Source organism: Lycorma delicatula, chromosome 4 (genome assembly GCF_047948215.1).
Source record: "Lycorma delicatula isolate Av1 chromosome 4, ASM4794821v1, whole genome shotgun sequence".
NCBI lineage: Eukaryota > Metazoa > Arthropoda > Insecta > Hemiptera > Fulgoridae > Lycorma > Lycorma delicatula.
In genome coordinates, this window is record NC_134458.1 from 191503427 (window position 1) to 191570366 (window position 66940).

General features: G+C 31.7%; 1 protein-coding gene and 1 long non-coding RNA gene across 5 annotated transcripts in view; both read right to left on the reverse strand.

Annotated features, from left to right (window-relative positions):
* Positions 1 to 11507, reverse strand: part of LOC142324169 (uncharacterized) — a 28450-nt gene extending 16943 nt beyond the window's left edge. The window contains exons 1-2 of one of the 4 annotated variants that reach the window (XM_075364901.1): positions 10914 to 11154; positions 1 to 91 (exon numbers count right to left, since the gene is read on the reverse strand). The exon at positions 1 to 91 is cut by the window's left edge and continues 56 nt beyond it. In XM_075364901.1, coding sequence (XP_075221016.1) covers positions 1 to 88 — 88 coding nt within the window. In that variant the 5' untranslated portion in view covers positions 89 to 91; positions 10914 to 11154. The other 3 variants (XM_075364897.1, XM_075364900.1, XM_075364898.1) reach the window with 3 other exon arrangements.
* Positions 11508 to 38421: 26914 nt separating this feature from the next.
* On the reverse strand, positions 38422 to 60733 carry LOC142323002 (uncharacterized). Its single transcript, XR_012755993.1, has 4 exons — positions 60649 to 60733; positions 54989 to 55136; positions 46719 to 46840; positions 38422 to 38841 (listed from the first exon to the last, which is right to left on the reverse strand). It is a non-coding gene; the product is annotated as an uncharacterized LOC142323002 (long non-coding RNA).
* Between the last annotated feature and the right edge of the window lie 6207 nt (positions 60734 to 66940).

Sequence of the window (66940 nt, forward strand, 5' to 3'; positions counted from 1 at the left end):
TTTCCCCTACTTCATCATTGATTTCTTCTTTAATTTCACAACATAATGGATTATAATCATCATATGAACCACCAACTGAAGTATTCATACTCTGCAACAAATATACATCATAAATCAAGAATTTGTTTTTTCAAACATTTTATATATATTACTATATCAAATAAAATATTTTAAAATAAATAATTATTTCTACCAGATACAGCAATTAAACACGTAAAAGGAGATGAAAATTTAATAATAGTTGGAGATTGGAATGCAAGCATTGGAAAAGGCAAGGAAGGAAATATAGTGGGTGAATACGGGCTGGGCAAAAGGAATGAAAGAGGCGACCGACTTATAGAGTTTTGCACGAAGTATAATTTAGTAATTGCCAACACCCAATTTAAAAATCATAATAGAAGAATATACACTTGGAAAAAGCCAGGCGATACTGCAAGGTATCAGATAGATTATATCATGGTTAAGCAAAGATTTAGAAATCAACTCGTTCTGCAAAACTTACCCTGGAGCAGACATTGATAGCGACCATAATTTGGTGATAATGAAATGTAGATTGGGGTTTAAAAACCTGAAGAAAAGGTGTCAGATGAATCGGTGGAATTTACAGAAGCTTGAAGAAGAGGAGGTAAAGAAGATTTTTGAGGAGGACATCGCAAGAGGTCTGAGTAAAAAAGATAAGGTAGAAAATGTAGAAGAAGAATGGGAGAATGTTAAAAAGGAAATACTTAAATCAGCAGAAGCGAACTTAGGTGGAACAAAGAGAACTGGTAGAAAACCTTGGGTTTCAGACGATATATTGCAGCTCATGGATGAACGTAGAAAATATAAGAATGCTAGTGATGAAGAAAGTAAAAGGAACTATCGGCAATTAAGAAATGCTATAAACAGGAAGTGCAAACTGGCAAAAGAAGAGTGGATTAAAGAAAAGTGTTCAGAAGTGGAAAGAAAAATGAACATTGGTAAAATAGACGGAGCATACAGGAAAGTTAAGGAAAATTTTGGGGTACATAAATTAAAATGTAATAATGTGTTAAACAAAGATGGTACACCAATATATAATACGAAAGGTAAAGTCGATAGATGGGTGGAATATATTGAAGAGTTATACAGAGGAAATGAATTAGAGAAAGGTGTTATAGAGGAAGAAGAGGAAGTTGAGGAGGATGAAATGGAAGAAACAATACTGAGATCTAAATTTAAGAGAGCATTAAAAGATTTAAAGGGCAGAAAGGCTCCTGGAATAGACGGAATACCTGTAGAATTACTGCGCAGTGCAGGTGAGGAAGCGATTGATAGATTATACAAACTGGTGTGTAATATTTATGAAAAAGGGGAATTTCCGTCAGACTTCAAAAAAAGTGTTATAGTCATGATACCAAAGAAAGCAGGGGCAGATAAATGTGAAGAATACAGAACAATTAGTTTAACTAGTCATGCATCAAAAATCTTAACTAGAATTCTATACAGAAGAATTGAGAGGAGAGTGGAAGAAGTGTTAGGAGAAGACCAATTTGGTTTTAGGAAAAGTATAGGGACAAGGGAAGCAAGTTTAGGCCTCAGATTAATAGTAGAAGGAAGATTAAAGAAAAACAAACCGACATACTTGGCGTTTATAGACCTAGAAAAGGCATTCGATAACGTAGACTGGAATAAAATGTTCAGCATTTTAAAAAAATTAGGGTTCAAATACAGAGATAGAAGAACAATTGCTAACATGTACAGGAACCAAACAGCAACAGTAATAATTGAAGAACATAAGAAAGAAGCCGTAATAAGAAAGGGAATCCGACAAGGATGTTCCCTATCTCAGTTACTTTTTAATCTTTACATGGAACTAGCAGTTAATGATGTTAAAGAACAATTTAGATTCGGAGTAACAGTACAAGGTGAAAAGATAAAGATGCCACGATTTGCTGATGATATAGTAATTCAAGCCGAGAGTAAATGGATTTAGAAAAAACAATGAACGGCATAGATGAAGTCCTACGCAAGAACTATCGCATGAAAATAAACAAGAACAAAACAAAAGTAATGAAATGTAATAGAAATAACAAAGATGGACCACTGAATGTGAAAATAGGAGGAGAAAAGATTATGGAGGTACAAGAATTTTGTTATTTGGGAAGTAGAATTACTAAAGATGGACGAAGCAGGAGCGATATAAAATGTCGAATAGCACAAGCAAAACGAGCCTTCAGTAAGAAATATAATTTGTTTACATCAAAAATTAATTTAAACGTCAGGAAAAGATTTTTGAAAGTGTATGTTTGGAGTGGCGCTTTATATGGAAGTGAAACTTGGACAATCGGAGTATCTGAGAAGAAAAGATTAGAAGCTTTTGAAATGCGGTGCTATAGGAGAATGTTAAAAATCAGATGGGTGGATAAAGTGACAAATGAAGAGGTATTGCGGCAAATAGATGAAGAAAGAAGCATTTGGAAAAAGATAGTTAAAAGAAGAGACAGACTTATAGGCCACATACTAAGACATCCTGGAATAGTCGCTTTAATATTGGAAGGACAGGTAGAAGGGAAAAATTGTGTAGGCAGGCCACGTTTGGAGTATGTAAAACAAATTGTTGGGGATGTAGGATGTAGAGGGTATACTGAAATGAAACGACTAGCACTAGATAGTGAATCTTGGAGAGCTGCATCAAACCAGTCAAATGACTGAAGACAAAAAAAAAACCAGATACATTTGGAATGAAAACAAGATAACTGTAGCTCTTTCAAATTTTTATTACACCATCAGCATTGAAATTTACAAATTACACACAATTAAAATATAGTTAAAAATTTTAAACGAATTCATGAAATATATATATATAAAGGTACAGGAATAAAACAAGTAGTGTCTCTTCTTTTGGAAATTGAGTTATTGCGTTTATCTACTGGATATTTCAACGTACTATCATAAACAATATTTTTGAAGACCAATAGCAGGGTTTGTTGTAGAAAAAAAAATCAGATGTGGCCACTAAATGACTTCTTTGTACGCCTATTAAATTATATATATACTTCTTTTGCCGCAATTAATTAAAACTTATTTCATTTAAAAGTAAGATATGATGCTCCAATTCTTTAATAAGGTGGACAGTTACACAATTTCTGAAATACAAGTTATTATTAACATCTAATATTTATACAATTATTAATTCAGAAAATATTAGGATAGAGTAGAAAGTCACTTTATTACTTGTATTTATCTTTATTACTAGATCAGTATTATTTCTGGTGTCGTATAAACAAAATTTAATTATAATTAAAACTATTCTGCTTAGTATACCGGTTATAAATATTAATTTCCACTTTATGGTGTAAAATATTCAGTTTTTATTATTGGATTATTTGGTGAATAATCAAAAATGAAAAAGAATCAATCATACAGGAAAAGAAAGATAACATAAAAAAATATATCTCAAAAAATCAAAAAGATGAATGAATATGAAGAGGAAGAAAATCTTAAAACCAAAGAAAGAATAAAAAGATTAAGAGAAGATGATAAATATAAAGAGCAAGAAAACGTTAACAAGGAGAGAATAAACAGATTATGAGAGGATGATGAATATAAAGAGATAGAATATTTTAAAACTAGAGAACATGAACACAAATTAAGATCAGAAGAATTATATCAAAGCAAAGAGCGATTAAATGATGAGCAACAAAAAATAAATAAATGAAATGATGCTTTCAACTCCGACTTAGGGAGAATATTGTCCGACAATATCATAGGAGTAATGAACTAAATTTGCAATGCAATTTATTAAAGATCGGGCATGAATGCCTCAGTCTATATGTTCTTCTTGAAAGGGTCTATTTTTCAGTCAACTTTAACGTAGATAAAATTAAACGGAAATTAAATTACAAAATCCAAAAATACTACGATTCTAAATTATAATTTTCAGTTAATATTAATTAATCATATGTTTCACCAAATCCACTACATACACACATATGTAATAATGCCTATTAAATTACATATTTTACATTTTTAAAAGTACATAAAATTTTTTTTTCTAATAACGTATGATTTTTTTCATAGTAATTTTTTAATTATTAATTGTAAAAGTTTTTTTTACAGTCACAGGTTAATAATTATTAATAAATCAATATATTTAAATTAAAGATAGGAGATGAAGTCTGATTCAAATCGATGTGCGTTCCCTTGTACGATCCAAATATTTCATTAATTAAAATTTTATTTGACTATAACTCTGGAACCGATGAAAATAAGTACCACTTATATCGTTTAAATGCTCTCAATACTTATTACTGCAGTTAAGCAAAAGTCCAAATCCAGTTTGTTGGGGATTTTGAGCTTTTTTTGTTCAGTCGATTGCAATCAAAAGTCTGTGTGTGGGATGCATACAGACTTCATGCCGAAACAGGTCAAAATGGATTCAGGGACGGTCAAAATGGATATTTTTTCATTGAAACCCGGAAATCAAAATTTTTTACAATCACAATAATTTTTCTACTTCATACAAGGAAGTAAAAATAACTGTGAAAATATGTTGATCAGGCTGAAAACCAGGTATATCAGTTTTACTGGGTAAAAAATATCACATTAGGTGTTTGCTTCCACCTTTTTTACTGCAATAACCTGTATTAATACAATAACAATGCGAATTTGTTTCTAGTTGTTTAATCATAAAGTTAATAATATGGTTTGGTGTTCTTTTTATTATTTTAAAATGATTCGAGACACTAGTAATTAAAAAAAAATCCAAATACTCCTACCAAGTAACTAGAATCACAGATGTAGGTAAAAGATTAAGAGCCCCGAACAGGCTGGTCTAGTGGTTAACTAGTCATCGCAAATCAGCTGATTTTGAAGTTGAGAGTACTGAGGTTCAAATCCTAGTAAAGGCAGTTACTTTTATACAGATTTGAATACTAGATTGGTGTTCTTTGGTGGTTGGGTTTCAATTAACTACACATCTCAGGAATCGTGGACCTGAGACCTGTACAAGACTATACTTCATTTACACTCATACATATCATCCTCTGACGTAATACTTTACGGTGGTTCCAGAGGCTAAACAAAAAAAGAAAGAAGAGTTCAGTCGCACGAGTTAGGTGATGACTGCTTGTGTTAAAGGTTAATGTTTTTAAAATATTACAGACCTTGAGAAGAATTTCATTACACTCCTAAATTTAATGAAATGAGTGTCAAACATGAAAAAAGTACTTAGCTTAGCTTCCTTAATATGTGTTTGTGATTTGCAGCAAGTAGATATAGAAATCCTACAGTAAGTACAAAATCGCATAACTGTACATTTAAGTATACTGTAAGAATCGATAGAAATAATGTTACTGAAGAGATCTGTCTATTTTAAAGCATTTTTTTCTTTTCATTGGATTACCAAGATAAAAGCTGAATATATACAAAAATCTCTTAGAAATGTTGGATTATCTCCTAAAGATATATGCAAAGAATTCATAGAACTAAATCATTAAAAATTTTTAATGAAACATTAGCTAAGATTAAAAACAATATCACATCATTTAAAGGGTGACGCAAACAACCATTATAACATAAAGGACAGCAAAAAAATAATATACCTGCCTCAAAACCGAGCATTAGCAAAATTATTCATAATGTTCAAAGTGAAAATAAGAATATTAAGATGTCATACGAATCATACAGAACAATATAAAAAAAAAATAAGTTTTTGGTACCCAGAGTTTAATACATGTGGAACATGTAACAAGTACGTTAAAGACATTGGACCGGCAACCAACTCACCGCGCCTGTTAAAAATGGAAAAAAAAATCCAACAAAATTCTAGGACTTTCTTGCCACACGGAATTTAATTAAAATTTTTTTTTTTGTCTTCAGTCATTTGACTAGTTTGATGCAGCTCTCCAAGATTCCCTATCTAGTGCTAGTCGTTTCATTTCAGTATACCCTCTACATCCTACAACCCTAACAATTTGTTTTACATATTCCAAACGTGGCCTGCCTACACAATTTTTCCCTTCTACCTGTCCATCCAATATCAAAGCGACTATTCCAGGATGCCTTAGTATGTGGCCTATAAGTCTGTCTCTTCTTTTAACTATATTTTTACAAATGCTTCTTTCTTCATCTATTTGCCGCAACACCTCTTCATTTGTCACTTTATCCACCCATCTGATTTTTAACATTCTCCTATAGCACCGCATTTCAAAAGCTTCTAATCTTTTCTTCTCAGATACTCCGATTGTCCAAGTTTCACTTCCATATAAAGCGACGGTCCAAACATACACTTTCAAAAATCTTTTCCTGGCATTTAAATTAATTTTTGATGTAAAAAAATTATATTTCTTACTGAAGGCTCGTTTCGCTTTTGGTATTCGGCATTTTATATCGCTCCTGCTTCGTCCATCTTTAGTAATTCTACTTCCCAAATAACAAAATTCTTCTACCTCCATAATCTTTTCTCCCCCTATTTTCACATTCAGTGGTCCATCTTTGTTATTTCTACTACATTTCATTACTTTTGTTTTCTTCTTGTTTATTTTCATGCGATAGTTCTTGCGTAGGACTTCATCTATGCCGTTCATTGTTTCTTCTAAATCCTTTTTACTCTCGGCTAGAATTACTATATCATCAGCAAATCGTAGCATCTTTATCTTTTCACCTTGTACTGTTACTCCGAATCTAAATTGTTCTTTAACATCATTAACTGCTAGTTCCATGTAAAGATTAAAAAGTAACGGAGATAGGGAACATCCTTGTCGGACTCACTTTCTTATTACGGCTTCTTTCTTATGTTCTTCGATTATTACTGTTGCTGTTTGGTTCCTGTACATGTTAGCAATTGTTCTTCTATCTCTGTATTTGAACCCTAATTTTTTTAAAATGCTGAACATTTTATTCCAGTCTACGCTATCGAATGCCTTTTCTAGGTCTATAAACGCCAAGTATGTCGGTTTGTTATTCTTTAATCTTCCTTCTACTATTAATCTGAGGCCTAAAATTGCTTCCCTTGTCCCTATACTTTTCCTGAAACCAAATTGGTCTTCTCCTAACACTTCCTCCACTCTACTCTCAATTCTTCTGTATAGAATTCTAGTTAAGATTTTTGATGCATGACTAGTTAAACTAATTGTTCTGTATTCTTCACATTTACCTGCCCCTGCTTTCTTTGGTATCATGACTTTAACACTTTTTTTTGAAGTCTGACGGAAATTCCCCTTTTTCATAAATATTACACACCAGTTTATATAATCTATCAATCGCTTCCTCACCTGCACTGCGCAGTAATTCTACAGGTATTCCGTCTATTCCAGAAGCCTTTCTGCCATTTAAATCTTTTAATGCTCTCTTAAATATATTGTATTTTTATATATTTTCTTAAATATATTGTATTGTTGGTATATATAGTATATATAAAATTATAAATATAAATTATAAATCTGCTTACCAACAAATATTTGAATAAATTTTAATTTCTATCTTCAGGGACCTAACTAATTATACATATACAGGGGACATTCAACACTTAAAGAGACAAATTGATGTAGAAATGAAAAGTTTTTAGGAGGAGTTTTGTACTTAGTGACTTTAGGTTGTCATCACTGGGATGAGCTGAGAAAACAACTGACGGATAAAAATCGTTTTGATTAAAACCTCAATGTTGCATTTAACAGTGACGTGTCCGCTTGAAGTTTCCACATTAGTTGAACAACGTTCAGCGATCTGTTTTTTTGCTTTTTTAAGGTGAAAAACCGGCTAAAATCTTTTCCCAAATAATTTTACAGTACAATGAAAGTTATTTGAACCGCAGACATTTTTATAAGTTGGTAGAACAAATAAAAAACAGTCAAACCTCAGTGACTCACGAGCAATGTCCAGGCCGGCCAGTTGAAGTGTCAACTCCTTCACTTGAAACCCGCAATGACAACATTATTTGTGAAGACCAACGTACTACAGTTGAACATATAGCATAAACAGTTGCAGTAAGTGTTGGCACAGATCATATCGTTATCAATAACAAGCTCAAGTACAGCAAAACAAGTGCAAGGTAGGTCGCAAAAGAGTTAAGGCAACAACACAAGGAAACAATACTCAAAGTGTGTTCAGACTTGAAAGAACACAATGAAAGGAAAGGTGACCCATTTCTAAACAAGATTTTAATGTGTGATGAAATTTGGGTTCACCATTATTAACCGGAATCCAAAAGACAAAGCACGGAATGGAAAACACACCAGCTCACCTGTCCAAAAGAAATTCACAACGCAAGCATCAGCAGGAAAAGTCATGTTGACCGTCTTTTGGATGCCCAAGGTTGGCTTGACATTTCTCCCGCCACCACCCCATTCGGTCAACCTAAAGCATAAGACCAACTGTCTGTACCACAATCGGCTACTGAGCCTCGAAACAGTTTAGCAACCAGTGACCTAAATAGCTCCTAGAGCTTACCTAACAGCGTGAGGGGACTAAGCACAGTGCCATACACCACCGGCTTACATGTCGCATATATTTACTAAAATGAGTAGGCGCACCCCGTCAACAACTAAAAATATTAATTTTAAAAATAGCTAAAAATTTTAAATAAAATTATAAAATAACTAAAAATAAATTAAAATTTATTTCATCTAGACAGCAATTCTCTGCCACGCCTAGGTTGCTGAATGCCAGCAAGTACCTGTCCACCATATTAAACCACTTGGAGCCTTAATTGCCTGGTGGTCAGCCATTTATCTCTAGGTTAGCTTCCCGCAGCAGTACAGTAGGAGTCTTTCCTCTAAATAAACTACTGATGTTGGTTGAACAAAGCAATCATATCAAGGAACTCCCACACAGTCCGACAATGCGGCTCTTGCCAAATTGACTCGTCGCTTGTGAGTGGCCAATTTTCCCCTTGACCTCTAAGTTCCAGAGTCACTCCCCCCCTCCCCCAAGAGCGGGACAGTCAAACATCAGGTGTTCATTTAACTGGACCTCCCTGTAAACGCACAACTCCTCAGCTGCCAGGCGAAACCAAAACAGTTATCGATTCAAATTAACATGGTTGGCTGAGCACCTGTTGCCCTTAAAAATGAACTCAAGGCATACCATTCCACCAGATCTCGTATAAACTTGTACAGGGATCTTCTTTATAATATATAATATTTCTTTAAAAAGACAAGTCAAGAAAATACTTTACTATAACCAAAAGAATTTTTTTTTCCTTAGAAAATATAAAAAATGACATTCCTTCTTTTACCCCTATACCCTTCATATATAAAATGTAATACACAACATATATATTTTTAAATCAAGTTATATTATGACAAAAATCATTGTCATCCTCTATTATTCCTCCCACAACCACTGGGCAGTTGAACCTAATTTAACCACAATTTACATTACATTTATTCCTGCACGTATAAAAACTGTATTAATAAAATCTGTAACTCTAATTCACATTTATCCCTATCTAAGTTAAAGGTAGTAGTCCCCCTCCCCCAAAAGGTTGGTGCAATTATAGGTATTTATGTACTAGCCCGTTGACCACAACCATAATGATCCTGTAACTTTGAAAATACTTCAAAGTTCGGGATCATTAACATATTTTACATATAAAAATATAAGCATTATTGTTAATCATTATAGATATAAATTAATCAAACTTAACCAATGTTTGCTAACCTTGAATAATTAACAGTAATGTATTGATTATTTAAATAATAAATAATTGAATTGCAATAATTTATTTTTTATAAATACTCAAAACATTACTGTGAAAGTTTAGCAAGCATATAGCAATTACCAATATAAGAATATTAACGATAACCCAAAAGTTTGCGGCTAAAAATGATAGACATAAATTACCAAACTTAATCTGAACTCGCTTAACTCGACTACTTAACAGAATGTTTTAATTATTTAAATGACTGTTATAATTACTGAATTTATTATTTAAATACTCAAAACATTACTGTATTAATTAGTCAAGGTTAGCGAGTGAAGCAAGTGTAGGTTAAGATTGATTAAATTATGTTTATAAAATAAATAAATATAAATGGTTATGAAAATGGTAATATAATGGTTACATCAGATGACCCAAAACTTTGAAATTTACTGGTCGACGGGCTAATACATAAGTAAGTACTCAATTATAATTATTACACTACAATTTAGCAAGCATGTTTATACTTATCTGATTATATAATATTGTACTGCACATGCTGTTTGAGATTAATTTTTTAAATGACATTGGTACATCATAGTTATCTGAGCAGTGCTGTACCGTTATTGTAACTACTATAAAGAATCATTACTGATCTTCCTGTGAATAAGTTTGAATTGCATTTGTTTCAACGTTTTGGTATTTTACGACAACATAAACTGTTTAAAAATTTTTTTAAATGTAAAGTCACTGTCTATGAATTTCAAAAATATTTTTCCCATATTTCGGGAGGAAAATAAATGGAGAGTGAATAACCGTATTTCAGATATGGGGGGAAAATGTTATACTACACTTTTCAAACCTAGAACCAGATTTCCTGGTGACGAGACCTAGAACAGTTTTTCTCAATATCTAGCACCGAATTACGACTGACTTACTTTGATAGCATCCAAATAGACCTGTAATTAATCTACAGGTCACTGATGTATGATAAATTGCACTTACTAAAAACGAAACATAATCTAACATTTGACACATAAAGTAAAGATAGGAAACATATTTTACGTGTTGTACTGATATATAATCGCAAGTTCTGGTTGACAATGTTAAACCACGACAAAAAAATATTAAGAAATTTATTAAGAAAAATTTTATTTTCACATAAGAGCACTGAATTTAGACTACTTTGTAACTGCAAAATAAAAACTTTGAACTAGCCCCTGAAAGTGAAACTTACAAGATAAAAATGTAGCAATGCTACAATTATAAAACTTAGTTTAGAATACAGTAAGTAAAAAGCAGAAGTACTTACAACGATCAATATTATTTTCAGAAAAAAACCAACAAAAATAATCGTAAAAAGACAAAGTATCCAACCGCTTAGACCGTAAGCAACGTAACCTCACATTACAAACATTCATCGACTCAGAATAATACCAACACGCTAGAACTAACTTAAAAAATTACTGAAGCATGCTAAATAATAAAATACTTTTTAAAAGAAATTAAATACTACAAATGAAACAGATTTATAATAAATATCCCGCAGGAAACATTACCAAACTGCTAAATACATTCAACGACTTTGTTTTCGCTATAATTTCTTTTATTGAATACAAGCTATGCATTCTGAAATCAGGTTTTTTATAGCCTCCAGGACCCCCATATTTTTTCATATGATGAGAAGAAACAGTAATTTTGTGGCGTGTAAAAATTCCATGCCTGACCGCGATGTTACGCTACCAATCGCGCCATGGAGCATGAGCATAGTAAACAGTATGTGAAATTATAGGCTACATGAGAAAACACTTTTTAAACCTTGGATCAAAACTACTTTTATTTTAACAATTGACTATGTAACATTTCTTAACCAGTAACTCAAAAACGTTAGTCTCGAAATAGTTTTAAGGTTATTACCAACGAGTTTAATACAAAAAAACTACCCTAACATTAAAAATCATTTAACTATAACAGTTTTTAATACGAAAATATTTTAACTGAACTTTCTGTGGAAAATTCACTAGCTTTAAGTTATCATCATCATTTTTCTTTGCCAGCAGTCTCTTTGGTGACTTCTTCACCGCTTCTTTCAATTCACCAAGCGAGATTCGGACTATGTAGTAGGTGATGACTTTAAGTAACAAATCATATAAAGGGAATGATTATAACAAAATTTTTTATCGCCTCTTTAATAATTGTAGTACAGCAATTGTGGTGCACAGTTACTATACAGCAGATTTGTGCAATAGTCATAGCCTATGAAATGAAGTAAAACAATATAATACCAAAATCATCCTAAAAGATATTTTAGGATGTGCTAATAAATGTATTAGAACTATGTTTTTTTACTAAAATATTTCAAGGCAAAACACAATCATCATAAATCTTATGAGGGATGATTGTAAAAAAATATTAAACAGTACTAAATATTTATTTAAAAGTATTTTAGAAATTAAGTATTTTATTCCAACAAATTACTATACTATTAGAAATGTTCAGTCTTCTATTTTTAAGTAGGTTGTGTATGTTGGAATCAGTATTACGCTGAATGTTTCTCATCGATTCTTGTTTATTACATTGTGTTTATGAAATTTCTTGTTCACTGTTATTAATGAACACCTGTTTTCTTTTGAAGCTACAGAATATATTACTAGATAAAATCATTATAAGTTGTGTCAAATGATAGTAAATAACATGTATAGATTTTATATACTTAGAAAAGGCATTTGATAACATAGACTGGAATAAAATGTTCAACATTTTTAAAAATTTAGGGTTCAAGCATAGAGATGGAAGAACAATCACTAATATTTATAGGAACCAAACCGCAACAATAATAATTGAACATAAGAAAGAAGCTGTAATAAAAGAGAGTCCGACAAGGATGTTTCAATCCCTATTATTTTCTAATCTTTTTTATACTTATAATCTTTATTTGGCAGCGATGATGGTGATGATAATAATGCGTTCCTGATTTTCAAAACTAGTGATTAAATTCTGTTTAGAGATCAATGTATAGTACACTGGCTTTCTTCCATGTATATCCTTATCTCTCTTATGCTTGAAATTAGAAATGTGATGTCTCAGTACCAAAGTACTGTGAAAATTAATTGGGAGAAGGTAAAAATATACTCTTTTTCAAAAAAAAAAAAAGCTTTTATTCATTCTATGCCTTTATATGCACTGATAAATACGTGTATTAGTATGAAGTATGTACTCCTTTAGCAGAAATGATCTCTTGAAGACATTTTAAAATCAACTCCATTAGATTAGTGTACATATTCTTGACATCATCATCGTGAAACCACACTTTTATAGCATTCGTTATTATGCGTTCTTTTGTCAGTCCATCTTACCTAAACATCTCTTTAAAATATTCCACATGTTCTCAATAGGATTTAAATCTGATGAATTTCCAGGCTGATCAAGGGCATTAATTTGATTTTACAGCAAGAAAGTCTTGACCGATTTTGAATTATGATAAGGCGCTAAGTCATGTTGAAATGTCCTGTCAAACGTTTGCATAAATGGAACAATTCTACTTCATAATATTTCTATGTACTTGGTTGAATTCATTATACCTTGAACAGGAACTAAACTTCTACTTTCATTTGTTACAAAAATATCCCAAAATATCTGTTTGATATGGTGTTTTACAGTTTGTTGGATGTACTCAAAGTTTCACTGTTACCTCAGCTCATGACATTTGCTTTGTAACCTTGCACAAATAATTAAGTTCATCACTAAAAAATAACTTCTTCCGGTCGTCATAAGTTCATTATTTTCTCCATCCTAGAAGTTAAAAATTATTTTTTTCATTGGTCTACTTGCCTTCTGGCTGGCTTCCAGAAGTCTACAGCGTACAGTTGAACTACTAACATCAAAACCAGTTGCCAATAAATCTCTTCTAAGATTTGAGCTTGTTTTCCTTGGATTAAATTCACTATTTCTTACTAGAATTTTATAAGTTCTTGGAGACTGTTTGCGCCTGCATTTTCCTACCCTTTTTGGAAATGATGATCCAAATTCTTTGAATGGTGTCAGAATTCTTTATATACTTCATTTTCCACACCAACTGCAGAAGTGATATCTTTCACTCCCATAGAAATGTGATCTTTAGAGTAATAATTTTTGCACACTTCCTCAGAGAAATATACATTTTTACTTCTTTGTACAGCGTACAAGAAAGTACTTTGATCACAAAATATTTCGCTTTTCAGATTTCAAGGGAAATATCCATTTTGACTAGTTTTGGCATGACGTTTGTACATATGTATCTCCCATAACTTGAAAACGATTAACCATACCAATGTTGAAATTTTGTATTTAGGACTGTTGTAACATCTAGTTGTGCAACTCCCCTATTCACTGCAATTGACTGGACCAAAAGTATACAAAAAAAGTCCAAAATCCAAATAAATTTGGATTTTGGGCTTTTTCTCAACCGCAATAATAAATCCTCATTGAGAGCTTCTCAATGATATAAGTGGTACTTATTTTCATTGGTTCCACAATTATAGAAAATAAAATTTTCATTAATGAAATATTTGGATCTTAGACTTCATCTCCTTTTTTTTAATTTAAATACAGAGCGATTCAAAGAAAATATTTTGAAAGTTGTGTTGGTAGGCGATTGGTACCACTTGATAAATGGCGCCAGCCTCTCTAACCTAACCTACCATTTAGTTGTCATGGATCCTTGGAGTGGTGCGCAACGTGCATTTGCTATCTAATTATTATTATTATTATTATTATTATTATTATTATTATGCTTTTACGGCCAACATGGGACCACTTAAGTCAATTTTAGTTGGATCTTTTCTGAGAAAAGCGTGTTATTTTACTCTTCTGAGCTGCCCAGTATTTCTTCATCCGTTTAGATCTTGCTTTCTCTTCTTCATCCGTAAACACCCTCTTCGTTGTATTTTGTCGTTTGTCTGTCTTTTGTTTAAATCTAATGCTTTTGTCTTTTAGCTTTGTAATTTTTCCAGTTTTATTCTGTAGGTCAGTCAGGGAAATTCCCAATTCTTTCATATCTTCTCTAATTTCTTTGATCCATCCTACTTCTAGCTTTTGGAACCAAAGCTTTTCAATGATATTTCTTGACAGTCATGTTTCCGTTGTCCTTATAAGATGACCGAAGAAAGAGATTATTTTTTTCCGCATAGTATCAGTAACAGGCTCTATTTCTCGATACACCACCTCATTTGGCACAATCCACCATTGGCCTTCTTTTTGGTGTTTTTTATTGATACACGTTCTGACAATTCTCCTCTCTATTTTCAGAATTTTTTCAATTCGGTTTTTCTGAGTGATTTTGAAAAGGGTCTCGCTTCCGTAGGTGACTACTGCCTGTACTACAGTTTTATAATGTTTAAGTTTTGTTTTAGCAGAAAGGCATTTTTTGTTATATGTTGACAGAGTTAATTTTTGGGATTTAATCATTTTATTTGTCCTGTTTTGCCATGTCACTTTTTCATTTAAATTATAAGTTATTATTTCCCCTAGATATTTAAATTGTTTTACTAATTTAATTTTCTGATTGTTTACCGTAATGTGCTCTATTACCAGAGGATCTATGGCCATTAGTTCAGTTTTTTCGAAAGAGATATGAAGCCCTATATTTGGTGCTAGGTTTTGAAGGCTCATGATTTGTGTTTTGGCTTCTTGAATATTATTTGCTAAAAGAGCGAGGTCATCTTCAAATCCCAGGCGATTTAGTGCGATGGAGTTTTTCTTAGTACCCATTTTTATATTTTTGGGATTTATTTCATACCATTTTCTCATGACAAATTCGAGGGCACAGTTAAAAAGGAGTGGTGAGAGGCCGTCTCCTTGCCTCAATCCAGTTTTTATGTAGAAGGGTTGAGAGAGTTCACCTCTGAATTTCACTCTGGACTGGGTATTGGTTAAAGTTAATTTTATCATGTTTACGAGTTTAGGGTGAAGGCCCAGGTTTCTCAGAATATTCAGCATGGATGGTCGGTGTATACAATCATAGGCTCTTTTAAAGTCGACGAAGGTGATTATTAGTTGTTTTTTCCGTCTTTTATATAAGTCCATCATAAGTTTTAGGGATATTATTTGCTCCGGGCAATCTCTCCATGGCCTAAATCCCCCTTGGTATTCCCCAAGTTCCAGTTCAAGTTGGTCTTTGCATCGGTTGTATATGATTCTCGACAGGATTTTGTATGTGCAATCCAGGAGAGATATGCCTCTGTAGTTTTCTGGATTAGTTTTATCCCCTTTTTTATGTAATGGATGAATGAGGGCTGTGGTCCAGTGTTCTGGAAGTTTTTCTTCGTTCCATATTTTCACGAGGCATAGATGTAGGGAAGTTTTGACTGAATAAACTGATGAATGTTTCCAGAGTTCTGCGAAAAGCTGGTCTTTTCCGCTTGCTTTGTAGTTTTTTATTTCATTTAAGGCTGCGAGAACTTCTTGAATTGTTGGCGGGTTGATATTTACCGGTGAAGTTTTAACTGGAGTTTCAGTGTCAATCTCAAAAAGCTCTGGGGAGTCGTCACAGTTGAGGAGTCTATTGAAGGTTTCTGCCAAAATTTCAGCATTTTCTTTATTGGTGTGGGCCATATTTCCTTTTTTACTCTCAGCATAAGGGTGGGTGGTTCATATCTTTGAAGAGCCTGACCAAAAATTTTATAATAGTCTCGGGAGTTAGTTTTCTTGGAACTTTCTTCTATTTGCTGAATCAAGTTATTTGGGCTTGTCGTTTGGTTCCTCTTATAATTTTCTGAGTTATTTTCCTTTGTTTGGTGAATTCACGGTTAGATTCTTCAGTTTTCTGGGTTTGGTGGTTGATCCAAGCCCGGTGTCGATCTTTGAATGCTTTCACATTCTTCATTCCACCATTGGTGTTTTTTTCTTGGGTTTGTAGGGGCTAGTTCTTCAGCTATTTCTTTCAGTTGGGATGTCAGTTCTTTTAAATTATTAGGTAATTTGATTTTTTTTTTGTTTCTTCAAAGATGGCATTGTTTATTAATATATATTGTTTAAAAATATATGTATATATATATATATATATGTATATATATATATATATATATATATATATATTAGATAGCAATCCCAACCTAAAAACAAAAGAGCTTATGATCCACATAAATTAATAAACAATGCCATCTTTGAAGAAACAAAAAAAAAAATCAAATTACCTAATAATTTAAAAGAACTGACATCCCAACTGAAAGAAATATATATTAGTTTATTGTGGCATCTGAAAGGATGTTTAATACTTAGATTAAAATGTAATAATTTGGCGTTAAGAGACTGCAGAGTTAGTTAAAATTAAAATATTTTGAATGGAAGAGTTAATTTATTTTTTATTTATAAGGCCTCAGTGCTTGTTTTGTCATATATTATTTTCTTTAAAAAACAATGTGTTAATTCTTCTATTAAATAAGAAGTTTTAATTTTATATTATCAAATTTCAACCCACTGGATTGGTCTAGTGATGAACTTGTCATTGAAAATCAGCTGATTTCAAAGTCAATAGTTCTGAGGTTAAAATTCTAGTAAAGGCAGTTACTTTTATACGGATTTGAATACTATATCGTGGATACTGGTGTTCTGTGGTGGTTGGATTTCAATTAACCACACATCTCAAGAATGGTCAACCTGAAGCTGTACAAGACACTTCATTTACATTCATACATATCATCCTCATTCATCCTTTGAAGTAATACCTAAACTGTAATTCCCAGAGGCTGAACAGAATAAAGAAAAGTATTATCAAATTTAACTTGTGGTAGTTTTATTTCTGGATTGATGCTTTATCTAATTCTATCAAGATAAATTCTTTTGGGCGTTTATTTGTATGTTTCTTATATTTATTTTTTTTTTTTTTTTGTTTCAGATTTAATAAAATTATGTATTTGTCAAATAAAAAATTCTTGTATAAGTCATATGAAACATGTTTACTGATAATGGCTACTATAATAAATTAATATTTTTTTTTATTATGGAGATTATTGTTTGAAAGTTAATACGGTAATTATCAACAACAAAATAATTTCAGAGATGTACCTGTTACGAACAGTTTAAACATGGACTAATAATAATAATAAATCCATTTATATATGGTTTAAACAAAAAAAAAAACTGTGAGTAGTAACTTTATATATATTTCATTTTAATATTAATGATTTTTTTGTTAATACTACTCTAAAAATCCATTAATTTTTCATTCATTTTTTTTTTTTTTTTTTTGCTGTTATTCCATTTTACAAAGGATAAACAATAGAATTATTTGTGAATACAAGACAGAAAATTTTTGTTTGTTTTGACAATTGTAATTAAAGCTTTACTGTGAATCACTTATGAGATATATAATAATATAATAGCTGATAGGAATTGTTCTCTTTTGTGTTAACAGAGTATTTTCAGGATCCTTTTTGATAATGAAGAAATTTGGTGAATTAAATTATAATAAGTGTAAATTAATTCATCATGACATCTAAGTTTAGTCTGCTGTGCTTTTTAATATAATAATTTGCCTGCGATATAAGTCACATAAGCAGACAGTTATCACTCTGTTAAGGGGCCATTAAGAAATTGCCTCAGCCTAAGAGATAAATCCAGAATTTTATCAAAGACAAAGCTCAAAGATGTAATCGATATCCATGGAATCTATTTGAGGAATAAGGGATTCCAATCAAGGAATCTAGTTCACAATAATTAATATTTTTATGTCTCTGAAGGAGTCATAACTCAACAGACAACCTGACATGACACATATCTATTTCCAAAAAAAAACGCTGAGCCAATCTTAATAAAAACTGAACATCAATAGTTAGGCTTTCTGAGGAAAATGGATATTTTAATGGTTTTCCTGATGCCTTTCCCACAAAAATTATTGCATACCAGCATGAAGCTGACTAAAATATCGCTGATATTCAGCCCTGAAATTGGTCCTTTCACTTTGTTCATCACATTGACTGGTTGTATAGTGCCATCATATATCTAAAGAAATAACTTTATATGGTATCACTTGTATAGCACAGAAGTCACAGATCAGGAATTTACAATGTAATGACTTGTTCAACCACTTCTTCATTCTATTTAGTGCTGGTAAAGGAGCAATTGATGAAAGACATGATGATATTGCTGTTTCCAACTGTGAGATGTGATTTGCAATTCATTTTTTGTGAGCAAACTTACAGTTAAACTAAAATCTGTAGATTATAATCTCATGTTTATACTAATATTATGAGTGACATAGTCATGGTGCCAGAAAATCATGAAGAACAGCTGAACATTGATTTGTAATCAAGAATTATCTTAAACCCGATTGATATTTAAATATTTATTTTAAAAAACGATAGAGGAACTGGAGCTGTTATGATAATTTTTTTTTTATTTCTAGTTACTTAGGAAGAAATTGTACTTTGAAAAAATAAATCAATAAAATAATTACAATCATTTTTATACGTCATTTGCCGTAAATGATTGAATGCGACAAGATACGAGATGCATGTCCCACAAAATAGCATCGGCATTCTCAAGAAAAAAGCATTTCATGTTGAGCTTAGTAAGGAAAGTGATGACTGAAACAATTGCCTATCATCTTCTTCACAGAGTAGGCCAAGCCCACTAAAACGCAGAAAATCTTTCAGCTCTACAAGCAACACCTTCACTCCGTTCACCATTAGAACTGGTCGTGTATGAAAATCATTATTCTTAATGAAATAGAAAGCAATTGTACCTCTTACCTCTTTTGTTCTTTATATGCATCACTACATTGTGATTGTGACAGATTATGTAATTCAATAACTGAAGATAAAACTTCTGCTAGGTCAAAGAAAATTATTCGTGAAATGTACCTCACAGTTGGGAACAGTAACATCATGTGTTTCATCGACTACTCTTTTACCAGTATTAAATGAATGAACATATAATTAGATTACGCATAGCAGATTGACGTTAGCGCATTATATACTTTGCTTCTATTTATTAAAAATGTAATTAATTCGTATAATCTAATATCATTGCAGATGTAAAATAGTTAATAAAAATTATTTGTTTTAAATAATTAAATTTAAATAAAACATTGTTTAAATTTAAACATATTGTCAAACATTGAAATAACACTGTAGACGCAAAATTTGTATCTAACATGTTACACAACTTTCCTCACTATAATTTGGGTGCTGATCTCCAATATGCCATTGAAATTGTGTTACTATGTAAAGGTTTTACATAAATCATAAATTTGTAATGTTTTTTTTATAATAAATTCATTTTGATCAACTACTTATTACAATAATTTCTGTATTTTTACTTTTAAACAGTACGCACACATGCTTAATAAAGAAAAAATAAATAAAGTATGTGTGCATTGTATCATGGAAGTAGATATGTATATCATACAGACATCTGTTGTTGCCTACTACAGAGCTTAAAATTTCAACTTCAATTGTCTATGTTGTGTTCACACAGTTATTAGTGTTTTGCTATATTTTCATAAATTCTTTATAATACTGAAGAGATTTTTTTCTCATTTTTATTTGCTACATGGCCTCTAAAAAGTTGGTGGATGCTTAAATCATCCAGATAATTATTTTTACATTAGAGGTAAATGTACGCATAAATTTCAAAGAAAAACTTATTTCTGAATCGATAAAAACTGCCTGTTAATTTTGATTGCACACTCAGGGATCAAGATAAAATCTGGGTGCCTCATGTTATTTTTATATCGTGCTCAGTAACTGAACGGTTCAACAGGAAACTACGAGCCCTGTTATTTATCATGCATTAGCTGCATGGAAGTCCTTCAGAGACATTGTTGGTGTTTTTTAGGAAACAGAAAAGATGAAAACTATGTTTATGGTTAATAAGCTGTTAAAAAACTACAAATATTTAGTACGTAGGATGTCATTAAAAATTCATTTCCTACAGTCTCACCTAGACTTTTTTCCTGAAAATTTGTGCTCTGTCAGTGATGAGCAGGTAGACCGTTTCCGTCAGAATCACTACAAAGAAAGATGGGACGCTAGAATGATTGACGACTGTTGTTGGTTTTTATTTAGAGAAACTGATAAAACATCGTATAAGCGAGAAAATATTTGTAAACTTATTTTTAAAATTTAGTTCCAATGATTTAATCGTTTAAAAACTCTATTGAATATATTTCAATTCATCTGTATTTGAATAACAAAAACTTAGCCGATTTAAAAAAATTATAAATGAATACACAAAAATAATAACTTTTTTCAAATATTGGTATGACACTGATTATCCATTTATTGGTAAATAAATCGTATGTATCTAAAAATGCAATGTATTACACAAAATTTTATAAGTTTTGAATTCAGCACCCAATATTTGTTAAAATCACCATGCTAATTCTAGATGTGTTTTTTTTGCTGCGGTTTAAAAATTCTATTAAGACATTTACAGTACTTACGTTTTATTCAATCCAGATTTGAAACTACGGTTGATAGTCACTTTAACTAAAATTTTCTTTATCTTCCATAACCATTTTCCGCTTTCAATATTATATTTGAGAATCAGTAACCATTTTTTTTTGTCACAGCTTCCATGAATTTAAAAGTACTCCCAGTACAGCACCTACAACTCAAAATCACTTGGCAAAAAGATTAGTAATGCACTTAATATGAACTGTTAATTTTTTTTTTTTTTTTTTTTTGTTTTGCGTAGGAGGAGGAAAAAGCTTTATCAGCCACCGTCTGCGCCCGCAACAGACGGTAGTGTCGGACTCTCACCGACTAAAAAACCTCCCCCTTAGGGAGGAGGACCCTATTAGGGATTGGGATCGCGGACGCCACTTAACTAACTAATAATAGAATAATATCTACGTTGTACCTGAAAAAAAAAATACACAGCATATACAAAATTTAAATCTATTTTCATAAACTTAATTTACACTGCTTATCTAAGTAATTTTAATGTAAAATTTATGTTGAACCTGAAATAGAAACATACACAAAAATAGACATAAAAAATTCCCTAAAGGAAAGTTCCTATCAGGGGATCCTACTAGGACTAGTCATTGGGATCGCGGATGCGACTTAACTAACTAATAATAAAATAAAATCTATGTTGTACCTGAAAAAACATACACAGCATATACAAGATTTATATCTATTTTCATAAAACTTAATTTACACTCCTTATCTAAGTAATTTTAATGTAAAATTTATGTTGAACCTGAAATAGAAACATACACAAAAATAGACATAAAAAATTCCCTAAAGGAAAGTTCCTATCAGGGGACCCTATTGGGACTAGGCACCTACCGCGATTTTATAAGAATATTATACTATCAACTTAAAAACTACACAACTTATTTTTAACATGAAAATTTATAATATTAAACAATAATAACAAAAGTAAGTACCTTTAGTAGAAAATTATCTTACAATAAAAGGGAATACCACAATGTAAGGAGGGCCACTTACATGGCAGTTCTCCCTTAGAATATTAAATGAACCGTTGAGTTACCTGAAACAAAAGAAAATAAGACAAATTCAATTAGCGGTTGTGAAATTAATATAGTTTTGTTTTAATTATTAAATTCATTTCATGTATGATATCATTGAACTTTTTCTAACAAAAATATTTATTAGGAATGATTAGGTGGACCATTTTTACTCCTTAAATATTTAACCTGAGGTAGAAGGATTTATATAGACATTTTTTTACAGAAATAGAATGGCTAGCTAGGTAAGTACACAAGAAAAGCTATACCCTCCTCCAGACTAGATAGATACAAAGAACACTGAATTTTTTACAGACCCCGCATCGTTAGATATCCATTGAAAAATCATTGAAAAACACCCTTTTAATAGATCAAGGTAAAAGAAAATAAAGGAAAAAAGTGGAAGTTAGAAGGTTAGAAAGGAATAATCCACAGAATATTGCTAAACAAGACAACTTGCTCAAAAAAATTCTAAGCCCCTTTTAAGGTAGCAAGGATTCCTCTCGTACAAGATTAGAGTGCATTACCAAGAACAGATGCAAAAACATTATTCTGAATTAAGGTTCACTGATGTAGATGGTAACAAATCTATATCGCATCCAGGAATTTGTGTTATATGAACCTACTTGGCCGAGCTAAAATTTTCAGCTAAGAATAATGTTGAATGGTAACAAAATTCGATACAGGATATCGGTATACCACCTGATCCTTTTACTAATTTTTATATTATTTTTTTTTTAAATCATACTTAATATTTTTATAGAATGAAATGCATCATTTATTTTCTTATTATTTTTTACAATTTTATATAGGTTTCCACTTGCTTTGATTGCTCTGGTATTTAAAATTAATTAAATATTTATGTGCCATCTACTTTATAAGTATATTCTACAAATTTTGACAAAGAGGTGCAAGCATGGTTTCATTAAATTTTCATTTAATGAAAATTTAATGTAATAAAAATAGAATTTAATACATACTGGAAATACAAGGTACTACAAAAAACAGTCTGTGGAAATTAATATGGCAAGTTTAACTTATCTAATTACTGTGTTTTGGTGGTTTATATTTCAAATAAAATATTTATCAGAGACAAATTAGGCATTGACCAGATACTGGCATTTCTTGATATGTAACGCTATTAAGTTTCTTTTCTTAAATATACTGTTGTTTCCTTTATTGCATTTATGTTGTAATTTGCCACACAAAATTTCTGTGTTTCGTATGACATTTAATGACAGCTCTACCTAAATTTCTTTTAAATTTAGAAATAAAAGTAACTACAGTATCAAAAGAGAAAGTTACCTATCAATGATATAAACTGGAGTCTAAACTAATGGCCTGACCCTCTCTTTTTCTGTTTAGCCTCTGGAACCACCATAAGGTATTACTTCAGAAAATGATATGTATGAATGCAAATTAAGTGTAGTTTTGTTCAGTCTCGCATCGACTATTCCTGAAATGTGTGGTTAATTGAAACCCTACCGTGAAAGAACACTAATATCCACAATCTAGTATTCAAATCCATTTAAAAGTCTTTACTAGGATTTGAACCTTAGAACTCTTGACTTTGAAATAATTTGACTTTCAATGACGAGTTAACCACTAGACTAGCCACAGTGGGCTAATGCCCTGACCTTGGCCCCTGGTACAAGGTAAGTGATAGTGGCTGGTTGAATTCACAGAGTGAGTATCTCCATTACTTGGTTGCTCTAACTGAAGCTAAACATTACATAAACGGATGGAGTCTTAACTAATACTAGTATTATCATGAAATTATATGGTGTAGTAAAGAATTAGTAGTACCTTAATATTTTACCATTTGGCAACACAGCTATACATTTATCGCCAAGGCTAATCCAAAGATCAAATCCATCGAGCAGCTGAAAGAATCGGTCGATCTGGTAGTCTGAAGAAATAGGATGCAGCATGAAGTGAAGAGTTGATGAGAAATTTATTGGAGATGTGGAATGTAATCTGGTAATCTGTATTATTTCTAGTCTCATTTTTATTTATAGTTTGTAAATTTTTGTAGTGAGGAAGATAACGTTAATTTCACACTTTGATGTTGATCGCACTTTATTTACACTAATCACTTTATTTACCCCATAATTTCAAAATATGTGAAAAATAAAATAATTACACACTAAAAACCAGAATCAGTACACACCTTTTTAATATGCAAGGCAAATATATTACATATAAAAATTATTAAATTTTGAAGTAATTTGGATTACTGTTATGCTAGATGGATTTTTTTCAAATAATCATTCTACTTAGGTTTTTACCACAAAAAAATGGTAATTTTTGCAACTAAGTTAATTTTTTTAATAAAAAAATATGCAAATAAAGTGAAATAATTTATTATGGCACCTCTAAAATCAGCTGACTCTGGTTTGAAAAAATTAAACTAACATGCAAGCATGCATCTTCTCTGAAGCAGGTTGGCTGAATGCAGATTGGCTGAATGCAGATTGGGGAAAGCAAAGGGATATTCAAAATTTAAAATATTTCAAATAAAATAAAAAATAAAAAATTCATAAAACTGTAATTAGATATAAATATGCTCTAACCTTCAATTTGATTAACACCTACAAAAAAATTTAAGAAAAAGCTTATGTAATATATATCAAATAAAAAAAAAAATTAAAAATAATCATATATTATATCCTACATGAACCAGATTTAAAAGCTGCATTTAATTAAGAAATTCTCTCTATATATTTACGTATTTTTTTAATTTCTTGAACTTATTTAAATGATTAATTTTGTCAATGTATTGAACAAAATTTAAATAATTTACAAAAAAGGTAATTTTAAAAAACCACTCATTAATATTTAAAATAAAATTTTATAAAGCAATTTAAAATAAAAAAAGGAATTTTTATGCGATTACATTTAAAATTAAAATATAAATTTAAATTATAAAATTTAATTTTATTATGAATTTAAATTGAGTTATAAAAGGAGGGTTCAGCCACTGATAGTGAAGTGTTGAGCTGAAAAGACAAAGAAACATATATATCAACCCCCCCCCCCCCCAATATATAGACACATTTATATACACAGCACCCCCCGACCGAAACCCGATGAACGATATCGGGATGATGAAATGAGGTAGCGACGCAGTTGACGCGGCACGAATGATTTATGCACCCGGCACTTGCGAAAACTATTCATTGCATACAACATAGATATTTACAATATCAGGATGTAATCAAGAATTATAATTAAAAATAATTGTGTATCATATTAGGTACCTGATAAGGTAAGATCTGAATAATACACCCGGAACTGTGTCAGAGCATATCAGATTTCCTAGCTGTTGAGTAACAATCTAAAATAATACACCCTGAACTGTGCCAAAGTATATCTGCAAATTTGCTATCTGTATATTTTTACTATTACATAATTTGAAACTGTATTTCTAAAAATGAAACCGAATTAGAAGATTGAACTAGGGAAATATATGAATTAACCAGAAGATTTTTTTTTTTAAATTTCAACAGAAATATATTTATGTATATTTTTACAATTACATAATTTGAAACTGTATTTCTAAAAATGAAACCGAATTAGAAGATTGAACTAGGGAAATATATGAATTAACCAGAAGATTTTTGTTTTAAAATTTCAACAGAAATATATTTATGTATATTTTTACAATTACATAATTTGAAACTGTATTTCTAAAAATGAAACCAAATTAGAAGATTGAACTAGGGAAATATATGAATTAACCAGAAGATTTTTGTTTTAAAATTTCAACAGAAATATATTATTGATTTGATGAAATATAACTTACGGTATTTTTCTATTATTTTCAATATTAAAAATAGAAGATTTTTCAAAGAAATCAGTTACTCAGAGAGTTTTTAATCATAATAAATTTACTTGTATTTTCCATATTTCTTTTTTTCCCTTTTGCACTTGTGCAGATGTATGCATTACCATCCAGACTTCTTAATTACCCCATTTAAGATTCTCTTAAGAATGCATTTTCACAGCATAATATGGCCAATCCTGGTTGGAATTAAAAAAAAGTCTATAATTTATATTATTGAAAAAAAGGTAAAGTTGCTAATGAATAGCAAATGGAATCAAGTTACGATTGATAACAATGCAAGTGAAAAGGGGGTAATAAATAATGCAAATACTAAATGTAATATTGAAGTTACCTTTATCTGTAGGATTATAGAAAAAAATTAAATCTTATTATTAAGTAATCCATAAGGAGGTCTTTTTTGATCAACGATATGTAATATAGGTACAAAGGAATTCTATATGTGAACAGCGGGGGATGCAGAATGATTAATAGCAGGTGACAGGTACCGATTAAATCACAAATTCGAATCTTGTATAAGAAAAGAGAAGGTGCTCGATTTCAGTTTTACACGGTTTGGAAAAATGGTTTATAAAAAATATACATTTATAGAAATAAACTAATAATTTCAGTGGATAACCACCGGGCAAGATATGGCATATACTCTAGACCACTAAACCCAGGGGGTTTTAGTGTATTTTTAGGTTTAATATTCCTGTAAAAGTTATCAAAGGTGTAATAGTGATGGGCCTTTTAAATAGAACTAAAATGATTCCTGACCGACATACTGTAATAGTTCCTTGATGTTTCAGGGCAGAAGACCTTTTTTATATGTTCAAATACTGTGTGACAGTGTCAAAAATAGATTTATGTAATGTTAGACGCTTTTAGAATACTTAGGGCAAGGTAGAAGATGTTTTTAAATGAAAGCTAAAAAAATCTGATGGCGTGTTGTATCTTTAAATTTATTTATATATATAGATAATTAAAGGGACATTTTGGATTTGATTTTATTGTTAAATATGATTATTTATTTAAGAAATTACTTCATATAATTATAAAAATAAAGGTGAATCCACAAAGAAAAATAAAACGAGAGACTGTTTTACATAAACAGATCTAATACGATTGAAAAAAGCCAATATTATGAATTAACAAATCACAAATTTCTATTTATTTTTTAAAACAGTCTTAAGTGGTTTATATACCCTCTTCCTTAAAATCAGTTATATTATAATTTAACCTCTCTGAAGACACAGTTCTAATTTAATACTTGAAAATCAAATTATATTACATTTAAATTTAGATATTCGACTCAAATACAGCAGAATGAATGATATACATAAAATACCCATCAACTAAACTTAAATTAGTGTAATTAATGTTAGTCAATGTTAGTAAAACAATTTTTTATTATAAATAAAAAGAACATGCAATTACAAACTACATGAAATTACTAGCTACATAACAAGTACATGCAATTACAAGCTACCTAATTATTTTATGTATATTATTCAAATTACTGTATACGAGCCAACAAAGCCGTGCAAACATAATTTGTATATGAAATATACATCGTAAAAAGATTTATCTCTCTCCAAAGAGGTTAAATTTAAATATTTAATTAAAAGGTTAGGAAACTAATGCTTATTAATATTTTTGAAAAATTGTATTTGCATTACATTAAAAAACAGAGAATTCACATAAAGAACAAAATTACAGTGTACTACTTGTTATTATGAAAATAAATGGAACCTTTACAGTATATGGTCATTTGACTATTTTCTTAAACGTATGAATATAAACTGGGATTGTATTTTTCTTCCTGTATGAAGTTTTACAAACGGCTATACATAAATTCAGTAAAATAATTGTAACTGAAAGAAAAAGCAGAGTAAAAAATTGTAAATGATTTCAATGAAGGAATTATTTGAAATAATTGGTTAACTTTTTTATATGAATGTGGTGACAAAAGAGATATATGACATTATTACATTAACCACTAAAGTATCTAACCTAACAAAGTTAAGAATTACATAAAAAATATATTAAAGCGTAGAATAAAATTCACTTAGAAGAAAAATGAGTAATTAAAAAAATGATGCCCTTATTTTTTCTTTCTACTTGGTCATCTGTATAATCAGAATAAATAAACAATATGCACCTGCTTGAAAATAATTTAAAAATACGATTAAACTTTTTTGATTTTATTACAGTATTCAGAAATTTGAGTGCCGGTTGGCAATTCACTACAAATGGTAATGGATCAAATGAAAATGGATTAGAACAAGTATTAATTGGATTTGAATATTCTGTTTTTATTTATTAGTGAGCTGAAAAAAATTAAAATAAATTTAGGTAAAACAGGAATGGATGATTACACAATAAAAAAGCTTTACAAAAGATTTCTTTTTCAGGTTACAATCAAGAGACCCAGAAATGAATGCAGTTAATTACAACTGGCGTCCAAGAAAAATTTAGAAATATGGGAAACAAAAATAAATTTTAAATTATCTTTAATTAAGATAAAAGATAATTTCTTATTATTATAAACTCTTGAGAAATAAATTTTTTAATTTTAAAAAAATTAGGGTTCAAATACAGAGATAGAAGAACAATTGCTAACATGTACAGGAACCAAACAGCAACAGTAACAATTGAAGAACATAAGAAAGAAGCCGTAATAAGAATGGGAGTCCGACAAGGGTGTTCCCTATCTCCATTACTTTTTAATCTTTACATGGAATTAGCAGTTAATGATGTTAAAGAACAATTTAGATTCGGAGTAACAGTACAAGGTGAAAAGATAAAGATGCTACGATTTGCTGATGATACAGTAATTCTAGCCGAGAGTAAAAAGGATTTAGAAGAAACAATGAACAGCATAGATGAAGTCCTACGCAAGAACTATCGCGTGAAAATAAACAAGAACAAAACAAAAGTAATAAAATGTAATAGAAATAACAAAGATGGACCACTGAATGTGAAAATAGGAGGAGAAAAGATTATGGAGGTACAAGAATTTTGTTATTTGGGAAGTAGAATTACTAAAGATGGATGAAGCAGGAGCGATATAAAATGTCGAATAGCACAAGCAAAACAAGCCTTCAGTAAGTAATATAATTTGTTTACATCAAAAATTAATTTAAATGTCAGGAAAAGATTTTTGAAAGTGTATGTTTGGAGTGTCGCTTTATATGGAAGCGAAACTTGGACAATCGGAGTATCTGAGAAGAAAAGATTAGAAGCTTTTGAAATGCGGTGCTATAGGAGAATGTTAAAAATCAGATGGGTGGATAAAGTGACAAATGAAGAGGTATTGCGGCAAATAGATGAAGAAAGAAGCATTTGGAAAAATATAGTTAAAAGAAGAGAGGCCACATACTAAGGCATCCTGTAATAGTCGCTTTAATACTGGAAGTACAGGTAGAAGGAAAAAATTGTGTTGTAGGCAGGTAACATTTGGAATATGTAAAAGAAATTGTTAGGGATGTAGGATGTAGAGGGTTTACTGAAATGAAACGACTAGCACTAGATAGGGAATCTTAGAGAGCTGCATCAAACCAGTCAAATGATTGAAGACAAAAAAAAAAAGAAATAAATGAAGAATACCTATACAATAATGGAAAATATTTGTACAATTGATAATTGGGGCTTTTATTTCTAGAATTTTCTAGAGAATTACAGAAAAAAGAAATTGAACAACATAGATGTGAAAATGTATGGATGTCCAATAAGATTTGGTTCAATGATTTTGTATGAAAGAAGATTAAGATTGTTCAAGTGGGGAAATAACACAATTATTATGAACTGAAAAAAACTAAAGAAAGATAAGAGTATTTTAAATATGATACATAACTGCACATTATTGTTTTTTAATTCAAACTACAAACTTATCTTAATATAGTTTCTAAAAAAATATTTCCTAATAATTAAAGTATTCGATACATCAAATAATAAAATTTGATGGTTCCTGCAAGATATTCATCGTACTAATGTATTTGTACTTATTTTCAGTAGACATTAAAGGTAGCCAAGCGCAAGAAAAAACTTATCTATTCAGTACATATAAATTACACTTAACTATTTATACAAGTAATGTATCCAGATGTAATATAAAAATTAGGCAATTCCTATAAAATATTAATACATTTTATAGTATTTTCTTGAATAAAATTCATTTCAGTTCCTACATAAAATTCACCAGTAATTAAAATAAAAATTTTGTCAGTTGATGTCATTTCAAAAAAAAGATTACATAACTCCTGATTTTTTTTTTTGAATAAAACAAATTTTGTAAAATGTAAGATTATTATTTATCTATAATAGATATTAAATAAAAATTAAAAATTACAGTAAAAAAGTTCAAAAATAAATTGTAACAACGTGCTTTAGAAAACCACGTTAAATTTTTAATTTCATTAAGCTGTAAATTAAGAAAGAAATGTTTAATTTAAAACCGATATATTAAAAAAAAAATAATAAATCTATGTTGCATACAATAAAATAAATGTTCCTCACTTAAAATAATGTCCTAAATTGTGTGGTTTTCTTTTCTACTAGATTGTTCAAAGTTCCAAACGAACGATTTGAACACAGCAACGGATACAACTCAACTGAAAGGATACAACGGTCTTTTACTGCGTATGACGTTCAAAACAAGTTAATTACAGTTCTGTGTCTCTGATTGGTCAATCATATCGGAGTTGTGTAGTCGCTAGAGACTCAAGCGCTCCCTCATGACGTATCTAAATCCGTACACAGTTGAAACTATAGACAAACAACTATCTATACACAATACAGAAAAGAATTGAAAAATAAATTAATTACGTTTCTGTGTTTCTGATTGGTCAATGGTATTACAGTTGTTTATCGTTCTAATGAATCCCTCCTGACAAAACTTCTTAGTAATTTTCAATACGTAATCACTTTAAAATACAAAAACAAATTTAAAATAAAAAGAAGGAACTAATTTCAAAACAATTTTATTTTTTTCCTTTACCTGTATTAAAATATTATTTTATAAAAACAAATTACGTCATCAGAATTGCCGATGTAGTCCAAAATTAACAGAATTTTTTTTTTAATAGTAATTTACAGAAATGAACTTTTGTTTATTGCACCGATATTTTTTTTTCTGTTAACAAAAAAATTTTTGGTAATATTATGTTCTCTAAGACAGAATAAGGTATTAATTTGTTAATTAATATCAGTGAAAATACCTAAATATAAAATGAATTTTGTTATAAATTAATTTCCAGACGTAATATGTTTTTAATTTTCTCAACCCCCTCGACGCAACCCCATCCGCTCCGAGTGGTTCCCGACAATATTTTCAAGCGCCCCCAGGGCGCCGTTCGGAAATCGGGAAGGGGGTGCGATGGGGTGCCACCGTAATATCTCGGCAACCGCTCGTCCGATTTTTACGATTCAAACGGCGTAAGTATCGGTACGTCGAGCGCTAACTGTTAACGAATCTGGTACACACTTGGTCGACCGGATCTTGGTTATCCGGAAATTAATTCGTCTAGCCCTTTTTTTTTTTAATTGCGCTCATCCGACGTAAAACGTACCGATCCGATCTTTCGCTAAATACGCTCAAACCTGTGCGCTAGCGAAGCTGTAAACTATAAACTTATCGAGACTGAAAAGTGGAAAATAAAAAATATTTTAAAACACCACTCTTAAATTAAACGCACTAACATAAAAAATAATTTTAGGACGGTAGTCACCGGAATGTACCGAACACTGGCGCAAAATCCCGATTCGTTAGTATCAATTTCTAGAATTAAATTTCTTATTTAATTTTCATTATATAAATAATTATCATTAAAAAAAAATATATTTTTACACAAGAGGTAATCAATTTAATCCAATTTCGTAACGCCACCCGCCAGGGTGGTCTAGATGCGGAGGGCGTGTCATAGGCATGCCTCTGCAGCTAGTATATTGGCTAAATTGGGGCGAAGGAAGCGAAGAAGAAATATAATCACCGAATTCTTCTTTAAAAAAATGTGTAAATTTATTATACTTCGAAAAAGAACGTGTGCGCGCGCACGCACACATTTTCAGATCAATATTACAGTTCCTGTACAAGATCAATCTTGTACAGGAACTGTACATTTATTTATTAATGCTTTTTTGAAAAAGCATTTGAAATGTATATAAGTGTTATATACAGAGTGATATTTAAGTACGGAAACAGTTTTATACTGCATATCTGAGAGGTCTTTGGAGGGAGAAAGAAATGGGGTTCACCCAGGTTAAAAAAAAATTGCATTATGATGGGTTTTTAATTTTTTCCGCCATATTGATTTTTTTTTTTTGTCTTCAATCATTTGACTGGTTTGATGCAGCTCTCCAAGATTCACTATCTAGTGCTAGTCGTTTCATTTCAGTATACCCTCTACATCCTACATCCCCAACAATTTGTTTTACATACTCCAAACGTGGCCTGCCTACACAATTTTTTCCTTCTACCTGTCCTTCCAATATTAAAGCGACTATTCCAGGATGCCTTAGTATGTGGCCTATAAGTCTGTCTCTTCTTTTAACTATATTTTTCCAATTGCTTCTTTCTTCATCTATTTGCCGCAATACCTCTTCATTTTTCACTTTATCCACCCATCTGATTTTTAACATTCTCCTATAGCACCACATTTCAAAAGCTTCTAATCTTTTCTTCTCAGATACTCCGATTGTCCAAGTTTCACTTCCATATAAAGCGACACTCCAAACATACACTTTCAAAAATCTTTTCCTGACATTTAAATTAATTTTTAATGTAAACAAATTTTATTTCTTACTGAAGGCTCGTTTAGCTTGTGCTATTCGGCATTTTATATCGCTCCTGCTTCGTCCATCTTTAGTAATTGTACTTCCCAAATAACAAAATTCTTCTACCTCCATAATCTTTTCTCCTCCTATTTTCACATTCAGCGGTCCATCTTTGTTATTTCTACTACATTTCATTACTTTTGTTTTGTTCTTGTTTATTTTCACGCGATAATTCTTGCGTAGGACTTCATCTATGCCGTTCATTGTTTCTTCTGAATCCTTTTTACTCTCGGCTAGAATTACTATATCATCAGCAAATCGTAGCATCTTTATCTTTTCACCTTGTACTGTTACTCCGAATCTAAATTGTTCTTTAACGTCATTAACGCCATATTGAATCAAACTTAATTTTTCAAATAGGAAGGTTGACGTACGATACATTATTTCTGTTTAAAATTTTACAAGAAAAAAAATGGTGAACGCCGTTTTTCTGTTAACGCCTTCGTTATCGAGTTTTAAGCATTCAAATTTGAAACGATGGAAAAATCGTGTTAATGAAACGCGATGCATGATCAATTTTATTGCATTTTCCATTCATAATGCAGACAATAGCAAAGCTGTAATATCGGTAATAATTAACAATGAAACGACAAATTATATCAACAGATATTATTTTCAAAATAAAAATTAACTTCCTCTGTTAATAACAGCTGATATTTGTAAAATGAAACAAATCAGCTGGAAATACTTAATTAAAATATTTGATGTGGACACCACATGATTTCCTTGTACGCCTATTAAATTACATATACACATTTTTTTTTTAATGAAAAGTACATCAAATTTTATTTTATTAATAATTTTTTATTTTATTGTTTTTATTGAATTATTATTTGTTGAATAGATTATTAATAAATCAATATATTTAAATTGAAAAAAATATATAAAATGAAGTTGGATTCGAACCTTCCTCCCCTTGTAAGATCCAAATATTTCATTAATTAAAATTTTATTTGGCTATAACTTCATCTCCTTTTTTTTAATTTAATATATTGATTTATTAATAATTATTAACCTCCGATAGTAAAAAAATGATAGTTAATAATAATTCAATAAAACAATTAAAAAAAAAAGTTACCGGCTAGGACTCGAACCGTGCCTTGACGGGACGCCACTAACTGACGTCTTAGACCGATCGACTATAGAAACTTCTTGGACAAATCGATAAAAAATGTTGTATATAAGTTACATCAGAGAAAAATGAAATATATATTAGTATATTTCGACTATCTTGTGACGTTTTACAAATATATGTATGTGATTGTATGTGTGTGTGTGAATTAAATTTTAATAAAGTTTTATGGCTCAAATTACGAAAACTGTAAATGAAAAAGCAACTGAGGTTTCTTAGTCAGCTATCGGATAGCTCAACACGGTGAAGCTTTCTCAAGTCGGGGGTCAAGGAATGTCGCCGAATCTGGAAACGATAGGTCCCGGAAACAAGTTACGGAGAACAGCCATCGTTGCCCTCGCTGTAGCTCCATCCTGATGGAATAACACATTTTGAAAAATCGATTTCCCGGTTTTGTAACTCAGGGATGAAAAACGTAATTAACATCGCAATGTAACGATCAGCTGTTACAATTACGGCACCGTCATTTTCTTCAAAAAAATACGGTCCAATAACACCGACCTTTCCTATTGCACACCAGACAGTCACCTTTTGGCTATGAAGTGGTCTCTTGTGAAGCCGATGTGGGTTTCTTTCTGCCCGATACCGGCAATTCTGTTTGTTGAAGCCATTCAGATGAAAATGGGTTTCGTCAATCATTAACAATAACAAATTTTAATTTTCTTCAAAAACGGTAAGCATTTGTCGACAAAATTGTAATCGCTGTGTGAAATTTTGCTCGTTTAACTGCTGTACGACGGCAACGAATTCGTCTTACCGTACTTGTCCTCATTTGAAGCGCTGCTGAATCCTCTGAATAGAGCGGCGTGGGCATCTGACAATGGCTTCCCTTACTCGTTCGATGTTCTCCGAGTGCTAGCAGTTCGTCGGAGACCCGGTGGTTTTTTCTTCAATATTGAACCGCTTGTTCGAAGGTTGTTTACCCGTCGCAATATTGAGTTACGAGAAGGGACACTTGTCTGTTCCAAACCTTCCACATACCACTGTTCTGCAGGTTCTTCCTCCTTACGAGAAACATTCACTAACAACTCGTATCTCTCAAAGTCAGAGGCTTCCTCAGCCGAATATACGGAACTCCAACCAGCCCTGGACTTCTTCCCCTCACAGGCCAGAGGAGAATCTTCCTTGCATACTTAGTTTGCCTCGCCCATCATCCTAGTCATCACGGGAAACGTTTACAGTACTGTCGTCGGTTTCGCTCACTGGGTGATTAAAATTATTGATCTTGTTTATTTCAGCCGCTTTCTTTTAGTGTTATATATATATATATATATATATATATGGTGTGTGGCAATAAAGATATCCGGCTTATATTTAACCGTAAATAAATATCAGTCGAAATAACCAACCTGTAATTAGTCCCTACCACTTCAACAACGAAGGACTGAGAGACACACACAGGCTCAAATGTGTTTATTATTACATCAATATATTGCTAGTTATATAAATAAATTTATTAACACAAATATAAATTTAAATGTTAAAATAGCAAATCTTAACGAAAATATTTATGTAAAGAAACGATTTACGAATTTTTCTGAGCTGTAAATTTAGATATTGATTAACAATTTTACCATTAGATAGCGTATGTGAAGTTAAAACTAATTTTGTACTGTGGTTAGTGTATAATCTGTGGTATTTTATATATCAATTTTTTTTTGCACAGTTTCTCGTTTTTTTTCTTTTTCTTTACTAATTAATGGAAGAATTGTATTTCTAAAAATTTAGGTTTTAACATTTCAACGTTAAAATTATTTTTTCTATTTGTGTATCTATATTAATTAGTTTCGACGAGACTACTGTTCGTATGTGCTTAACTGCAGTAATAAGCGCTCATTGAGAGCTTTTCAGCTATATATCATAAGTGGTACTTATTTTCATCGGTTCAGTTATAACGAAAAAAAATTTTATTAATGAAATATTTGGAACTTACAAGGGGAAGGCACATCGGTTCGAATTTGACTTCTTGTACTTTTTTTGTTAAATTAAATAATTATAACAATAATAATAATTTTTTTTTACTTTAAATAAATTGATTTACTAATAACTATTAACCTGATTGTAAAAAAAATTATAATAAATAATTCAGTAACAATAAATAATAATTCAAAAAATTAAATAATATCATAAGATATTAATAGAATAAAATTTTAAGTACTTCTCATTTAAAAAAAAAAATGTGTATATGTAATTTAATAGGCGTATAAGAAAGTTATGTGGTATCCACATCAGATTTTTAACTAGAAATAAATGCCTGAATGAGTTAATTATCAGTATTTTCTGCATAAAAAAATAATTACAACAGGAAAATTAAATTTCATAAATTTGCAGTGTTCGTAACATCACAATATGATCAACAATACATTATTTCTTCTCGAACCACAGGAATACACACACAACAGGAAAGTTATGCATTTAAGTAATGTGCATTGACATTGAAAAGTTCAAAATGTTTGTCACTGAACAGCATTCTGCATTTTGTTTACAAATCACTATCAGATATCCACCTTACTTTAATAAAAAAGTTTAATATAATGCAAACAAAAATAAAAAAGGCAATTTTATCAATGACTTGGGCATTTCTGTACATAGCATTCATCTCATTGATAATGTTCAGTAGTTTGATGATAATGTAGCGCAAGACCTAATTGCTACTTTTTTTTTTTGTCTTCAGTCATTTGACTGGTTTGATGCAGCTCTCCAAGATTCCCTATCTAGTGCTAGTCGTTTCATTTCAGTATACCCTCTACATCCTACATCCCTAACAATTTGTTTTACATATTCCAAACGTGGCCTGCCTACACAATTTTTCCCTTCTACCTGTCCTTCCAATATTAAAGCGACTATTCCAGGATGCCTTAGTATGTGGCCTTATAAGTCTGTCTCTTCTTTTAACTATATTTTTCCAAATGCTTCTTTCTTTATCTATTTGCCGCAATACCTCTTCATTTGTCACTTTATCCACCCATCTGATTTTTAACATTCTCCTATAGCACCGCATTTCAAAAGCTTCTAATCTTTTCTTCTCAGATACTACAATCGTCCAAATTTCACTTCCATATAAAGCGACACTCCAAACATACTTTCAAAAATCTTTTCCTGATATTTAAATTAATTTTTGATGTAAACAAATTATATTTCTTACTGAAGGCTCGTTTCGCTTGTGCTATTCGGCATTTTATATCGCTCCTGCTTCGTCCATCTTTAGTAATTCTACTTCCCAAATAACAAAATTCTTCTACCTCCATAATCTTTTCTCTTCCTATTTTCACATTCAGTGGTCCGTCTTTGTTATTTCTACTATATTTCATTACTTTTGTTTTGTTCTTGTTTATTTTCATGCGATAGTTCATGCGTAGGACTTCATCTATGCCGTTCATTGTTTCTTTTAAATCCTTTTTACTCTCGGCTAGAATTACTATATCATCAGCAAATCGTAGCATCTTTATCTTTTCACCTTGTACTGTTACTCCGAATCTAAATTGCTCTTTAACATCATTAACTGCTAGTTCCATGTAAAGATTAAAAAGTAACGGAGAGGGAACACCATTATCGGACTCCCTTTCTTATTACGGCTTCTTTCTTATGTTCTTCAATTATTACTATTGCTGTTTGGTTCCTGTACATGTTAGCAATTGTTCTATCTCTGTATTTGAACCCTAATTTTTAAAATGCTGAACATTTTATTCCAGTCTACGTTATCGAATGCCTTTTCTAGGTCTATAAACACCAAGTATGTCGGTTTGTTTTTCTTTAATCTTCCTTCTACTATTAATCTGAGGCCTAAAATTGCTTCCCTTGTCCCTATACTTTTCCTGAAACCAAATTGGTCTTCTCCTAACACTTCCTCTACTCTGCTCTCAATTCTTCTGTATAGAATTCTAGTTAAGATTTTTGATGCACGATTAGTTAAACTAATTGTTCTGTATTCTTCACATTTATCTGCCCCTGCTTTCTTTGGTATCAATTACTATAACACTTTTTTTGACTAATTGCTACAATCGATCAATATTTTGTGAACAATAACAAAGTGTATGTTACATATCTACAGAAAAGATCAGTTTTTAGAACAAAAATCACTATCATCTCTTTGGCCCTGAATATTTTTTTCATTAACAGCAAAGTAAAACTTTACTGTTTTACCATAAATTTATTCTAAATTAGCCAAACTACTAACAGGAAAGATTTGATATCCTTAGCTGTATACAAGAAATTAATCAGAATTAAATGTCCTGAAAAACTGAAATCACAACAGTGCAGAGCAAACACATCACTTCATGCTGATGGAGAAGTACTTTGCAAGACACAAGGAAATGTCTCTTTTGTATCTCCCAGAAGCAGATTTATACTAACATGAGAACTACTTTGAAGGAATTATAAGTTAGAAGGAATCAATGAAATAAAGATCACTAGAATCAATGACACTTTGAATTAAGAGTCAGCACATTAAACATTTTCAAATCCACATCATTCATTGCAAGAGAATATTGTACACCTACGTTAGTAAGTTAATACAAGTTATACAATCTTATAAAATTTATTAAAAATAATTAAAACAAAACAAACAATAATAATTTTTAACATTTTTATTGGAACTATCTTTAACTATACAAAGCAGACTGATTTATCTAGACTTCAACATTTTTTTCTAATTCCTTTATTGCAGTAAAAAAGTCTTCAGAAGACTATTTTTTTTATTTTTTATATAATTTACATGGATTTCTGAGGTCTTTGAAACAACAAGTTTAAAAGAATCAATCATTTCTTTCATTAACACATCTAAAAGTTTAGTACCTATTTTAATTAATTTTTTTTCTTTACTGCTGTTCTGCTGTTTAGTTTTCTTCTCCAATAAATATATCTCATGAGCAGCCGATGCATGGGCTCTAACATCAAATAAAGGTTCAGGATTGCAAATAAAACAGCTCCCAATTATCTTTACCATACTTTTCTTGTAAAACCTTTCTATTTAAGGTTTTCTTTACACAACTCTGTAAAAAAAAAACAAAATGGTGAACATTAATGTTAAAATCTAAAATAATTTCCATGTGAACTACCAAAATCTCTAAAACATCAAAAATTGAACGAGTGTTAATATCAACCGTCCTGTTCTCATCTTTAAACTTTAATTACTAAAAAAAAAAAAAAATAACTTTTTATTACTTTTTCAAACATGTCAAATTATTTCATTTTCTACTTCAAACTCTTTAACATGTAAGTTGCTAAACAGCAGTTATTAATACATGTGCTGCTATCCATTAGGCTAAAATTTAACTTTTTTTTTTCATATTCTGCTGTTTATTACTTTTTTTAAAAGTATTTACATCATCTGACCATAAAACATTTAAAACAGAATAAAACATTAGTCAATAAAAATAATGCAAATATAATCAGCACAATAAGTTTGGTCCTAGTTTGATCAAAAATCTTAACTAGAATTCTATACAGAAGAATTGAGAAGAGAGTGGAAGAAGTGTTAGGAGAAGACCAATTTGGTTTCAGGAAAAGTATAGGGACACAGGAAGCAATTTTAGGCCTCAGAATAATAGTAGAAGGAAGATTAAAGAAAAACAAACCAACATACTTGGCGTTTATAGACCTAGAAAAGGCATTCGATAACGTAGACTGGAATAAAATGTTCAGCATTTTAAAAAAATTAGGGTTCAAATACAGAGATAGAAGAACAATTGCTAACATTTAAAGGAACCAAACAGCAATAGTAACAATTGAAGAACATAAGAAAGAAGCCGTAATAAGAAAGGGAGTCCGACAAGGATGTTCCCTATCTCCGTTACTTTTTAATCTTTACATGGAACTAGCAGTTAATGATGTTAAAGAACAATTTAGATTCAGAGTTACAGTACAAGGTGAAAAGATAAAGATGCTACGATTTGCTGATGGTATAGTAATTCTAGCCAAGTGTAAAAAGGATTTAGAAGAAACAATGAACGGCATAGATGAAGTCCTACGCAAGAACTATCGCATGAAAATAAACAAGAACAAAACAAAAGTAAAGAAATGTAGTAGAAATAGCAAAGATGGACCACTGAATGTGAAAATAGGAGGAGAAAAGATTATGGAGGTAGAAGAATTTTGTTATTTGGGAAGTAGAATTACTAAAGACGGACGAAGCAGGAGGGACATAAAATGCCGAATAGCACAAGCGAAACGAGCCTTCAGTAAGAAATGTAATTTGTTTACATCAAAAATTAATTTAAATGTCAGGAAAAGATTTTTGAAAGTATATGTTTGGAGTGTCGCTTTATATGGAAGTGAAACTTGGACGATCGGAGTATCTTAGAAGAAAAGATTAGAAGCTTTTGAAATGCGGTGCTATAGGAGAATGTTAAAAATCAGATGGGTGGATAAAGTGACAAATGAAGAGGTATTGCGGCAAATAGATGAAGTAAGAAGCGTTTGGAAAAATATAGTTAAAAGAAGAGACAGACTTATAGGCCACATACTAAGGCATCCTGGAATAGTCGCTTTAATGTTGGAAGGCAAGGTAGAAGGGAAAAATTGTGCAGGCAGGCAACGTTTGGAATATGTAAAACAAATTGTTAGGGATGTAGGATATAGAGGGTATACTGAAATGAAACGACTAGCACTAGATAGGGAATCTTGGAGAGCTGCATCAAACCAGTCAAATGACTGAAGACAAAAAAAAAATCTTAAGTGATACTTATTTTCATTGGTTCCAGAGTTATAGCCAAATAAAATCTTAATGAAATATTTGCATCTTACAAGAAGATTAATAATTATTAACCTCAGATTGTAAAAAAATTTTACTTTTTTTTTTATTGTTATTGAATTATTTATCATAAAAGTTATAAGCAAAAATAAAATTTTTATGTACTTTCATTCAAAAAAAATATGTATGTGTAATTAAATACGCGTACAAGGAAATTATTTAGTGTCGACATCAGATTTTTATTTTTAATAATGAGTGCAAAATTAATAATATAATCGAACAAAATAGCCTTAAAAAATAATGTAGTTTTTTAATTCGTTACAACCTACCAGAAATTCCTCTTTGCTTTTATTAAATAATGCTATTCAAATAAAAAAGCTAGTTATAAAAACAGTAATTTTTTGCCATTAAGTAATATTAACGATGTGCACTCTCTGCAAACATGGACACATATTTAAACACATTCAGTTGAATAAAACTCACATTGCAGCTAAGTAACAGGGTGTACAAGAGTTCTTAAAAGCACACACATACAGCAATGCATTACCTAATATTAAGAATGTATTCTTTTTTTAATAATATTTAGAATGTACAGAATTCAGGGCTGGGGAGAGATATGCAGGCATTTACTAACAAGATGGCAAAACACAGACCACAAGCAGCCATGTTCAATTTTTTGAAATGCTGTAAGCAATTCACATCAAGTAACTAATGTAAAGCTGAAACATCAACAATTTCATTGCGGGGAACCAACTTTAATTCAGACTACTATCCATTGAAAGTCAAGTTAATTTTCATCCCACAAAACAATAGAAAAAGAAGCCCAAGCTTTACACTAAAACAACTTGAACCTTAACAATCACAATGTTCAGCAACTATTGGCCAAATTTCAAAAAATAGTTAATTCAAATATAAGAAAAAAATGTATCTTTTATATTGTATTAAATATATCTTTTGTTTGATAAACGTGTTAGAAAACATCAATCGTGGGATGAAAAATGTAAAAAAAACAAAAGAACAGAGGAAGAAAGCTTGGGAAAATGGTACAATAAGAAGACTGAAGGGAATTGAGTGGAATTCGTGAAAGAGTGGAACCTATTATCAAAAATGTAAAAGGAATTTTGACAGAAGAGAATTAGAAAGAATTGAAAACGCATTCTTAAATAACAAAACAAGACCTTTTTACCAAACTTTTAAAAAAGTAATCCAAGGACACCTAGTCCCAAGTCTAAATCTTAAGGATAAACATGGAAATTTGATTCTCAATAACAGGGATAACTGCAAAAGATTGGCAGAATATTTTCAAAATTCTTGTATTGTGAACCCCCCCCCCTCCAATAGAAAGACTAGAATGTTCAAAAACTCACGAATAGAGAAGACTCCCCTTCAAACCCACATAATGAAGAAGATATATATTAAAATTAATCCAAAAACTAAAAAGTTATAAAGCAGTCTAGGAAGAGCAAATAATGGGGGAATTCCTTTAACTAGCTAATAATAAATATTTTATGAAAATAATGAAAACCATAATGAAAAATCATTATGGTTTCCCAACCATAATGGAAAATAGCATTAATCCACCCATATATTTAAAAAAGGAGACAAAACTGAAATGAACTTCAGAAGAATTTCACTTGCTCTCGGTCCCTTACAAAATTTTATCATTATCACCTTTGAGAAGGATCAAACCATATGTGGAGAAATTTCTAGGAGAATACGAAAGGGGATTTAGGAAATGTAGATCAGATCTTTTCTTTAAATCTATCCTGAGGCACAGGATTATTAACAGTAAAAATAGAACTGTAACATTCAAACTTCAAAAAAAGATGGAATGTATGATCGATGAGTAGGAATAGTTTGGAGAATGTTAAAGTTAATTAAGGACTCTAACAAAAAAAGTCCCAAATGTTAAATTCTTGGGGAATTATCAGAGCCATTGGAAAGTGTGACAGGAGTTAGACAAGCAGATGGAATTTCACCACTTAAATGTCCTCAAGAAAGCTAACTGAGAATGAGGAAAGAGTTAACAGAAAGGTACAAAAAATCTAACTTGGATAAAAAAAAAAAAATAGGAAGATAGAAGTAGTCTGTTTGCAAATGATATTCCATTTTTGTAGTAAGAACAAGAGACCTTAATAGAGCTGCTAAAAATAGTTGCTGAGAAACATGGTCCAAATATATCCTTTGTAAAACAGCAATGAGACTGTATTTTATGCAATACAATGCCATTCTCTGAACAGCAATGAACATATTTAAAGGATTAGAAATATGAATAAGAGAATACTAAGAATAATTCTAGGACCCAGAATACCAAAGGAATGCAGGAAGGCTAACTAAAATGATCTTCAACCACTTCTATAAGAACAAAAAAATACCAGTGGACTGAAACAATTAAGAATATTGAAAAAAAAACAATTCTGGACTGAGAAAGAAGGTATAGAGAGAACAGTCAAAAAATTTCAAGGTTTTCCAAACAACATATGAGGAGTAGTGAGTTACTCAGAGGAGAAAAGGGAAGCAGCAAGTTAGAATGAAGAACTATTGGAAGGATTGCAAGATGGAAATAAGAATAAGAATAAATTCTAAATAAGGATTGTTATATGTAGTCCATAAATGGTCTAAAAAAGAGAGAATATTGTAATATCAATTAATAAGAATAAATAATACACATATTCTCAGCTGGAATACACATTTAGTCAGTGAACAAATAAATCTGACGTGGACACCACGATTTCCTTGTACGCCTACTAAATTACATTACAATTTTTTTTTAAGTACATAAAATCTTATTTCATTAATTACTTATAGATAAATATTTATACAATTATTAATTCAACAATCTTACCTGAAATATTAGGATGGAGTGAAAGTCCCTTTATTATTCTTTAAATATATCTAAGTTTTATATCCACCTAATACGAGGGTTATTTTTTTTTCAAGGTCTGATCGGTCACAAAATTAAAATCACAGTGAAAAAAAAAACTTTCTAAAACCCTCGTCATAGAACTGTGATTTCAACCTTGTTTCTACCCTAGTCTGCAGCTCGATGTGTGTGCCAAAATGTTGTCCTCCTAGCCAGCGTTTCATGTGAGCAAAGAGGTGAAAATCGGATGGAGCCAAGTCCGGGCTGTATGGTGGGTGATCAAACACTTCCCAACGAAAACACTGCAGGATCTTCCTGCAGCGTTGTGGTTGACACTCGCTTCCTTCCCTGACCGCCTGCGTCATGAACATCTGTACGTCCTGCTTTAAAGTTCCTGCACCATTGTCGCACTTTGCTGTCACTCATTGAAGTTTCACCGTACACATTACTTATTCGTCGATGAATTTCAGCTGCATTACACCCCTCAGCCTGAAGAAAGCGAATTACCGCACGCACTTCACACTTGGCGGGAGATTTTGTTGTAGACACGTTTACGTGCTAGCTGCGTGTTCAGAACTAAACAAAGTGATGCGGCGTGATTGAAGATCATACTGGAGACACTGCGCAATACATATGCACAAAGGTTCATCCGATTTTTGCGCAGGTTTTTATTTTGCGACCGATCAGACCTTGAAAAAAAATAACCCTCGTACTATCTTTTTTAAATTGTGATTAACCATCAACAAAAACGAATAATCAGATGTTTCATCAAATCTGATGTGGACACCACATAACCTAATTGTACGGCCATTAAATTACATACAAATTTTTAAATTAAAGTACATAAAATTTTATTTCATTAATAACTTATTGAATTATTTGTTATAGGCAGAGGTTAATAGTTATTAATAAATTAATATATATACATTTTAAAAAAAAGGGGGAATGAAGTCTGATTCGAACCGATGTGCCTTCCCTTTATAAGAGCCAAAGATTTCATCAATTAAAATTAAATTTTCTATAACTCTGGAACCAATAAAAATAAGTACCACTTATGATATATCATTTAAAAGCTCTCACTGAGAGCTTATTACTGCACAAAGTCCGAAATCCATATTTTTTTGATTTTTGGCTTTTTTTGGTCGCTTTTGGTTCAGTTGACTGCAATCAAAAGGGGAGGTGCACATATTACAAGGGTTCTAAATCAAAAATTTCATCATACTATGGCTAATCATTTTTGAGTTATGCGAAATACATACATATGTACAGACGTCATGCCAAAAATAGTCAAAATGGATTCAGGGATGGTTGAAATCTGAAAACCAAATTTTTCACCTACACAATACTTCCTTCACTTTGTAAAAAGAAGTAAAAAATTTGATTAGTTATTAGAAAATAGTAAAATGTTAAAGAATAAGGCGTGTAATTTTGTAGTGAATAGTTTGTGTTTAACATTTATTATCTATTACTTTACTTCCCAAGAACACCACAATGTAATTATTTAGTAAAAGAAACTGAACCAAACAAAATTTTAATAGACCTGGAGAAAACATTAAAAAGAGAATTGCAGCTGCCAATGGGAACATCTATATTTTGTTGAAAGAAGTAAAAAACATTTATCTTTTAGCACAAGAAAAAAAGGGATGGATAACTTAATACTGCAGCGCAAGTCTTGTCGTTTCTTTTTACTCCAACTCCTTCCCATTAAAATAAAAATTAGGATTTAATAACTTTGAATAGGCTTAACAAAAATTCTTTCAAAATATAGCATGAATTTGGTGTCATCTTATATTTATACTCTTAGTTTAAGTAACTTATTAGTGTAATATTACTTTAATACTTATTTAGATGTTTCAATAAATAATGTGTAACAATAAATAATGTTTCAATAAAACAATGAAAAAGTTCTTTTATGTAATTACAGGTGATTGTGGAATTGAATATTCAATGCATTACATCTGGATGACTAGATCTTCTAATAACATTACTGTATACTTCCATTATTTCTACAAATTCTCAATTCTGTTAGTGAAACCCAACATTCAGTTTTGATTTCTGCAACTGTATACTCCAGTTATTATTAACTGTATGAAATTTCACATATTATCGCCGTAAAGGAAATGAATTTGAACTGTAAATTTCCAAACCGCCAAAAATCTGCTAATTCAACGCAATAAATTTTGATCTACTTTTCAATCAAGTTAAAATTGTAAGAAAGTTGACATATGAACTCGTACAGACCCACTGACAGTCTCTTTTGGTCTTAAAAATATTATACAAGGAAGAAACAAATTTAAACAGTAATTTTGCTATTCTACACAGCAAGCAGTGTTCTGAGCTGGATAGTGGAGCGGGAAGTTAATGTTCGGTATGTTACAGCAGGAAAACCAGCTTCGTTAGCTCTTCCGCTCTGTTCTGTCGTCAGTACACCAATGAGTGAGTAAGAGATTCTGTTGTCTATCGCACAACGTATAATCATAAAATTTTTAACTAATAAAGGCATTAAACCCGTGAAAATTTTAACTCGTTTAAATATACAGTTTGGGGACATTATACTGTCCTAGAACCAAGTGTATACACGGGCCCGACAATTTAAGGGTGAGCGAGATAGTGTAGAAAACAAGTCACGATCAACGCCCAAGGTCAAGTTTTACGAATGTTTTTGTGTAATTCAAGAACTTATCGAAGGTGACCGTCAATTCAGCGTTGAAGAAATCACTTCAGAAGTGGGTATCGGCTATGGGAGTGCTCAAAACATTATCACTGATCATCTTGGCTTTAGAAAAAAAATTAGTGCTCGATGGGTTCCAAGGTCGTCGACTGAAAATCCAAAACAGGTCAGGTTGGAAACATTTAAGACTTCTGAACAGATTTCAGCAAAAAGAAGACAATTTTTTGAGGCGCATCATCACATGTGATGAGACATGGATCTACTATAACAATCTGGAGTCATGGTACTAATAAAATAAAATGCACTGGAAAACCCTCGACCACCCTCCCAAGTCCAGATTTATCCCCATGTGACTATTTTTATTTGCGCCCATGAAAGAATTGCTTGGTGGGGAATGATTCGAAAACAATCAAGACATCGGAGGAGCATGTATGCAATCGGTTAACAACTTGTCAAGCTTCCAAAACATTGGCAAAAGTGTGTAAATCATGCAGGAGACTATATAGAGAAATGATGACGGTATGAATTGTATATATTATTAAACAATAAGTTTATAAAAAAAAATTACATTTTATATTTGATTCACACTAATAATACACAATACAATAGAAAAAATACAATACAAAACATTTCACGTACTTACTTTACAAACTATGACTCCTAAGGCTGAATGCATATATCATGATTCACCATAAAAAGTAGCTGGTCCTACATTCTTAGCACAAGCTGTATATTTTAGCGGCACATCTTTCAACTTTTCTGGATCTGTAAAATTTAAAAACAATTTATTTGTTTTACTCAAAACAAATTTTATGACACACTTTACGTAAATAAACAGTCACCAACAAGCAACAAAACATGGTTCATGCTGGATGGGGCTCTCCAGCTCATTACAGATTACAAGTTCGAGATCACCTAAATGAAGCATATCCAAACAGATGGATTACTCGATGAGGCCCTGTAGCATGGCCTACAAGGTCTCCCGCTCTTAATCCTCTTGATGTTTTCTTATGGGAGCCTACAACACTCCTTGGATAGAAGAACTGTGCGCAATAATTCTAAATTGGATTGGGCATCTTTGCAAGGGTCCAGCAGTCGAACGAAAAAACACCTGGGTGATTTTATTTTGAATGAGGGTCGCTATTCTTAACAGCTACTGTAGTAACTGTTAACATAAAGACAAGTAATGTGAATTATTTTTTAATATTAATATCATTTATTATAATATTTTCATTATTAAATTACTATAATTTTTAATAAGATTATTCCAGTTGAGATCATAGCGGGTTACTTAATTTTATACAGGAGTATTTTTTAATATTAATATCATTTATTATAATATTTTCATTATTAAATTACTATAATTTTTAATAAGATTATTCCAGTTGAGATCATAGTGGGTTACTTAATTTTATACAGGAGTAAATGAAAACTGGTTTTTAATCTAGTAACTCGCTTAGAAATTTTGCTATAACTTTGTTATTTATGAACGAATTTCAATAGATAAGGCATCATTCACCTGGAAAAGCCAGGCGATACTGCAAGGTATCAGATAGATTATATCATGGTTAAGCAAAGATTTAGAAATCAACTCGTTGACTGCAAAACTTACCCTGGAGCAGACATTGATAGCGACCATAATTTGGTGATAATGAAATGTAGATTGGGGTTTAAAAACCTGAGGAAAACGTGTCATATGAATCGGTGGAATTTAGAGAAGCTTGAGGAAGAGGAGGTAAAGAAGATTTTTGAGGAGGACATCGCAAGAGGTCTGAGTAAAAAAGATAAGGTAGAAAATGTAGAAGAATCCCATTCTTCTTCTATGTTAAAAAGGAAATTCTTAAATCAGCAGAAGCGAATTTAGGCGGAATAAAGAGAACTGGTAAAAAACCTTGGGTTTCAGACGATGTATTGCAGCTGATGGATGAACGTAGAAAATATAAGAATGCTAATGATGAAGAAAGTAAAAGGAACTATCGGCAATTAAGAAATGCAATAAACAGGAAGTGCAAACTGGCGAAAGAAGAGTGGATTAAAGAAAAGTGTTTAAAAGTGGAAAGAGAAATGAACATTGGTAAAATAAACGGAGCATACAGGAAAGTTAAGGAAAATTTTGGGGTACATAATCTAATAATGTGTTAAACAAAATTAATAACCAATATATAATACGAAAGGTAAAGTCGATAGATGGGTAGAATATATTGAAGAGTTATACGGAGGAAATGAATTAGAAAATGGTGTTATAGAGGAAGTTGAGGAGGATGAAATGGGAGAAACAATACTGAGATCTGAATTTAAAAGAGCATTAAAAGATTTAAATGGCAGAAAAGCTCCTGGAATAGACGGAATACCTGTAGAATTACTGCGCAGTGCAGGTGAGGAAGCGATTGATAGATTATACAAACTGGTGTGTAATATTTATGAAAAAGGGGAATTTCCGTCAGACTTCAAAAAAAGTGTTATAGTAATGATACCAAAGAAAGCAGGGGCAGATAAATGTGAAGAAAACAGAACAATTAGTTTAACTAGTCATGCATCAAAAATCTTAACTAGAATTCTATACAGAAGAATTGAGAGGAGAGTGGAGGAAGTGTTAGGAGAAGACCAATTTGGTTTCAGGAAAAGTATAGGGACAAGGGAAGCAATTTAAGGCCTCAGATTAATAGTAGAAGGAAGATTAAAGAAAAACAAACCAACATACTTGGCGTTTATAGACCTAGAAAAGGCATTCGATAACGTAGACTGGAATAAAATGTTCAGCATTTTAAAAAAATTAGGGTTCAAATACAGAGATAGAAGAACAATTGCTAACATGTACAGGAACCAAACAGCAACAGTAATAATTGAAGAACATAAGAAAGAAGCCGTAATAAGAAAGGGAATCCGACAAGGATGTTCCCTATCTCCGTTACTTTTTAATCTTTACATGGAACTAGCAGTTAATGATGTTAAAGAACAATTTAGATTCGAAGTAACAGTACAAGGTGAAAAGATAAAGATGCTACGATTTGCTGATGATATAGTAATTCTAGCCGAGAGAAAAAAGGATTTAGAAGAAACAATGAACGGCATAGATGAAGTCCTACGCAAGAATTATCGCATGAAAATAAACAAGAACAAAACAAAAGTAATGAAATGTAGTAGAAATAACAAAGATGGACCACTGAATGTGAAAATAGGAGGAGAAAAGATTATGGTGGTAGAAGAATTTTGTTATTTGGGAAGTAGAATTACTAAAGATGGACGAAGCAGGAGCGATATAAAATGCCGTATAGCACAAGCGAAACGAGCCTTCAGTAAGAAATATAATTTGTTTACATCAAAAATTAATTTAGACGTAAGGAAAAGATTTTTGAAAGTATATGTTTGGAGCGTCGCTTTATATGGAAGTGAAACTTGGACGATCGGAATATCTGAGAAGAAAAGATTAGACGCTTTTGAAATGTGGTGCTATAGGAGAATGTTAAAAATAAATGGGTGGATAAAGTGACAAATGAAGAGGTATTGCGGCAAATAGATGAAGAAAGAAGCATTTGGAAAAATATAGTTAAAAGAAGAGACAGACTTATAGGCCACATACTAAGGCATCCTGGAATAGTCCCTTTAATATTGGAAGGACAGGTAGAAGGAAAAAATTGTGTAGGCAGGCCACGTTTGGAATATGTAAAACAAATTGTTAGGGATGTAGGATGTAGAGGGTATACTGAAATGAAACGACTAGCACTAGAAAGGGAATCTTGGAGAGCTGCATCAAACCAGTCAAATGACTGAAGACAAAAAAAAGGCATCATTTTCTTTGTCATAAATGCTTAACATATTTTTTGATAACATAACATTTAAATAAACTACCGCTTACAAAGATAGTAACAATAAAAGTTTACCTGTCTACCACTCTGAAATCGACAGAGAGATCAAGTTCAATATTCTTATACAAGCAAACCACTGGTTATCCAAGTACTGTACGAAATTTCAGCTCGATACAGTTCCTGAGAAATAACTTTAAGTTAAAAGTAAAAATGGTGGCTAGCTGGTAAACTAAGCGTTTCCAGACTTATGTTGATAAAATTTTCATCTTTATTACAATGTGGGCATCCATTCCCTGAATTCTTAAAAAGGTTTTTATAAACACTATATACCAGAATGTATCGACGAAGTATCAACACTGATTTAGCGTCAATCTATGATGCAGCCTTCTTCACAATTAGCTGTTTGGACTCTTCATACTATTTGGCTGCTTATATGCTGAGGTCTACTTACTTTCATTTTCTTTTAGAAGAATTGCCACGGTAATTAACAACACGGTTTGGAACCTGTTTTTCTAGCGCTGAGATGCAAAGTATAGTTCCATCACGATGGCATGCCTCCCCGCTTTTCTTGAGCCATTTCCCTGAGAAATTAATTGGTTGTGGAGATCCACATTCCTGGCACCAAGATCGCCTGATCTTACACCTTTTTTTGTCTGGAGATGGATGAAAAATATTGTACGCAAAATAAAAAGGCATTCTTGTGGCAAATTAATTGTCTGCACTATGGATGCAGCTAAGCAACATAAGGACAGCCGTGAACAACTAAAAGAGTAACAAAAGCAGTACCAGAAGCATACCAAGAAATAGGTTTATAATGGTAGGCTCATTTTTGAACACTTATTTATAAACAGGTATCTATAACACACTGTACTCTCTTTTTAGCCTCTGGAACCGACATAAGGTATTACTTCAGAGGATATGTATGAATGTAAATTAAGTGTAGTCTTGTACTGTCTCAGGTTGACTGTTCCTGAGAAATGTGGTTAGTTGAAACCTAACCGCCAAACAACACCAGTATCCATGATCTAGTAAGACTGTCCTAGTGTTCTGTTTCTAAATAAAATACAAATTTTCTCTAACTTTTCTTTGTTTTATTCAAACTTATCTAATACAATTTTGTTCAGAATTAAATTCTCTACTAGTTCTGTTTAAAAGTTTTACATGTTTATTATCCATTTAACAAATTTACTGTATGTCTGTTCTGTTCCATGTTGAGCCGTCCGGTGCTGTGATCGACTGGGTGCTTGCGCTAACCGGAAGGCGAGGCTCATACTAATATTCTACACTAAGAGTCCCACCCAATGCGGTCGCATTTTTTATTTTGTCGGGATGGACAATTAGTGTTAGTTATATTCTACGTAAGGATCCCGCCGCACAGTGAGGTCATGTTTTCATTTCAGTCTAAGGGGACTCATAGTTACTTGATAATGTTCAAGTTCAATTACGACTAAAGTATCATACATTCTTAAGTTACATTAAACTATTAATTTAATTAAAATGTCAAGGGTGACAAGAAATTAAATATAATGATTCAAGAAGAAGATACAGTCTCATCAAAAATACGGCTCACACTAGCTCTAAATTCTACCATATCTTTTTATGGTCCTCCGGGCCGGATAGTTAAGCAGACGGATCTAACATATCTTTTTATGGTCGCTGGATCAAATGGATCGAGGTGTCGCTGGTTATAGGGACAGGATTATAGAGTAGCAGAATTCACAAGGTAGCAGGATTCATAAGGACAGATCAAGTGTATTTATAATTTTATTTAAGCAATGCTAAATAGCATTATTTAATCTTTCATACAAACTGTAAATGTTTCGGACAATGTATATTCAGGAGTACGAGGGGCATTAGTATAAAATGCGTAAAATTCAATATGTTTTTTGAATAACTTGCAACACTCAGGAGTGCACAGTTGCTTGCAACTGCGCACTCACAGTTGCAAGCAAGTTCAATATCAGCAGATGACGTCATATCGAGTATACATTAGAAAAACAAATTTATCAACAAGCCAACCCCGAACATAATCAACACACATTCTTATCAACTTAACTTCTGATCATCAAAAACAATCTAATAATATATTTTATAGTAATTTGGTAATTATAAATTTATTTTATTTATTTAATTACTTTATCAATTTATTTATTAATTTTTTTTTTTTTTTTTGAGGTTTTTAGGGGCATCGACTACTTTGGTCATTAGCCCCATCCCACTTCAAAAAAAAAAAAAGGGTTCAATATTTCACATTTTCATGTGTCAAAAAAATGATCAAAATTTTACTTTTTCTTATAACTTCTGATCCAATAAAATTACTTTCTAGGCTTTCCTTTCGGCCATCCTTTTTTACGTTTCTCCATTCTTCTGACAGCCTCAACCTCTGATGACAGCGTATCTGAGGCCTCAGACATGGCATCGTCTTCCTCTATTTCGGATGCCAGTGACGTTCTTCGGCTGACGTCAGTTGATGAAACTTTCGCCGGCGCTGTTAGCATCTTTGCTAAAGAATCTAAAGTAATGTGCGATGATGTCTCCGCGGCGGGTGAGCCGGACTATCTCTACTGCAGTACTGGGTCCGGCTGAAATAGATGCTTTCACTGAAGCTGATCTTTGCGCTATTGGAGGCTCTATTGGTACAGGTTTTATTTCATCTGCGACTGGTGCTTTTCCTATAATAACTTGCACCTCCATTTCCGCGGATTCAGGTTTTCTTGTCACAATTTCTTTAGATTTGTGACTACACGACTGAGCGATCTGTTTCTCTTTGTCAGATAAATCAAGATTTTTAATTCTTACACAAGTCTGTGACTTTATAATCGCAGATTTAGCTGGATTTTTAAACGGCGCTGGTGTGTCTCTCATGTCAACGGCGTCAGTCCGGGGATGAGCCTTCTCATCTTTACTTTGTTTTCTCTGATGAGTCGACTCAATATTTGAATCAATGATTCTTTCAATCATCGTCGCAAGACTTGGAGCCATCGTGTTAAGAAACTGCTCCACATTAATTTTAGATGTGGAAGGGGCAGCCGCTGCTTCAGCATAAGAAGTCAATGGTCGTGGTGTACGCCCATTAACAATCTTCCTCGCTTCAGGATAGCTTACCTTCTGAAGCGTTTTAACTTCCTGAATTGCTGTTTCTAATTTATACGTAGGGCAGTTTCTTGAACGACAATTGTGATGCCCTTTACAGTTAACGCAGGTTGGAGGGTCTTTACATGGGTCACCCTCATGTGTTTTCTCTCCACATATACATATTTCCTGCGCTTCACATCTTGCTGCTGTGTGTCCGAATCGTTGACACTTAAAACACCTCATCGGCTGCGGGATAAAAGCTCGTACATCAAGCCGATGGATGCCAGCTCGTACCTTTTCAGGAAGATTCGGCCTATTAAATGTCAAAACATGCGAGGCTGAAGGAAGAATCTCACCATTTCTTCTCATAGTAAGTCTGCGACACTGAGTCACTCCCTGACTCGACATTTCTTGTACAATTTCTTCTTCTGTACAATTAAGAAGATTGCGACAAACAACAACTCCTCTGGATGAGTTCAGTGTGTTATGCGGTTGGACAGAAACCGCAAATTCACCGATCTTCTTCAACGCCAAAACTTTCTGGCTTTGCATGTCGTTGATGGTTTCGACATGCAATCCATTAAAAGTTTTACGAATTTCCTTGACAGGACCACCAGCACAATTTGTAACTTCTCTTGCGATAAGGAATGGACTAACTTTTTGAAAGTTTCCATTCTCCCTTGTAATAATTAAAAATCTTGGCTTAGGTGTGCTATAGCCAAATAGACTTTTCTTTAATTCTTTACTGATTCTATCAGCATCTTTCTTTATCCTATCAGATTCTTTACTTTTTTTCCTCTTCGCTTGCGGCGAATCGGAGGTTTCTAAACGAGGGTGTTTACGTGCACCCTCTGCCAGGTTTGATTGTTCAATATTCATGAACAGTGGATCCCTTCTGTAGCAAGGCTAGCCGCCGGGGTACACCCCCACTCCAGGGCTACTAACCTTGGAGGTCCGATCCGGTGGAACCGGCATATGTCCTGGCAGAGAGCGGATGCGCAGTCTCTGCATCGACTCCAGGCTCCTACTCACCGAAGTTTTCAGAGCTCCCATGCACCGACATACATGGGCACCATTGCTACATGCTTGCCATCGCAGGGTGCATGTGGACAACGGAAGGGTCTCCGTTACACCTGCAATAACATTGACCCTGGCCGTCACACCGCCAGCTCTAAGAGTGGTATGAATCCATTTCCAAAATCGTATGTTATTCCATTTCCTGCAGGTAGCCAAAAATCCAGTCCGTTTAGTGACCTGCAGTTGGAACCAGGTCAAACTTAACAAAGCATAACCGAGGAATTTACTCGGAACCCCGTTAGCCAGCTATATGTAATGTACGAAAGTACAGCTGTTGCCGCCCTGGACGTGGAACATAGATGTTGTGTTCTGGACGTGGGGATTATCTACCTCAGGGCTAAATTTATTTAATATTATCTCTATCAATAACGCAGTTTAAATCAAAATGGAATTTAAAGATTTCATTGAGAAACAAGGTATTATGAAAAACTGCATAGCAAAATTAAAAATATTCATTAATAATTTTAATTCCGAATCAGACGACTATGATCTGTTTACTATTAGAATATGAAAAAACATCTTTTGAACTTCAATCTGAAATATAATTCCATAAAGATGCAACAGATAAAAGATTTAGAGGATTGTACATATATATGATATTTTTGATAAACTTAAATTAAAATATAAAAAACTAGAAAATCTTTTCAAAATTTCACACACAATTGAGTCAAACAAAATAATTGACAAACCCATTCAAATTACATTAAAACCTATTGAAATTGAGCCCTTTCACGGTGATGTAAGAGTATGGCATAAATTTTTTTCATCTTTTTTTAATAGTTTAGTCCAAATAACCACAAGGAATTCTTTGATGTTGAAAGATTTTACTAACTTACAAATTTCTTAAGAGGTAATGCTTTAGATGTAATAAAAGTACTTTAGATCATAAATAAACATCTAATAATAAATACCATTTACTGACAATTCTATTATTATGTACCTAAATTTTACTAACCTGGAAATTTTTTCTCTCTCTATGTTTGTTCATTCTGGGAGACAAATATCTGCAGTGAGTTTCCTGGAAGCCGAACTAGCATACTGTTATTTTTAGTTAGACTCATTGATGTGTTCAGTCGAAGAATATTCTGGTCTACTCATCTCAACTAGAAAGATTAATTACAATATAAAATCATTTTCACCATAAAATCCACATAAATTATAAAAATAAAGTTATTAATTAGAAACTATTTTCTAGTTCTAGGTTATAAACAGAGCTATACATAGATGACATTAAGTAATTATACTTAATAAAAAATATTTTAAGACAAAGAATTTCCAGTCTCCTAAATTTCTAAATAATTTTTCACATTTATATCCTAATAAACATAGCAATCTTGCACAGCTCAATCTAGCTCAAGTTTACAAATTCAAACTGATACCAAAACTGAGATTCAGGTAAAAAAAAAAAGAAAAGAGAACGAACTGTAAAAGAAAACATAAAAACAAACCGCAGAATTAGTCACATTGCAAAAAAACTACTGAAACAAACTGACCTTTTCGTTACAAATACATAAACCTGGAGGGAGAGAACTATTTCAATAATTTGGGCTGTATGGTACAGTGAATGCTGAAAAAACTGGACTAACAGGGTTTCAAAAGAATTTGGAAATAAATGATTGATAGTCCAGGTTTTATTAAGGAAACCAATTACTGAAAAGGCAGTAACAATTTTGTTCTCAAAAAATCCTTTTTTTTTGTAAAAAAAGAAAATCTTTTAAACAAAGTAGTTTTATTAAAAGGGTTTTAATAAGCGCATCTTAAAAACAGCAACTGCAATTATTATTTTTAACAGATGGTAACTTTAAAAATTTTGGGAACGCTAGAAATTTTTTTATTCTCAACATGAGTGGTGGGCGGAAAAGTTTGAGAATCAATGATCTAAAGCGATATGTTTTGTTTGATATGTTTGTTTGTTTTGTAAACAAAAGTAATGAAATGTAGTAGAAATAACAAAGATGGACCACTGAATGTGAAAATAGAAGGAGAAAAGATTATGGAGGTAAAAGAATTTTGTTATTTGGGAAGTAGAATTACTAAAGATGGACAAAGCAGAAGCGATATAAAATGCTGAATAGCACAAGCTAAACGAGCCTTCAGTAAGAAATATAATTTGTTTACATCAAAAATTAATTTAAATGTCAGGAAAAGATTTTTGAAAGTGTATGTTTGGAGTGTCGCTTTATATGGAAGTGAAAGTTGGACGATCGGAGTATCTGAGTAGAAAAGATTAGAAGCTTTTGAAATGCGGTGCTATAGGAGAATGTTAAAAATCAGATGGGTGGATAAAGTGACAAATGAAGAGGTATTGCGGCAAATAGATGAAGAAAGAAGCATTTGGAAAAATATAGTTAAAAGAAGAGAGACTTATAGGCCACATACTAAGGCATCCTGGAATAGTCACTTTAATATTGGAAGGACAGGTAGCAGGGAAAAATTGTGTAGGCAGGCCACGTTTGGAGTATGTAAAACCAATTGTTGGGGATGTAGGATGTAGAGGGTATACTGAAATGAAACGACTAGCACTAGATAGGGAATCTTGGAGCTGCATCAAACCAGTCAAATGACTGAAGACAAAAAAAAAAAACGATTTGTTAAATTATTATTGTAATCAAAAATATTGCAGTATTTTGTTACAAAAACTTTTAGTTATTCTTAAACATGTTTTAGTGGGGGTCATTTATTTCTTTAAAATTATTTTCTAATATACAGAGTTTCTAAAATGGTGGGCTGACTATACTTTTTTGTATTCTACTTGTAGAACTAAACAAAAACTACCCTTAGGAAAAATGGCAATTTCTCATTCGTTCTTCCCCTATCCACCAATTTGTTATTTTTATATAAAAAAAATATATCTCAAGTTCGGATAGATGAATCACATTAATATTTGGTAAGCGTCTTGGTAATGAAATTTAAAATTAGCAAAAAAATCGGGACTTAAATACATTTGCAAATAACAAAATATCGGCTATGTTTATTTTTCAATTTGTCATATCTCCGTAAATATTAGTTTTATCAAAATTTATGTTATTTGTTAAAATATTAAGACTTTTATTTTGAACAAAATGACATTTTATTTTTTTAAATCGGTTAATAAATGGCAAAGTTATGGCAGAAAATTGATGTAATTATGTGAATGTTTTCATGTCATCCAGTTTACATTCACAATTCGATGAAATATTAATTGTTTTTTTTATTGTTAATTCTAGTATGAAATTAAGTAATAATTTTCTCACAATAAGATTTAACAAACTGTTAACAACAAATGTGTTAAACAAAGATGGTACACCAATATATAATACGAAAGGTAAAGTTGATAGATGGGTGGAATATATTGAAGAGTTATACGGAGGAAATGAATTAGAAAATGGTGTTATAGAGGAGGAAGAGGAAGTTGAGGAGGATGAAACGGGAGGAACAATACTGAGATCTGAATTTAAGAGAGCATTAAAAGATTTAAATGGCAGAAAGGCTTCTGGAATAGACGGAATACCTGTAGAATTACTGCGCAGTGCAGGTGAGGAAGCGATTGATAGATTATACAAACTGGTGTGTAATATTTATGAAAAAGGGGAATTTCCGTCAGACTTCAAAAAAAGTGTTATAGTCATGATACCAAAGAAAGCAGGGGCAGATAAATGTGAAGAATACAGAACAATTAGTTTAACTAGTCATGCATCAAAACTCTTAACTACAATTCTATACAGAAGAATTGAGAGGAGAGTGGAAGAAGTGTTAGGAGAAGACCAATTTGGTTTCAGGAAAAGTATAGGGACAAGAGAAGCAATTTTAGGCCTCAGATTAATAGTAGAAGGAAGATTAATGAAAAACAAACCAACATATTTGGCGTTTATAGACCTATAAAAGGCATTCGATAACGTAGACTGGAATAAAATGTTCAGCATTTTAAAAAAATTAGGGTTCAAATACAGAGATAGAAGAACAATTGCTAACATGTACAGGAACCAAACAGCAACAGTAATAATTGAAGAACATAAGAAAGAAGCTGTAATAAGAAAGGGAGTCCGACAAGGTTGTTCCCTATCTCCGTTACTTTTTAATCTTTACATGGAACTAGCAGTTAATGATGTTAAAGTACAATTTAGATTCGGAGTAACAGTACAAGGTGAAAAGATAAAGATGCTACGATTTGCTGATGATATAGTAATTCTAGCCGAGAGTAAAAAGGATTTAGAAGAAACAATGAACGGCATAGATGAAGTCCTACGCAAGAATTATCGCATGAAAATAAACAAGAACAAAACAAAAGTAATGAAATGTAGTAGAAATAACAAAGATGGACCACTGAATGTGAAAATAGGAGGAGAAAAGATTATAGAGGTAGAAGAATTTTGTTATTTGGGAAGTAGAATTACTAAAGATGGACGAAGCAGGAGCGATATAAAATGCCGAATAGCACAAACGAAACGAGCCTTCAGTAAGAAATATAATTTGTTTACATCAAAAATTAATTTAAATCTCAGGAAAAGATTTTTGAAAGTATATGTCTGGAGTGTCGCTTTATATGGAAGTGAAACTTGGACAATCGGAATATCTGAGAAGAAAAGATTAGAAGCTTTTGGAAATTGGTGCTATAGGAGAATGTTAAAAATCAGATGGGTGGATAAAGTGACAAATGAAAAGGTATTGCGGCAAATAGATGAAGAAGGAAGCATTTGGAAAAATATAGTTAAAAGAAGAGACAGACTTATAGGCCACATACTAAGGCATCCTGGAATAGTCGGTTTAATATTGGAAGGACAGGTAGAAGGAAAAAATTGTGTAGGCAGGCCACGTTTGGAATATGTAAAACAAATTGTTAGGGATGTAGGATGTAGAGGGTATACTGAAATGCAACGACTAGCACTAGGTAGGGAATCTTGGAGAGCTGCATCAAACCAGTCAGATGACTGAAGACAAAAAAAAAAAAAAGACCAATAGTTTTTTAGTTAAATTTTTTTCCATAAACCCTTACAATCACAAAAATTGGTATGCACACCGTAACAAAAATGGCCGGCACAGGTAAACTGCTTAAATAAAAAAATATAAATAGTTTTAAGGTCCTAAAACATGTAGAAAACAACCTGGTAAGTTTAAATTGTTTTCTGAATTGGTCAAGCAACCCCAGTTTATGGTTTTTTGAAACACTTCAAATAGATTGACCCGATGGTGCTATCTTGCAGTAGCCGATAGAACTTTTTCAACTATAATACTATTTATAGGCACTTCAGTTTTTTCATGTGCACAACTTTTTGATCTCTGTTCTAAAAATTCATGAAATTAAAAAATAGTAGATTTACATAAAAAAATTATGACACCAAAATAGCTAATTTACCCCTAATTAAGCATCTACACAGACAGCTATTTTAATTAGCCCTTCAAATAAATATTTTATTTTAACTGAATTTCAACAAGATAAATTAAAAAACTTACTTATTATGAAATGAATACAATTGTAATTAATTTTTGTAATATCTTCATAAAAACACTGAACATGAAGTTAAATGTGTTTTTTTTTTAAGTTACAAATATAAATCTTTTGCAAGAAAAATGTCTTACCAGCAGTTAAAAAATAAAAATCAGAGTGAATATCTGTCCAAATGGCGCCAGCAGTTAAAAAATAAAAATCAGAGTGAATATCTGTCCACAGCTTTAAAAAAATTTGATGAGTTACTCCAAATCCCAAGTCAGGTAACTTCAGTAACTACAGCTTGGTTAGTAGATTTCACATTTTTTAAAAATGTACTTTTGGATAGATCAAATAAAACTATTAATGTCACAAAATGTTGTCAAGTGATATATCACATGAAATCCCATTCCAAGGGCTTTAAAATGACACCAAAGAACTCACTAGCTCTTATAAGAGCTGAGAAAATGATTTTTTTGTAATTACCTGAACCTTGCTTTTTGCAATTTTTTACAGGGTTCTACACAAAAACCTAAAATAAAAAAATATTCTTTTTATCACTTTAGACATGATCAATCCTGAGAATTTTGTTACATTTGTGATGGTCAAGTAGAAGCATGTTGATTTGACATGGCCTGACCCAGATATGATAGAAGAATTTTATTACAACCATTGACAAAACAGAGTTCATTTAGAAAAGAGGCAGGTTTTGGAAAACTTAAATGAAAGTTTGGATTTTAAAGAGAGAACACATCAAATAGCTTTTTAAATATTTTTATGTTATCTGCAAGTAGAAATTGTACCTTAGAGAGAAAAATGTATTATTAAGTTTAGTTATTGTAGTTAAAAGGTTAAGTATTGGTTTAAAAAATTTAATCAGTCCAAATAAAATTTTTGTTTTAGATGTTGACTACTCAAATATAAATCTTTAACTTGTATTCTGGTACCATTCATCCATACACATTTGATCCACCCTACTATAAATTAAAACACAAACACAAGTTAACCATGATGGAATACAACTGGATTTTATAAAAGGGAAAAGTGTGCGATAGCTATTTCAAAAATATACACTAACAGACGTTTAATAAAAACAGAGGCATTTGAGATATCTCATGCACAAATAAAGTTAAAAATTAGTCAAGTATTAGTAATTATTATCAAAATTAATCAATAAGTTGGATAATTAAAAGGTTTAAAAAACAACTTACCAAAATGAAAACTACAACACAACAATACAGAAACATGATGCAAATAATTCGTTTTACTCTTGAAAAACATGCGTGCCAACTGAAAGTAATGAAATGGGGTTTTTCTTATTAAACAATTCTCAATTTCGTTCACTAGAAATATTTTGTTTGTTATTACAAAATTAATTTTAACTTCCTTAGCCAATCAAGTAAAACGATAAAAATAATGACTTATTCAATATTAAACGTTCTATGACAATAAAATAAGTTAATAATGTCTGATTTTTAATTAAAATTGAATAAGATATCTTAATTATAAAATATTATTATTAAAATTATGTTTCCCCTATAAATGTTTAAAAAATAACAAGAAAGTGCAATTATAGTATCTCTATGCTGTATTATCTCATGTGTAACCTGAAAAAAAAAACCGAAGACTAAATATGAATGTTGACTGCTATTTTAAATTTAGTTCGATTTACATTATAGTAACATCTATTAATCTCTTATTAAATCTTAACTGGTAAAGATAGCAAGCGCGACAATGTGTGTTTGTAAAACGGCAACGTCGCAATTCAATCAGGGATCATGAACGGGGCAAATTTGAAAAACTTTTTTTTATATTTTCATGCCATGATGTTCTCTGTTTATTTATGAGTACTTAATACTCATTTGCTTAAATGTTAAAAATTAATATTATTACAAGCTTCATTTTTTAATTATTAGCGGAAAAAATTTTTAACGATCTTTCAGTAAAATGGGTACATTGGGTAAAAATAAATCATTTGTTGGTTACTTTGTATAAAACGAATCTCATTATTCGTGTACGAGAATGCAGCTTTGTTTTTATAGTTAATTAGGCCTGTAGGATATGTTACTGTCATTTGTATGTAAACAGAAATATAATTTACAAAGGTGATTTTGTCGTGAGTGACGTTTTAGTTAGTTTTGTAATTTGTGAAGTGATTGTTCTGATAGAATTCCTAAGGTATAAAATTACCATATCAAACAAAGTTTTGTGGTAATAAACATACAAATTCTGTTTCTATGCCTACAACAATGTGGCAAAAGCCAGCACTTCTAAAAAACTTTTTTTACCAAGTAAAGGAAAACTCAGATACAGTTAATTGCATATTTTATATAAATTTAGTTAGTGACATAATCCAAAAACTTGTTAAATATAAGTTTTTGGCTGTAATGAAGATTGTGTTGAGCTATATACTTTGAAACCAAGTGGCAGGCAAGTGTTAGTTTCAAATTCAATTCATGCAATTTATACAGATGTGCAGTATTTCAAATTCTAATTTGTTAGAAAGTACTTCCATATGAACTCCATCCCCTGTTAACAGCACCTTGTTATCGTCATCGGTTACATTGAGGGCTCCATCAAGAGCAGATAGATAATTGTATGAAGATGAGGATTTAGTGTTGCCTGTTCTTAATCTTTAAAATTAACTGATAATTGTAATTTTATGAAAATAAACTGCATTATAAAAATATTATGTTGTAAAACATAACACCTTAGAGTTACTGCTAGCTTTTCTTCTACACTTATACAGTCTTACATTACAGTATCACTTTTTCTAATTATTCAACCTTAGAAACTAGTGTTTCAAATGAAAATATGGACAATGTAATACAATATACATAGAATACAATACAACAGATAAAAAAGCACAAATACTTAATAATGATCAATCTAATTTTCGCCAAAATATCAATTAACATAACCAAATGAAAAACAAGGTATAACTATTGTGAATCATGAGCATCATTTCATACAAAACATTCAGTGACAGGTAGTTTTCAAGAAGATCCCCACAGCCAATCTGTAATTTTGTTAGTTATTAGATGGTGTCACTGAAAGGAGAAAATAAATAATAGTACATATTTTTTTCTTTTTAAATACATACATTGTTGTGTAATATCATTAAAATAATACAATGATACTGTAATAATAAAATAGTAAAATAAAGTACAATATTTTTTGAGTACAGTAATATTTACACCAGTAATTTATGCTATTTCATTATATGTGGAAATTTTCCAGCATGTTACACCCACATAAATTGAATGTGCAGTGTATAATAAATAAATATAATCTAACCAAACTTAACCTACACTCGCTTCGCTCGTTAACCTTTGTTCGCTAGTCAAGGTTAGCAAGTGTAGATTTAGTTTCGTTAGATTATATTTATTTATTATATAAAATCTTAAAAAGAATTCTATACAGAAGGATTGAGAGGAGAGTGGAAGAAGTGTTAGGAGAAGACCAATATGGTTTCAGGAAAAGTATAGGGACAAGGGAAGCAATCTTAGGCCTCAGATTAATAGTAGAAGGAAGATTAAAGAAAAACAAACCGACATACTTGGCGTTTATAGACCTAGAAAAGGCATTCGATAACATAGACTGGAACAAAATGTTCAGCATTTTAAAAAAATTAGGGTTCAAATACAGAGATAGAAGAACAATTGCTAACATGTACAGGAACCAAACAGCAACAGTAATAATTGAAGAACATAAGAAAGAAGCCATAAGAAGAAAGGGAGTCCGACAAGGATGTTCCCTATCTCCGTTACTTTTTAATGTTTACATGGTACTAGCAATGATGTTAAAGAACAATTTAGATTCGGAGTAACAGTACAAGGTGAAAAGATAATGATGCTGCGATTTGCTGATGATATAGTAATTCTAGCCGAGAGTAAAATGGATTTAGAAGAAACAATGAACGGCATAGATGAAGTCCTACACAAGAATTATCGCATGAAAATAAACAAGAACAAAACAAAAGTAATGAAATGTAGTAGAAATAACAAAGATGGACCACTGAATGTGAAAATAGGAGGAGAAAAGATTACGGAGGTAGAAGAATTTTGTTATTTGGGAAGTAGAATTACTAAAGATGGACGAAGCAGGAGCGATATAAAATGACGAATAGCACAAACGAAACCAGCCTTCAGTCAGAAATATAATTTGTTGACATCAAAAATTAATTTAAATGTCAGGAAAAGATTTTTGAAAGTATATGTTTGGACCGTCGCTTTATATGGAAGTGAAACTTGGACGATAGGAGTATCTGAGAAGAAAAGATTAGAAGCTTTTGAAATGCGGTGCTATAGGAGAATGTTAAAAATCAGATGGGTGGATAAAGTGACAAATGAAGAGGTATTGCGGCAAATAGATGAAGAAAGAAGCATTTGGAAAAATATAGTTAAAAGAAGAGACAGACTTATAGGCCACATACTAAGGCATCCTGGAATAGTCGGTTTAATATTATAAGGACAGGTTGAAGGAAAAAATTGTGTAGGCAGGCCACGTTTGAAATATGTAAAAGAAATTGTTAGGGATGTAGGATGTAGAGGGTATACTGAAACGAAACGACTAGCACTAGAAAGGGAATCTTGGAGAGCTGCATGAAACCAGTCAAATGACTGAAGACAAAAAAAAAAAAAATATTCAAGTTAATGTTAATAATGTTTATTTTCTGTATAAAATAAGGTGTTCTGTTCTAGTTTTCTTATCTGTGTTACTTTTAATCGCAGTGATTTTTGTTTTCCTTTAATTTGTGATTATGTATATATTTTTGGTTAAATTTAAATCTGTATCTGTTAGCGTTTAGCTATTTTTTATTTCTTATCTGTGTTACTATTAGTTACCATGATGTTTGTTTTTATGCAAGAAACTTATTAAATATTGTTTTTTTTTTTCTACTTTGCAGTGTAATTTATTGAAACTATTTATCACAAGAAGTTGCCCAATTTTAAATCTATATTGTAAAAAAAAAATTTAAGAACAAGCCTTAAGGCTTGTAGGAAAATTAGTGGGGGATGCTGCTCCAGAAAATTTTTTCGGGGCCGTTTTTTCAAGACCATGGATAAAGTTTTCTGTTAAATAAAAACCGAAAAAAATGAATCAAAAAGAGTAGCTAGAAGCAGGATAATAATCTAATTCTTCACTTTATCGCATCCAAGAATATGTTACACGTTTTTAAGCACATTGTGCTTAAAAACCGTATTCGGTTTAACCGAATAAATAATAAAATGTCCGCTTAAAAGTACTATAGTCCAACATTGCGAAATTTAAATTTCTATGTACACAGAAACAAATACATAATTGGTTTTTACTAATTACATTCGCTTTTGCCCTTCCAGTGGGTTTTTTGACAGATTTGGCAATCAAATAGCACTTGCCATCTTCTCCTCACTACTGAAAAAACAGCTAAACTGCTTTCATATTCCTTCCAGTGACTAAACTAGAAAATGGATGAACAAGGAATGTTCCATACACATGCAGAGTAAAAAAAAAAACTACCAACACCCCAGGGTCGGCACTATGGGAGTGACAGTGCCCTCTCTCTCCCCCCTCTCACTCACCCCCCTCACAGCCTCGCATGTGCACAGTAACCAAACATCATGCTACAGGAACTGTTTAGCACACAGTTCCATACACAGGTTTTTGTATCTTTTTCATAAATTGAGGAAAGGTTATGGACATTAACTTAAGCATTATATATTGTACAAGTACAGAGTGATTCAAAGAATCGGGAAATTTTGAAAATTGTGTTTGTAGCCATGGGCGATTGGTACAACTTGATGAGTAGCACCAGCCTCTCTAACCTAACCTGCCATTTAGTTGTAATGGATCCTTGGAGTGGTGCGCAACTTGCTCAAAAAAATAAGGGCCTGTAACACCGTAAGATGACATAGCACACCACACGGTCACTTTCTGGCTGTGCAACGGACGCTGGTGTAGCTGCGTAGGATTTTCTTGTGCCCAGTATCTGAAATTTTGCTCGTTAACAAATCCACTGAGGTGGAAATGCGCTTCGTCTGACATCCTCAGTTCGTGAACAAACTCTTCGTTATCGTTTATCTTCTGAAGCATTACATTACAGAATTGTGCTCGCACAACTGCATCGTTCGGTTTCAGTTCCTGAATGATCTGCAACTTGTGCGGATGGAATTGCAAGTCCTTCACTAACATTCTTCGAACACTTGATCTATACGATTATAAAGATGCTGAGAGACGACGGATTGACCGATGTGGACTTCGTGTGACAGCATCTTGTAAAGCTTGAACATTCTGTGACGGTTTGCTCACAGCCTGGAGGTTTCTTTTTCATTGCCGAACCAGCTTCCTCAAAATTAGATATCCATGTTTTAATTGCACGTGCTGATGGAACACGGTAGTGCCGTCCCAGATTAAAATGACGGCGAAATTCTCTACACACTCCCTCCACACTGTTATTGTTTTTGTAAAATGCTTTGATAGCAAATGCACGTTGCGCACCACTCCAAGGATCCATGACAACTAAATGGCAGGTTAGGTTAGAGAGGCTGGCGCCACTTATCAAGTGGTACCAATCGCCCACGGCTACCAACACAACTTTCAAAATTTCCCGTTTTTTTTAATCACTCTGTATATATATATATATATATATATATATATATATATTTATTATAAGCAAAGCCTCAACTTCCAGCTAGAATGAATGTTTATAGCCTCATAAAAAAGCCATATACTGTTTTTGTTAAATTCTTGATTTAGTTGGACATAATTGTTCATTAACTGACAAATGTTCATATAATGGAATAGACTGAAATTTTTTGTTTAAAGCAGATAAAACAGGTGTTATTTTATGAAGTTGGTGTTGGTTGGGATTGTCAACCATAACCAACTGGTAGCAGCATCAATGTATCATTGTAATGCATATTGCAAATGAGCTTTCCAAAAGCATTTACATTCATAGTTTCTTGGATAAATCTATTTCCTATAATTTTATTTCAGTAGCTCCTTAAATTTGGAAAATGTATGATGGACATAAGAATCAAGCTGTTTCATGGAAATTCTAAAAGGCTTGTTTGGATTTTTTTATACACTATACTGTATATTTCTTCAATTTTTTTATCAAAGATTCAATGTCATCTTGTTTCACGACATTTGCTTTGTAACCCTGCACAAATAACCCTTCTTCTGACCATCAGCAGTCCATGATTTATATTTTTGAGCCCATGTTAAACGGTTTTTCCTCATTTAAGGAGTTAAAAATTGTTTTTTCATTTGTCTTTTTGTCATGCAGAAGCCTACAGCATACAGTTGGAACTACTAACATCGTAATCAGTTTGCCAATAAATCTCTTTTAAGGTCTGAACTTGTTTTCCTCGGATTAATCTTTCTTATTAAAATTTTATCAGTTTTTAGAGTAGTTCTTCATTTGCGTCTACATTTTTGGAGATGATCCAGATTTTTTGATTGTTGTCAGAATTCTTTATACACTAGATTTGCCTACCCCCAACTGTAGAAGCGATATCT